Below are 72,089 nucleotides of genomic sequence, written 5' to 3' on the forward strand. Positions count from 1 at the left end.
GATGTCTTAGTGTCGAAAGTTAAAAAGATTTTAAAATAAGCTTGAATGATGAATTTTTTGCAAAAGGATAACCAATTGTTCAAGTCATGTAAAGAAATCGAGTCCCAATACGTTAGGGTACAATTCCTCATAATCCCCGAACTTTGAATATCACTTTTATTTTATGCGAAAATCTTCATTTCGAGAAAGTAACAGGCCACACCCAATACGTTAGGGCACGACAAGTTAAGTTCCAAAAAATGATTTTTTATGCTCATGTATTTTGAATAAAGAATACTCGGTCATTTAAGATTGACAAAGAAAATCAGAACCCAATACGTTAGGGCTCAATTTACCTCGAAAATCCCAAACTTCAAATAATGCTTTTATTAAAAAAAACATTTAAATCAAGAAAATAACTTTGATGAATGGTTGAAACCAAAATATATTTTTAAAGGGGTACGTTTTAAAAAAATAATGTACAATATGATACAGATACTTTAATTTACAACATATATGAATAAATATTTACGAATATACAAATACAAGTACAATATACAAGTAATTTTGAAAATATGTGTACGTATATATTTAACACATATACGATAGTACATATAAAAACAAAAAAATGGGGCAAATTTAGAATAAAATTTAAAAAAGGGGCCCCCTTGAATGCGCGCGTAACAGGGGAGGACCAAAAGGGAAATTATCCCGTCCTTCCAAAACGTTGCGCATTAACACTGGCTAAAATAAACAAAAACAGAAACATTTGGGCTAAATTAAAAAAACAAAAACTGGCTCAATAAAACATGGCGCAAAAGAGGGAGGACTGATCGCGCAAATTCCCCCTCTGATGTCAGAACGCGCGGATCCTCCCCTCCGGGTCGGGTCACCGCGCGGGTCTGGCCATTCAAAATGGCGCCGTTTTGATCTGTTATTTAAAACAGATTTTTCCTTCTAAAACCATTTTAACAAAATGAAAAACGAAAAAAAAACCTTTGTCAAACAACTTTGATATCTGTATTTTCTCTCTATTTCTGTCTCTGTTACACTGCCCTCCCCTTTTTTACAGATTTTCAAAGGCTTTTATAGCCCGAAACTAACTTTTTTCCACTATATTTTTGCTGATGGACTCTCTGAGTCCGTGTTTATAGGCGTTCATGAAGCGCACGTGGAGAGGAGATCGCCCTCGAGACGTGCGGCGCTTGGGACGTCTGCTCGAGGCGCGGAGGCTGTTGTGGCTAGGGCGTATAGTGCTAGGGTTTTCTGTTTAATTTTGCAGTATTGGGCTAGTTCAATTGGGCCTACAGATGTTTTTAAATTTGGGCTGTGTTTTATAAGGGCCTGGGCCGGTTGGGCCTTATTACAGCTGCCCCTCTTTGCTCATTGTCGTGTAACAGGAACAGAGCAAAGACTACAAGGCCCAATTGTGCCCGGCCCTACTAAGCCTCGATTTCTTCAGTGCTTCTCTTTTTAGGTAACACCATTCCTTCCTGCAGCATTTTCAGAGGTATAGGAACTGGTGCTTCAATCCACTCCACTGCAATGTCATGGAGATAGAATCGCTGGCTTCAATGTACTCCACTGTAACTTCAGGGAGGTAAAATCCGCCATCTTTGATCTGCTCCACTACTGCTTAGGGAGGTAAGATTTGTTTTCCTCGATCTACTTCGCCACCAGTATGGGAAGATAAAATCTGTATATTCGATCCACTTCGCTATCGATATAGGAAGATAGGACCTGCTATCTTTGATCTACTTCACGCTAATACATGAAGACAAGATCTGCTTTATTTTATTTGCTTCGCCACCAGTATGGGAAGGCAAGATCTGTTATCTTTGATCTACTTCACGCCAGTACATGAAGACAAGATCTGTTTTCTTCGATCTGCTTCGTCCCTAGTATAGGAAGGCAAGATCTGCTATCTTTGATCTACTTTACGCCAGTACTTGAAGACAAGATCCGTTTTCTTCGATCTACTTCGCCACCAGTATGGGAAGACAAGATCTATTTTTTTTGATCTACTTCACGCCAGTACATGAAGACAAGATTCGTTTTCTTCGATCTACTTCGCCACCAGTATGGGAAGACAAGATCTGTTATCTCTGATCTACTTCACGCCAGTACATGAAGACAAGATCTGCTTTCTTTCGATCTGCTTCACCACCAGTATGGGAAGGCAAGATCTGTATATTCGATCCACTTCGCTACCGATATAGGAAGACAAGACCTACTATCTTTGATCTACTTCACGCCAGTACATGAAGACAAGATTTGTTTTCTTCGATCTGCTTCGCCACCAGTATGGGAAGGCAAGATCTGGTATCTTTGATCTACTTCACGCCAGTACATGAAGACAAGATCTGTTATCTTTCAACCTGCTCCACTACTGCTCAGGGAGATAAGGCTTTATGATTCCACCAACCTGTTCTCTGTGGAACATGACCTGTATGATGAGCCTAATTATGCCTAGTGATTAGGATGTCATGAGAAATGAATCAAATGCTCCTAACTAGACGTGTAGGAATGACATTTGAATGTTATGTCATGAAAAATGAATATTGAATGTTTAAAGTCATTATTGCTTATTAAGGCTTCCTTTGTGACAACAACGCTTCGTCAAAACTTGAAAATTTTAATCTTGACTCTTGGCTCCTGGATATCTCCGACCTTTTAACCTGGTGAAGGTCTAAACAATAGTCTTGTTTCAGGTTCCTAAGCTATTTAAAGATTCTAGAGTAATATGAAAAACTTCCCTCGTGAAAGTTTTACTAGTCCATTAATCATCATTCTAATGCAACATGCTTGCGAAAAGATCATAACGATGAATAAAACAAAATTAATTTGGGAGCATAGCTCGCAATGGATTGTCAATGATAGAGGAATTGTCTGGGGATATTTATATTGAAAAAGAATGAAATATTCTAAAACAACAGATTCAATACAAATACTATGAATAGGTGCCTAGATATCTCTGCTTGAATTTCTCTATACAACTTTTCGAAGACCTTTCTAAATTCAACATGTGTTTAGGAGGTTCAGAGTATTTTGTTGATGCCCCAAGACGTCGTCTTTTCCTTTCTGCCGATTTAGGTACAACAAGACTACCACGTGACAATCAAAATTTGAGCTGCCCTTTTCAGGTTTTCAACTCAAATCCCCTTTGGTCTTAAGGTGCCCTTTGCGGGTTTTCACCTTAGCCTCTCCATTTTTTTTTAAAATTTGTTTTTTTTACAGTTTTTCAGTTTTTTAACCTTCTCATACTTTATATTTCATATATATACTTATGCATTTTTAAAATAGATACATATATATACATACATACTTTAAATCTTACATACACATATTTTATACATTTTTATATATTATGTTTTCGTAGTTTTTATAAATAAATATGTATATATATACATGCGTATATGCCTACATTTTATAATTCATATGCATTTTTTACATATACATGCTTTTTTAGAAATCATTATAAATTTTGTTTTTTATTTGTACACTTATATATGTGCATTAACGTATGTACATTTTTTTCATTTTCTACGATTTTCGTATTCACCCATACATGCAATTTTTATATGTATTGCATTCCATCTTTTTATATGTACTATCGTATATGTGTTAAATATATGCGTACACATATTTTCAAAATTACTTGTATATTGTACTTGTATTTGTATATTCATAAATATTTATTCATATATGTTGTAAATTAAAGTATCTGTATCATATTGTACATTATTTTTTTTAAATGTACCCCTTTAAAAATATATTTTGGTTTCAACCATTCATCAAAGTTATTTTCTTGATTTAAAGGTTTTTTTTGAATAAAAGCATTATTTGAAGTTTGGGATTTTCGAGGTAAATTGAGCCCTAACGTATTGGGTTCTGATTTTCTTTGTTAATCTTAAATGACCGAGTATTCTTTATTCAAAATACATGAGCATAAAAAATCATTTTTGGGAACTTAACTTGTCGTGCCCTAACGTATTGGGTGTGGCCTGTTACTTTCTCGAAATGAAGATTTTCGCATAAAATAAAAGTGATATTCAAAGTTCGGGGATTATGAGGAATTGTACCCTAACGTATTGGGACTCGATTTCTTTACATGACTTGAACAATTGGTTATCCTTTTGCAAAAATTTCATCATTCAAGCTTATTTTAAAATCTTTTTAACTTTCGACACTAAGACATCAAATAGTCAATTTGGTACCGATTTTGGGCGTTACGAGGGTGCTAACCCTTCCTCGTACGTAACTGACTCCCGAACCCATTTTCTCAAAATTCGTAGACCAAAATAATTTTTAAGGTGAGCCGGTCACACCTTAATAAATGATCGGTGGCGACTCTAGTTTTATTTTTAAAAGTCGACAACTAAATTTTTTGTTTTCAAAAAACGGTTTCGACAGCTGGCCGACTCCACTGGGAACACTTGAAAGTCGAGCCATAAACTGATTATATTTGTCTTTGTGTCGAAAATTAAAAGTTTTAAAAAAACTTCATGAGTTCCCTTCGTCTTCATCGTTTTTGTCATCTTGGTATGTTGGCAATTTTGCATTTGCATTTCGCATTTTACCCTTTAAGTGGGAGCGAGAAACTAGTCCTTCGTGAGGTTTTCACCTCTGTGCAGGGTAGTGGACCACTTCCGGGATACATCCGTACCTATGTCTTCGTGAGATTTTCATCTCCGTGCAGCCATAGGGAAATGTATCCCCCTGAACTGAACTCGATCTATATGAGCCTATAATGGGTGAGGATCGAGGAATATGTTGGTTCGGGTACCCTTACTTTAGAAACTAAGCCTCATATAGTGGGCTTTAGGAAATTGAGCTGGGTAGAACTATCCCAAAACCCTAGTGGATTCCTGATTAAGTGTTTCTTGCTATCTTATGTTTGCATTGGATTATACCTCTATATGTGATACTGACTTGGGTTTCTTTTGTTTTGATTGCATGACATCATGATTGCATAGCATTTCATCTTAAAAGGGTATTAGTTCATATTCGGTTGTTAGATAGAAGGCTTATCATGGAAAAAGGGTTTCTTGATAAGGTGGAAGATAATGCGGCTGTCCAAACTTGGTCTGAGACAACACAGCAGGAGAAAGGTGATAGTTTGGCCGAAGGATATGTGTCAGAGCTATGGGACTTCACTCGTGTTAGCGTGACTCAGAATAGCCTACAGGAACTAAAGGAAATCTGGGACCGGTGGAATGATGAGATTAAGCAGCTCTTCTATTCTAGCTATGGTGACTTACCTTACTTGCTCGACTTAAAGGTGGATAAGCACTTGTTTCGTGCTTTGGCCCAATTTTGGAATCTTACCTATAGTTGCTTTACCTTTGGAAAAGAGGATTTAGTGCCTACGGTGGAGGAATATACGGCATTGCATCGTTGTTCAAAAATTCAAGTGGACAAAGCCTATTCAAGAGCTGCTAATGTTCCAACCTTTTTGAAAAAGTTGATGAATATTACGGGGATGAGTGAGCAATGGGTCGCAGCATGAATCAAGCAAAAGGGAGATAGTAAGTGCATTCCTTGGAGGAACCTGAAAGATTTAATTCTAGCGCACCCGGATACGAGGAAGAAGGTTGATGTCTTTGCCTTGGGTATTTACGGTTTAGTTGTCTTTTCTAAAGCTTTGGGGTATATTGATGAAGTAGTCACTGACCTTTTTGACCGTCTTGACAAGGAGGTTACACCGGTTCCAACAATTCTGGCAGAAACCTTCAGATATCTGAATGAATGTCGAAGAATAGGTGAGGGTAGATTTATTGGATGCACGCAGCTTCTTTTAGCATGGTTTCACAATCACTTTTGGAAGGTGGATAAGGTTTCCTATCGGGTTTTTTCTAAAAATTATTCTCCCTTGAAGGAAATAGTGGCATTACCGAGGCAGGATGATATCTCAGAGGAAAAATGGATAGCAACTTTTCAGAATCTTCAAGAGGGGGATATTGAATGGAGAGCTCCTTGGATGCTGTCAGATGAGATCTTATATAGGTGTGGAGATTTTGACTGGGTCCCTCTACTTGGGATTTGGGGGGCTATTGGCTATGCACCGTTATTGGTACTGAGATAGTATAGGTCAAGGCAGTTCGTACCTACAACTCAAGGATTAGCCCAATGTGAATTCTCGTATAAGTGTGATGGTTACAAGAAGAAGATACGAGAAATGACTAATGCTTGGAGGCAGACTCGACGTTTGAAGAGATTGGCAGTAGGTCCATCGACGACTCCTGAATATATCAGTTGGCTGGGTAGGAGGGTCAATGATAACATACCTGTACCAGGTCAAGGAGACAGTCAATTTGTGGAAAAGCATGTACATATGGTCCCTTCTGAGCTAGAGATTATAAAGCAATATTTTGAAAGACGAAATTCTGAGCTCGAGAAGAAGATAGAGCAGATGGAATAAGAAAAGATGAGTCTGAGGCTAGATGTGGATGTTCAAAAGCTGGAAACCGAAGGCTTAAGGAAAGAAAAGCGCAAAGCTGAGGAGGATTTGAATAGCTTGAAGACGGATTATAAGAGATTACGTTTGTCAGTGAGAACTGCTGGGTTGGGAAAAACTTCGAAGCAGTGGTGTATAGAAGAAAAGGCCAAGGCTGATGGTGGGAAAAGAGATTTCAGGAAGCTCAAAAGCAAAATAAGTCCTTTGAGAGGAGTTTGTCGGAAAGCCAGAATGAAAGAGAAAAACTAAAGGCTAGAGTGGCCGAACTTGAGAAGATTGTTTATCAATATCGAAACTGCAACTCAGTGGTGGAATTACAAGCAAGTTTAAGCAGGATCGAGCAAATGAAGAAAACTATAGAAGAACTAGAGCTGGCATTGCAGAACCGTGAAGCCAAGATCGAGTATTTGGAGGCAAATGAAGATCATCAAAGTGAACAGCTTCACTATCTCTAGGATCAAGTTGCAAGAAGTTATCATGTTATGGGAGAGGCTGTGGTTCAGATTCAAGGGGTAGCTGAGCACATGCAGTCTTTGGCAGTACAAGTTAATATACTAAGCGTGAAGTACGAATCAGAATCAGATCAGGGGCATAAGTTGGCATAATTACTTAGGGAGATTAAAGTTCTAAGTGTTAGGGCAAAGCTTTATTTATAGCCAATTTATGTAAAGAAATTTTTTCTCTAGTAAAGTTTTCTGAGTGGAATTGAATTATAATTAACGCCTTTTTTTGCATTCATCTCATCGCATCATATGCATTAGTATCGCATTATATGCATTAAAGACTTTTATTTAATCCTAATAAGTTAAAGTCACTGCTCAGTTAACCTGGAAACCAACCAACCAACCCAACACCGATACGGCACTCGGGCAAAGAAGAAGGATATGGACCAGAGATTAGAAAAACTCGAGCAGAAAATGCAGGACTGACTTCAGCTACAGGTGTAGGAGCGGTTAGACAAGATGAAACAAGAGATGTCTGAGAAGATGCAAGAATCCCAAGAAGACATAGTGGCAAAGTTAACCCAACTGATAACTAAGGGACTTGATAAAGGAAAGGGCCCCATGATAAATGAGGATGAGGGAAATGATGATGAACCTTTCTATCCTCCAGGTTTCACCCCTCCACATGTGCGAACTCAAGCTGAATACCCGCGCAAATCTACAATCACCATCATGCCGCAGCAGTTTCAGGCCGGTGTTTCGAGCTTCCAAGCTGGACCAGGGACTAATCCCAAAAATAATCCTATTAACTCTGCCATTCCTGATTTTGATGAAGTGGTTGAGAAGGAAAGAATGAAGGAGGAGTTACCGAAACAATTAGAGGAAAGGTGTAGGTGGCTCGAGGAGAAGTTCAAGGCGATGGAGGTCACTGAGAGTTATCGAGGCATTGACGCCAAAGAGCTGAGTTTAGTGCTGGACTTAGTACTCCCTCATAAGTTTAAGATGCCTGAATTTGAAAAGTACAATGGGACAAGCTGCCCAGAAGCTCACATCACCATGTTCTGCAGATGAATGGCGGGATATGTTAACAACGATCAACTCCTGATACATTGTTTCCAAGACAGCCTTGCAGGGGCAGCATCCAAATGGTACAATCAGTTGAGTCGTGCCACGATTGGTTCATGGAGGGACCTGGCACAATCGTTCATGAAACAATATAATCATGTGTTAGACATGGCTCATGATAGAATTACCCTCCAAAACATGGAGAAGAAGCCAAGTGAAAGCTTCAGGCAGTACGCTCAGAGATGGAGGGAGGTTGCGGTCCAAGTTCAGCCACCGCTCTTGGAAAAGGAAATGACTATGTTGTTCATTAACACCCTGAAGGCACCGTTCATTACACATATGCTAGGAAGTGCCACAAAAAGCTTTCCTAACATAGTCATGAATGGCGAGATGATTGAGAATGCCATCAGGAGTGGGAAGATCGATGCGGGAGAGACTAACAGAAGATCAGCTTCGAAGAGGAAGGAAAATGAAATGAGCAACGCGAGCATGTATAACAAGGGTTACTCGAAGTCAGTAACAGTGAGTCAGCCAGAAAATGTGGCTGCCAATCAGCGAAGCTCATCGAGACAAGAGATCGGTACAAGGCGAAATACTGAGATGCCCCAATTCACGCCAATTCCTATGTCGTATAGGGAACTATACCGAAATTTATTTGATGCACACGTAGTTTCCCCTTTCTATCTGAAGCCCTTGCAACCCCCGTATCCCAAATGGTACGATGCGAATGCACAGTGCGACTATCATGCGGGAACAATAGGGCATTCTATAGAAAACTGTACGGCCTTTAAGAAGTTTGTTGAAAGGCTCATTGGTATGGGTGTCGTTAAATTTGATGACTTGACCAAGGCAGAAAATCCATTACCAAATCACACTGATAGTGGGGTAAATATGATGGGCGAAGACAGAAGAATCAAGGTAGACATTGCGGATGTAAAAACTCCTTTGAGATGGGTCTTGAAAGAGATGGTGAAAAGGGGACTAGTCATCTCAGAAGGAAGTTGTGAAAAAAGGGGGAACTACTGTGAGTTCCACCATGAAGTGGGGCATGAAATTCAAGAGTGTACGGAGTTCAGAGCTATGTTACAAGGTATGATGGATAATAGGGAGATGGAATTCTGTGAAGGAGTTCAAGTGGAGAATCATGTATGCGCGTCAGAATTGGTATTAGGAGTTCCGAGGGCTAACCATCCTGTGGTCATTATCTCGCGACCTCGGAACAGTGAGGTTGAGGCACGAATAACACAAAAAGTAATCATTCAAAAACTGGCTGTGTTTGCATATAAGGATAACATAAGGGTTCCTTGGAATTACAATTGTAATGTGACAATCCCGAAGAAGGAGAATTTAATCAGTAAAGAGGATCAGGACGAAGGAGGGCATTACGAACAGATGAAGGCTCGAGTAGAGCCAATAAGAGAAGAAACTTTGGTTGGAAAGAAGAAGAATACGGCAGTACCTGAGTTATTGGTCAATGAACCAATCAAAGAGGAGGAAGCTAGAGAGTTCTTGAAGTTCATAAAGCATAGCGAGTATAGCGTTGTGGAACAGCTGGACAAACAACCAGCTCACATATCTGTGCTAGCTTTACTCCTGAACTAGGAGGGACATCGAAATGCACTACTGAATGTGCTAAATGAAACTTATGTGGCCGACGATATCTCTGTTAACAAGTTAGATCGACTGGTTGGCAATATAAGCGCTGATAACTTCATCTCCTTTAGTGATGATGAAATAGCACCTGGGGGTATGGGATCTACTAGAGCTTTACACATCACTGCAAGGTGTAAAGGGTGCACATTACCTGGAGTTTTGGAAGACAACGGGTCGGCACTGAATGTATTGCCTTTATCCACGCTCAACAGGCTACCTATAGATAGTTCACATATGAAGTCGTGCCAGAATGTGGTGAGAGCATTTGATGGCACCGAGAGGAAAGTCATGGGAAGAATTGACATACCCTTGTTAATTGGCCCAACTATCTATGAGGTGGACTTCTTGGTTATGGACATCAAGCCTTCTTACAGTTGCCTATTAGGAAGGCCTTGGATTCATTCAGTAGGTGCGTACCGTCATCGTTGCATCAAAAACTGAAGTTGGTGGCAGAGGGCCGGGTAGTGACGATAAATGCTGAAGAAGATATCATTGTATCTGTGACTAACGATGCGCCTTATTTGGAAACAAGTGATGATGCAATCGAGTGCTCTTTCCGTTCCTTGGAGTTCGTAAACGCAACATTCATCCGTGAGGGAAACAAGATCCCGATGCCGAGAATATCAAAGACCACAAGGATGGGTCTCCAATTGATAGTTGGAAAGGGAGATTTGCCGAGAAAAGGGTTGGGGAAACATCTTCAGGGCCGAGTTGAGACTCCAGTGTTGGAAGATAAGCAGGACTGTTTTGGTTTAGGATACAAGTCAGATGCTAGGCTGGGGAGGATAGAGTAGCAAAAGAAGCGAGAGAGAAGAAGGGCTCGTTTGACAGGTGATGAAGTCAAATGGGAACTCATAACCTTTCCTCACCTATCCAAGACTTTTGTATCGGGAGGATTTGTCTATCAAGGAATGCTAGGGGTTGGAAGTATTAACACGGAGTTTGAAAGTATTCATGCCGTGTACGAAGAAGCAACGGGAGGAAGAACTTTGCCGGATATTCGCCCTTACGAACCGGGAAGTGTGCTAAACAATTGGACTGCAGAAGAAATACCTGTAGTTTTTAGGATTTCCTCAGAGTAATGTCCAGAACACCCTTATTGCTTTTTAGCCTAGAAGTGATAAGGATTCCTTTGTGAAATAGGCTCATGTCTAAAAAATCGTTATTTTAATAAAGCTCATTTTTGGCAGTCATTTTTGGAGCAAATCTTACTTTCCATAAGAGCAATTGTTTTCAATTTCTCTCAAACTACACTTGCATTTCATCCATATTGCACCAGACAAATTCCTGAATCCATATTGTTTTTCATAACAGGTCTTATGATATATATGATACGAATGTCACTCTTACAGATTTAGAGTCTCCTTTTGAACGAAACATGTGTTTAGAAGGATCGCATGATTTTGAAGATGACGAAGACTGTGGTTTGTCTCTTGACTTGTTGAAGATGGTAGAAAGGGCTAAGAAACAAATCCTACCTCACAGGGAGTCAATAGAAATTGTGAGCTTGGAGGAAGGAAAAGATGTGAAGGTCCGATCTGATATTTCTGCAAAGACAAGACAAGACCTTATCGAATTACTCCGAGAGTTCAAGGACGTGTTTGCGTGGTCGTACCAAGATATGCCGGGGTTAAGTACAGACATTGTAGTCCATCGCCTTCCTATAAGAGAGGATTGCAAGCCAGTGCAGCAAAAGCTTAGAAGGATGAGGCCTGATATCGTGTTGAAGATAAAAGAGGAGGTCTAGAAGCAGTTTGATGCCGGATTTCTACAAGAAGTCAAGTATTCTGAGTGGGTGGCCAACATCGTACTAGTTCCAAAGAAAGATGGAAAAGTGCGAATGTGTGTGGATTATCGGGATTTGAATAAGGCTAGTCCAAAAGACAACTTCCCATTGCCCCACATCGACACATTGGTAGACAATACTGCGGGCTTTTCATTGTGTTCCTTCATGGATGGTTTTTATGGGTATAATCAGATAAAGATGTATCCTAAAGACATGAGAAAGACTACGTTCATTACGTTATGGTGGATGTTTTGTTATAAAGTGATGCCGTTTGGATTAAAGAATGCAGGAGCGACATACCAAAGAGCCATGGTAGCCTTGTTCCATGATATGATGCACAGGGAAATCGAGGTTTACGTGGATGATATGATCGCGAAATCTAGAACAGAGGAGGAACATGTGCAGGTCTTGAGAAAGTTATTCTTAAGGTTGAGAAAGCTCCAGCTCAAGCTTAATTCAGCGAAGTGCACTTTTAGGGCCAGGTCATGAAAATTGCTAGGCTTCATGTCAGTGAAAAGGGAATTGAGATTGACCCAGACAAAGTCAAGACAATACGAAACTTACCTCCTCCTTGCACTCAGAAAGAAGTTCGAGGTTTCCTCGGAAGACTGAATTACATCGCTAGGTTCATTTCTCAACTAACTGAAAAATGTGACCCTATATTTCGTCTTCTGAATAAACATAATCCTGGCACTTGGGATGAAGAATGCGAAGAAGCTTTTAACAAGGTGAAGCAGTATTTGTCTAATACTCCAGTGCTGTCACCACCTAGCCCGGATAGGCCACTGATATTGTATCTGACGGTATTTGATAACTTCATGGGATGTGTGCTAGGCCAACATGATGAAACAGGGAGAAAAGAAAGGGTGATATATTATCTCAGCAAGAAATTCACTAACTGTGAAATGAGATATTCGCCTATTGAGAAGCTATGTTGTGCCTTGATTTGGACAACCCGAAGATTAAGGCAGTACATGTTATACCATACGACTTGGCTAATCTCAAAGTTAGACCCGTTAAAGTATGCTTTGAATGGGAGGATGGCTCGATGGCAGATCTTACTGTCTGAATTCGATATTGTTTATGTGAGCCAAAAGGCTGTGAAAGGGAGTGCAATTGCTGACTTTCTAGCAAGTAGAGCTTTGGAGGATTACGAGCCGTTGGAGTTTTGATTTTCCAAATGAAGATTTGATGTGTATAGCGGCTATGGAAGAAAATTCACAAGAAGGTTACAGTTGGAGGCTAAACTTTGATGGAGCCTCGAAAGCTGTGGGCAATGGAATTGGGGTAGTCCTAATGTCCCCGAATGGTGATCATTATCCTTTCACTTGCAAATTGGATTTTGATTGTACAAACAACATGGCAGAATACGAAGCATGCATCATGGGTATTCGTGCAGCTATAGAGTGGAAAATCAAAGTGCTAGAGGTCTTTGGAGATTCAGCATTGGTGATATATCAGCTCAAGGGTGAATGGGAAACGAGAGATCCTAAATTAATTAGTTATCGAAAGTTGGTCCTCGAATTGATTAAGGAGTTTGAGGGCATCAGTTTTTGCTATCTCCCACGAGATGAGAACCAGATGGCTGATGCACTAGCTACTCTAGCCTTCATGATCAAGGTGAATAGACATGAGGATATGAAGCCAATCCAAATGAGTATTTATGAAGACCCGACTCATTGTTACAATATTGAAGAAGGAGAAATCGATGATAGCCCTTGGTATCAAGATATACTACGATATGTAAAAAATCGTGAGTATCCTGGCCAGGCAACGGAGAATGAAAAGAGAACTCTAAGAAGACTAGCCATTGATTACGTTGTAGATGGACAGATCTTATACAAGAGGGGAAAGGATCAGGTACTGTTAAGATGTATGGATGCCGTGGAAGCAAAGAAATCCTGGAGGAAGTCCATGAGGGCATCTGTAGAACGCATGCCAGCGGATTCACAATGGAAAGACAGATTATGAGATTCGGGTATTACTGGTCCACCATGGAAGGGGATTGCATCAATTATTCCAAAAAGCGCCATAAATGTCAAATCTATGGTCATAAAATGCATGCACCTCATTTGCCTCTGCATGTCATGACTTCTCCGTGGCCTTTCTCCATGTGGGGAATGGATGTCATCGGACCAATATCACCGAAAGCTTCAAATGGGCATTGTTTCATATTTGTAGTTATTGACTACTTCACCAAATGGGTAGAAGCTGCTTCACATGCCAACGTTACAAAGTCATCAGTCAGTAAGTTCTTGAAAAGAGAGATCATATGTCGGTATGGAATGCCTGAAAGAATCATATCCGATAATGCGTTGAACTTGAACAACAGCTCAATAGCAGAAGTCTGCAGTCAATTCAAGATCAGACATCACAATTCAACGCCGTATCGCCCAAAAATGAATGGTGCAGTGGAAGCGACTAATAAAAATATAAAGAAGATTGTGGGGAAGATGACTGAGACCTACAGGGACTGGCACGAGAAATTGCCGTTTGCCCTTCTTGCTTATCTAACGTCAATTAGGACCTCCACCGTGGCAACGCCTTTCTCCTTAGTTTATGGCATGGAGACAGTCCTGCCCATCGAAGTTTAAATCCCTTCTCTCCGGATTTTGACTGAGGTACAATTGAATGAAGCAGAATGGGTTCAATCTCGATACGATCAGTTGAACTTGATAGAGTGAAAAAGGCTAAAGGCTATTCAGCACGGTCAGATGTACTAGAAAAGAATGATGCGAGCCTACAACAAGAAGGTCCGACCCAGAGAATTTCACGAGGGGGACCTGGTGTTGAGAAAAATTCTTCCTCTACAAAAAGATTTTAGGGGGAAATGGATGCCGAATTGGGAAGGTCCTTATGTTGTAAAAATGGCTTTTCTGGAGGAGCCCTGATCCTGGCTGAAATGGATGGAAGAAACTTGCCTAATCCAGTAAATTTAGATTCGGTCAAGAGATACTTTACTTGAAGAGGGGAAGGAACCAAAGTGAAAACCCGCAAAGGGCGCTTTGATTCCAAAAAAGAAAAAAAGGAAAAAAATGGAGAGGCTAAGGTGAAAACCTGCAAAGGGCACCTTAAGACCAAAGGGGATTTGAGTTGAAAACCTGAAAAGGGCAGCTCAAATTTTGATTGTCACGTGGTAGTCTTGTTGTACCTAAATCGCAGAAAGGAACAAACGACGTCTTGTGGCATCAACAAAATACTATGAACCTCCTAAACACGTGTTGAATTTAGAAAGGTCTTCGAAAAGTTGTATATAGAAATTTAAGCAGAGATATCCGGGGCACCTATTCATAGTATTTGTATTGAATCCGTTGTTTTAGAATATTTCATTCTTTTTCAATATAAATATCCCCAGACAATTCCTCTATCATTGACAATCCATTGCGAGCTATGCTCCCAAATTAATTTTGTTTTATTCATCGTTATGATCTTTTCGCAAGCATGTTGCATTAGAATGACGATTAATGGACTAGTAGAACTTTCACAAAGGAAGTTTTTCTTATTACTTTAGAAATCTTTAAATAGCTCATGAACCTGAAACATGACTATTGTTTAGACCTTCACCAGGTTAAAAGGTCGGAGATATCTAGGAGCCATGAGTCAAGATTAAAATTTTCAAGTTTTAACGAAGCATTGTTGTCACAAAGGAAGCCTTAATAAGCAATAATGACTTTAAACATTCAATATTCATTTTTCATGACATAACATTGAAATGTCATTCCTACACGTCTAGTTAGGAGCATTTGATTCATGTCTAGTTAGGAGCATTTGATTCATTTCTCATGACATCCTAATCACTAGGTATAATTAGGCTCATCATACAGGTCATGTTCCACAGAGAACAGGTCGGTGGAATCATAAAGCCTTATCTCCCTGAGCAGCAGTGGAGCAGGTTGAAAGATAACAGATCTTGTCTTCATGTACTGGCGTGAAGTAGATCAAAGATACCAGATCTTGCCTTCCCATACATGTGGCGAAGCAGATCGAAGAAAACAAATCTTGTCTTCATGTACTGGCGTGAAGTAGATAAAAGATAGTAGGTCCTGTCTTCTTATATCGGTAGTGAAGTGGATCGAATATACAGATCTTGCCTTCCCATACTGGTGGTGAAGCAGATCGAAAGAAAGCAGATCTTGTCTTCATGTACTGGCGTGAAGTAGATCAGAGATAACAGATCTTGTCTTCCCATACTGGTGGCGAAGTAGATCGAAGAAAACGGATCTTGTCTTCATGTACTGGCGTGAAGTAGATCAAAGAAAACGGATCTTATCTTCCCATACTGGTGGCGAAGTAGATCGAAGAAAATGGATCTTGTCTTCATGTACTGGCGTGAAGTAGATCAAAGATAGCAGATCTTGCCTTCCCATACTGGGGACAAAGCAGATCGAAGAAAACAGATCTTGTCTTCATGTACTGGCATGAAGTAGATCAAAGATAACCGATCTTGCCTTCTCATACTGGTGGCGAAGCAAATCAAATAAAGCAGATCTTGTCTTCATGTATTGGCGTGAAGTAAATCAAAGATAGCAGGTCCTGTCTTCCTATATCGGTAGTGAAGTGGATCGGATATACAGATTTTATCTTCCCATACTGGTGGCGAAGTAGATCGAGGAAAACAGATCTTACCTCCCTAAGCAGTAGTGGAGCAGATCGAAGATGGTGGATTTTACCACCTTGAAGTTGTAGTGGAGTACATTGAAGCCAGTGATTCTATCTCCATGACATTGAAGTGGAGTGGATTGAAGCACAAGTTCCTATACCTCTGAAAATGCAGCAGGAAGGAATGATGCTACCTAAAAAGAGAAGCACTGAAGAAATCGAGGCTTAGTAGGGCCGGGCACAATTGGGCCTTGTAGTCTTTACTCTGTTCCCGTTACACGACAACGAGCAAAGAGGGGCAATTGTAATAAGGCCCAACTGGCCCAGGCCCTTATAAAGCACAACCCAAATTTAAAAACATTTGTAGGCCCAATTGAACTAGCCCAATACTGCAAAATTAAACAGAAAACCCTAGCACTATACGCCCTAGCCACAGCAGCCTTCGCGCCTCTAGCAGACGTCCCAAGCCTCCGCATCATCATTCCTTCCTGCTGTATTTTCGGAGGTATAGGAACTAGTGCTTCAATCCACTCTACTGCAGTGTCATGGAGATAGAATCACTGGCTTCAATGTACTCCATTGTAACTTAAGGGAGGTAAAATTCGCCATCTTCGATTTGCTCCATTACTGCTTAGGGAGGTAAGATCTGTTTTCCTCCATCTACTTCTCCACCAGTATGGGAAGATAAAATCTGTATATTCGATCCACTTCGCTACCGATATAGGAAGACAGGACCTGCTATTTTTTATCTACTTCACGCTAATACATGAAGACAATATCTACTTTATTTGATTTACTTCGCCACCAGTATGGGAAGGCAAGATCTGTTATCTTTGATCTACTTCACGCCAGTACATGAAGACAAGATCTGTTTTCTTCGATCTGCTTCGTCCCTAGTATGGGAAGGCAAGATCTGCTATCTTTGATCTACTTCACGCCAGTACATGAAGACAAGATTCGTTTTCTTCGATCTACTTCGCTACCAGTATGGGAATACAAGATCTGTTTTCTTTGATCTACTTCACGCCAGTACATGAAGACAAGATCCGTTTTCTTCGATCTATTTCGCCACCAATATGGGAAGACAAGATCTATTATCTCTGATCTACTTCACGCCAGTACATGAAGACAAGAACTGCTTTCTTTCGATCTGCTTCACCACCAGTATAGGAAGGTAAGATCTGTATATTCAATCCACTTCACTACCGATATAGGAAGACAGGACCTACTATCTTTGATCTACTTCACGCCAGTACATGAAGACAAGATTTGTTTTCTTCAATCTACTTCGCCACCAGTATGGGAAGGCAAGATCTGGTATCTTTGATCTACTTCACGCCAGTACATGAAGACAAGATCTGTTATCTTTCAACCTACTCCACTACAGCACAGGGAGATAAGGCTTTATGATTCCACCGACCTGTTCTCTGTGGAACATGACCTGTATGATGAGCCTAATTATGCCAAGTGGTTAGGATGTCATGAGAAATGAATCAAATGCTCCTAACTAGACGTGTAGGAATGACATTTGGATGTTATGTCATGAAAAATAAATATTGAATGTTTAAAGTCATTATTGCTTATTAAGGCTTCCTTTGTGAGAACAACGCTTCGTCAAAACTTGAAAATTTTAATCTTGACTCTTGGCTCCTGGATATCTCCGACCTTTTAACCTGGTGAAGGTCTAAACAATAGTTATGTTTCAGGTTCCTGAGCTATTTAAAGATTTCTAGAGTAATATGAAAAACTTCCCTTGTGAAAGTTTTACTAGTCCATTAATCGTCATTCTAATGCAACATGCTTGTGAAAAGATCATAACGATAAATAAAATAAAATTAATTTGGGAGCATAGCTCACAATGGATTGTCAATGATAGAGGAATTGTCTATCAAGGAATGCTAGGGGTTGGAAGTATTAACACGGAGTTAGAAAGTATTCATGCAGTGTACGAAGAAGCAACAGGAGGAAGAACTTTACAAGATATTCGTCCTTACGAACTGGGAAGTGTGCTAAACAATTGGACTACAGAAGAAATACCTGTAGTTTTTAGGATTTCCTCAGAGTAATGTCCAGAACACCCTTATTGCTTTTTAGCCTAGAAGTGATAAGGATTCCTTTGTGAAATAGGCTCATGTCCAAAAAATCGTTATTTTAATAAAGCTCATTTTTGGCAGTCATTTTTTGGAGTAAATCTTTCTTTCCATAAGAGCAGTTGTTTTGAATTTCTCTCAAACTACACTGGCATTTCATTCATATTGCACCAAACAAATTCCTGAATCCATATTGTTTTTCATAACAGGTCCTACGATATCAATGATACGAATGTCACTCTTACAGATTTAGAGTCTCCTTTTGAACGAAACATGTGTTTAGAAGGATCGCATGATTTTGAAGATGACGAAGACTGTGGTTTGTCTCCTGACTTGTTGAAGATGGTAGAAAGGGCTGAGAAACAAATCCTACCTCACAGGGAGTCAATAGAAATTGTGAGCTTTGAGGAAGGAAAAGAGGTGAAGGTCGGATCTGATATTTCTACAAAGACAAGACAAGACCTTATCGAATTACTCCGAGAGTTCAAAGACGTGTGTGCGTGGTCGTACCAAGATATGCCGGGGTTAAGTACTGACATTGTAGTCCATCGCCTTCCTATAAGAGAGGATTGCAAGCTAGTGCAGCAAAAGCTTAGAAGGATGAGGCCTGATATCGTGTTGAAGATAAAAGAGGAGGTTTAGAAGCAGTTTGATGCCGGATTTCTGCAAGAAGTCAAGTATTCTGAGTGGGTGGCCAATATCGTACCAGTTTCAAAGAAAGATGGAAAAGTGCAAATGTGTGTGGATTATCGGGATTTGAACAAGGCTAGTCCAAAAGACAACTTCCCATTGCCCCACATCGACACATTGGTAGACAATACTGCGGGCTTTTCATTATTTTCCTTCATGGATGGTTTTTCTGGGTATAATAAGATAAAGATGCATCCTGAAGACATGAGAAAGACTATGTTCATTACATTATGGGGGATGTTTTGTTATAAAGTGATGCCGTTTGGATTAAAGAATGTAAGAGCGACATACCAAAGAGACATGGTAGCTTTGTTCCATGATATGATGCACAGGGAAATCGAGGTTTACGTGGATGATATGATCACGAAATCTAGAACGGAGGAGGAACATTTGCAGGTCTTGAGAAAGTTATTCTTAAGGTTGAGAAAGTTCTAGCTCAAGCTTAATTCAGCGAAGTGCACTTTTGGGGCTAGGTCAAGAAAATTGCTAGGCTTCATAGTCAGTGAAAAGGGAATCGAGATTGACCCAGACAAAGTCAAGACAATACGAGACTTACCTCCTCCTTGCACTCAGAAAGAAGTTCGAGGTTTCCTCGGAAGAGTGAATTACATCGCTAGGTTCATTTCACAACTAACTAAGAAATGTGACCCTATATTTCGTCTTCTGAAGAAACACAATCCTGGCACTTAGGATGAAGAATGCGAAGAAGCTTTTAACAATGTGAAGCAGTATTTGTCTAATACTCCAGTGCTATCACCACCTAGCCCAGATAGGCCGCTGATATTGTATCTGGCGGTATTTGATAACTCCATGGGATGTGTGCTAGGCCAACATGATGAAACAGGGAGTAAAGAAAAGGCGATATATTATCTCAGCAAGAAATTCACTGGCTGTGAAATGAGATATTCGCCTATTGAGAAGCTATGTTGTGCCTTGATTTGGACAACCCAAAGATTAAGGCAGTACATGTTATACCATACGACTTGGCTAATCTCAAAGTTAGACCTGTTAAAGTATGCTTTGAATGGGAGGATGGCTCGATGGCAGATCTTACTGTCTGAATTCGATATTGTCTATGAGAGCCAAAAGGCTGTGAAAGGGAGTGCAATTGCTGACTTTCTAGCAAGTAGAGCTTTGGAGGATTACGAGCCGTTGAGTTTTGACTTTCCAAATGAAGATTTGATGTGTATAGCGGCTATGGAAGAAAATTCACAAAAAGGTTACAGTTGGAGGCTAAACTTTGATGGAGCCTCGAATGCTGTGGGCAATAGAATTGGGGCAGTCCTAGTGTCCCCGAATGGTGATCATTATCCTTTCACTTGTAAATTGGATTTTGATTGTACAAACAACATGGCAGAATACGAAGCATGCATCATGGGTATTCATGCAACTATAGAGCGGAAAATCAAAGTGCTAGAGGTCTATGGAGATTCAGCATTGGTGATATATCAGCTCAAGGGTGAATGGGAAACGAGAGATCCTAAATTAATTAGTTATCGAAAGTTGGTCCTCGAATTGATTAAAGAGTTTGAGGGCATCAGTTTTTGCTATCTCCCACGAGATGAGAACCAGATGGTTGATGCACTAGCTACTTTAGCCTCCATGATCAAGGTGAATAGACATGAGGATATGAAGCCAATCCAAATGAGTATTTATAAAGACCCGGCTCATTGTTACAATATTGAAGAAGGAGAAATCGATGATAGTCCTTGGTATCAAGATATACTACGATATGTAAAAAATCGTGAGTATCCTGGCCAGGCAACGAAGAATGAAAAGAGAACTCTGAGACGACTAGCCATTGATTATGTTGTAGATGGACAGATCTTATACAAGAGGGGAAAGGATCAGGTACTGTTAAGATGTGTGGACGCCGTGGAAGCAAAGAAAATCCTGGAGGAATTCCATGAGGGCATCTGTGGAACGCATGCCAGCGGATTCACAATGGCAAGACAGATTATGAGATTCGGGTATTACTGGTCCACCATGGAAGGGGATTGCATCAATTATTCCAAAAAGTGCCATAAATGTCAAATCTATGGTGATAAAATGCATGCACCTCCTTTGCCTCTGCATGTCATGACTTCTCCCTGGCATTTCTCCATGTGGGGAATGGATGTCATCGGACCAATATCACTGAAAGCTTCAAATGGGTATCGTTTCATATTTGTGGTTATTGACTACTTCACCAAATGGGTAAAAGCTGCTTCACATGCCAACGTTACAAAGTCATCAGCCAGTAAGTTCTTGAAAAGGGAGATCATATGTCAGTATGGAATGCCTGAAAGAATCATATCCGATAATGCGTTGAACTTGAACAACAACTCAATAGCAGAAGTCTGCAGTCAATTCAAGATCAGACATCACAATTCATCGCCGTATCACCCAAAAATGAATGGTGCCGTGGAAACGGCTAATAAAAATATAAAGAATATTGTGGGGAAGATGACTGAGACCTACAGGGACTGGCACGAGAAATTTCTGTTTGCCCTTCTTGCTTATCGAACGTCAATCAGGACCTCCACCGGGGCAACGCCTTTCTCCTTAGTTTATAGCATGGATGCAGTCTTGCCCATCGAAGTTGAAATCCCTTCTCTCCAGGTTTTGACTGAGCTAAAATTGGATGAAGCAGAATGGGTTCAATCTCGATACGATCAGTTGAACTTGATAGAGGGAAAAAGGCTAAAGGCTATTCAGCATGGTCAGATGTACCAGAAAAGAATGATGCGAGCCTACAACAAGAAGGTCCGACCTAGAGAATTTCACGAGGGGGACCTGGTGTTGAGAAAAATTCTTCCTCTACAAAAAGATTTTAGGGGGAAATGGATGCCGAATTGGGAAGGTCCTTATGTTATAAAAAAGGCATTTTCTGGAGGAGCCCTGATCCTGGCTGAAATAGATGGAAGCAACTTGCCTAATCCAGTAAATTCAGATTCGGTCAAGAGATACTTTACTTGAAGAGGGGAAAGAATCAAAGTGAAAACCCGCAAAGAGCGCTTTGATTCTAAAAAAAAAAGAAAAAAAAATGGAGAGGCTAAAGTGAAAACCCGCAAAGGGCACCTTAAGACTAAAGGGGATTTGAGTTGAAAACCTGAAAAGGGCAGCTCAAATTTTGATTGTCACGTGGTAGTCTTGTTGTACCTAAATCGGCAGAAAGGAACAAACGACGTCTTGTGGCATCAACAAAATACTGTGAACCTCCTAAACACGTGTTGAATTTAGAAAGGTCTTCGAAAAGTTGTATATAGAAATTTAAGCAGTGATATCCGGGGCACCTATTCATAGTATTTGTATTGAATCCGTTGTTTTAGAATATTTCATTCTTTTTCAATATAAATATCCCCAGACAATTCCTCTATCATTGACAATCCATTGCGAGCTATGCTCCCAAATTAATTTTGTTTTATTCATCGTTATGATCTTTTCGCAAGCATGTTGCATTAGAATGACGATTAATGAACTAGTAAAACTTTCACGAGGGAAGTTTTTCATATTACTCTAGAAATCTTTAAATAGCTCAGGAACCTGAAACATGACTATTGTTTAGACCTTCACCAGGTTAAAAGGTCGGAGATATCTAGGAGCCAAGAGTCAAGATTAAAATTTTCAAGTTTTAACGAAGCGTTGTTGTCACAAAGGAAGCCTTAATAAGCAATAATGACTTTAAACATTCAATATTCATTTTTCATGACATAACATTGAAATGTCATTCCTACACGTCTAGTTAGGAGCATTTGATTCATTTCTCATGACATCCTAATCACTAGGCATAATTAGGCTCATCATACAGGTCATGTTCCACATAGAACAGGTCGGTGGAATCATAAAGCCTTATCTCCCTGAGCAGCAGTGGAGCAGGTTGAAAGATAACAGACCTTGTCTTCATGTACTGGCGTGAAGTAGATCAAAGATACCAGATCTTGCCTTCCCATACTGGTGGCGAAGCAGATCGAAGAAAACAAATCTTGTCTTCATGTACTGGCGTGAAGTAGATCAAAGATAGTAGGTCCTGTCTTCCTATATTGGTAGCGAAGTGGATCGAATATACAGATCTTGCCTTCCCATACTAGTGGTGAAGCAGATCGAAAGAAAGCAGATCTTGTCTTCATGTACTGGCGTGAAGTAGATCAGAGATAACAGATTTTGGCTTCCCATACTAGTGGCGAAGTAGATCGAAGAAAATGGATCTTGTCTTCATGTACTGGCGTGAAGTAGATCAAAGAAAATAGATCTTGTCTTCCCATACTGGTGGCGAAGTAGATCGAAGAAAACGGATCATGTCTTCATGTACTGGCGTGAAGTAGATTAAAGATATCAGATCTTGCCTTCCCATACTGGGGACGAAGCAGATCGAAGAAAACAGATCTTGTCTTCATGTACTGGCGTGAAGTAGATCAAAGATAACAGATCTTGCCTTCCCATACTGGTGGCGAAGCAAATCAAATAAAGCAGATCTTGTCTTCATGTATTGGCGTGAAGTAGATCAAAGATAGCAGGTCCTGTCTTCCTATATCGGTAGCGAAGTGGATCGAATATACAGATTTTATCTTCCCATACTGGTGGCGAAGTAGATCGAGGAAAACAGATCTTACCTCCCTAAGCAGTAGTGGAGCAGATCGAAGATGGCGGATTTTACCTCCCTGAAGTTATAGTGGAGTACATTGAAGCCAGTGATTCTATCTCCATGACATTGCAGTGAAGTGGATTGAAGCACTAGTTCCTATACCTCTGAAAATGCAGCAGGAAGGAATAATGCTACCTAAAAAGAGAAGCACTGAAGAAATCGAGGCTTAGTAGGGCCGGGCACAATTGGGCCTTATAGTCTTTGCTCTGTTCCCATTACACGACAACGAGCAAAGAGGGGCAGCTGTAATAAGGCCCAACTGGCCCAAGCCCTTATAAAGCACAACCCAAATTTAAAAACATCTGTAGGCCCAATTGAACTAGCCCAATACTGCAAAATTAAACAGAAAACTCTAGCACTATACGCCCTAGCCACAGCAGCCTCCGCGCCTCCAGCAGACGTCCCAAGCGCCGTACGTCTCGGGGCCGATCTCCTCTCCACGTGCGCTTCATGAACGCCTGTAAACACGGACTCAAAGAGTCCATCAGCAAAAATATAGTAGAAAAAAGTTAGTTCGGGCTATAAAAGCCTTTCAAAATCTGTAAAAAAAGGGGAGGGCAGTGTAACAGAGACAGAAATAGAGAGAAAATACAGATATCAAAGTTGTTTTACAAAAGTTTTTTCTTTTCGTTTTTCATAGTATTATTATTATTATTTACATGTGTTTTATTTTCTTTTATTTTCGTTTTATTTCGTATAAAATAACAAAGAAAAAAGAAAAAGAAAAACTTACCTTCCGTCGGAGTTGCCGAATCGTCACCGACTCCACCGCGATCGGAGCTCTGGCACGAAGATGAATGAACGACGGCGTAGAGAGGGGTTTTAAGGTTTTCTAAAATCGGCTAAGGGTGGGGGGATTTATTTATTTTAGTTTTTTTCTTTTTTTCATTTTGTTAAAATGGTTTTAGAAGGAAAAATCTGTTTTAAATAACAGATCAAAACGGCGCTGTTTTGAATGGCCAGACCCGCGCGGTGACCCGACCGGGAGGGGAGGATCCGCGCGTTCTGACGTTAGAGGGGGAATTTGCACGATCAGTCCTCCCTCTTTTGCGCCATGTTTTATTGAGCCAGTTTTTGTTTTTTTAAATTTAGCCCAAATGTTTCTGTTTCTGTTCATTTTAGCCAGTGTTAATGCGCAGCGTTTTGGAAGGACGGGATAATTTCCCTTTTGGTCCTCCCCTGTTACACGCGCATTCAAGGGGGTCCCTTTTTTAAATTTTATTCTAAATTCGCCCCATTTTTTTTTGTTTTTAACTCAATTTGATCCATTTTTTTTATCATGACTATGCTATATCTTTTTATTTTATCTTATTTATTGTTATTATTAATATTATTATTACTATTATTATTTCATTCATACACACGTCTATTTTAATCTACATGCCTATTTAATACATATACATTTTTAGTTTTCATAAACACATGCATTCATACATTTTTTTTTTAAAATTTGTTTTTTTTATAGTTTTCAGTTTTTTTTAACCTTCTCATACTTTATATTCCATATATATACTTATGCATTTTTAAAATAGATACATATATATACATAAATACTTTAAATCTTACATACACATATTTTATACATTTTTATATATTATGTTTTCATAGTTTTTATAAATAAATATGTATATATATACATGCGTATATGCCTACATTTTATAATTCATATGCATTTTTTACGTATACATGCTTTTTTAGAAATCATTATAAATTTTGTTTTTTATTTGTACATTTATATATGTGCATTAACGTATGTACATTTTTTCATTTTCTACGATTTTCGTATTCACCCATACATGCATTTTTTATATGTATTGCATTCCATCTTTTTATATGTACTCTCGTATATGTGTTAAATATATGCATACACATATTTTCAAATTTACTTGTATATTGTACTTGTATTTGTATATTCGTAAATATTTATTCATATATGTTGTAAATTAAAGTATCTGTATCATATTGTACATTATTTTTTTAAACGTACCCCTTTAAAAATATATTTTGGTTTCAACCATTCATCAAAATTATTTTCTTGATTTAAAGGTTTTTTTTAATAAAAGCATTATTTGAAGTTTGGGATTTTCGAGGGAAATTGAGCCCTAACGTATTGGGTTCTGATTTTCTTTGTCAATCTTAAATGACCGAGTATTCTTTATTCAAAATACATGAGCATAAAAAATCATTTTTGGGAACTTAACTTGTCGTGCCCTAACGTATTGGGTGTGGCCTGTTACTTTCTCGAAATGAAGATTTTCGCATAAAATAAAAGTGATATTCAAAGTTCGGGGATTATGAGGAATTGTACCCTAACGTATTGGGACTCGATTTCTTTACATGACTTGAACAATTGGTTATCCTTTTGCAAAAATTTCATCATTCAAGCTTATTTTAAAATCTTTTTAACTTTCGACACTAAGACATCGAATAGTCAATTTGGTACCGATTTTGGGCGTTACGAGGGTGCTAACTCTTCCTCGTACGTAACTGACTCCCGAACCCGTTTTCTCAAAATTCGTAGACCAAAATAAATTTTAAGGTGAGCCGATCGCACCTTAATAAAGGATTGGTGGCGACTCCAGTTTTATTTTTAAAAGTCGACAACTAAATTTTTTGTTTTCAAAAAACGGTTTCGACAGATATCCTGCTCAAAATAATGCAAATTTTATTCATACTGAAACTCTAAATAATTAAACAAATAATATGTTAACATTATATGTCAATATGCTTATATATTTGTATACCTTTTTAGGACAAGTGAGGAAGAGATCTCCCCAAATGCTAGGCTGAAAATCAGCTTTGGGACGCATTTCATCCTTATTGGAAGTAAGGGGTGATGAAGAAGGCAATTGAGAAACTTGTGAAGCCATTTGGATTGAACAAAAGCAAATATTCGAAAGCTTAATTTGCTGCTTTGTTTTTGGTTTGCTCTTCAAATTTGGCACAGAATTTGTGTGAGGATAAGAATGCAATAGTTGCATGTATTTATAGGTAAAAACAAAATACTGGTGATTTTAAGTCAAAAAAAGACCACATAAATGCATGAAACCAATTATAGAACAAAATGCATGCAGGGCCCATTGAATGAGATTTGCAAATAGATTAAAAGCAATATTGGTTTGTCTTTTGTTTGATTCTTTTCATTCAAAGTTGATGTCTTTAAAAAATTAGTAGATAAATGTTTAAATGTGTGTTACAAAGTAAATATCCTCTATTTATCTTTAAACTTTTAGACAAATATCATTTTGGTCCTTCCCAGGGCCCCATCTGTAACAAATCGATGTGAATTTTAAGTTAATTATTCTATCGGTTGGATTGGTCAAACGGAATTATTTAATTAAAATATAAATTAAATCTTAAATATAAATTTGATATTAAATATGTTTAAAAAGTAGTAATTTATTAGTTAAATTTGTTTTGTTCCTTCCAGTCGGTCTAGCATGGCTGCAGACTTTAAGTATTGAATAAAGGTCCCTGTACTTGTTTATATAGATATGCGTGAATGTGGGAAAGCAAGAAGATGTGTTGAAGCCCCTATATGTACATGACATAATTCAATAGACAGATTTTTGCTTATATATGTTCTTCATGTACTTGATTTAATGTTATCATATTTAATATATATAAAAGGCTATTAAGTTTAAACTTCTAATCTGATCACTTACAGAAAAATAATTTTAATATAAAAAACTCAATATCAAAATTTTTTTAATTAAATTTTATGCTGATTTTTTTATCATTCAATATCAATTCTTAATTTAACCAGTTAATGTAGTTCGATTTTTCTTTACCAACTGAAATGTAAATATCAAAATAATTGATGTCAAATGTTTGAGGGCATGTGTGATACTTGCTCTTTTCTTTTCCTTTTTGACATGCTCTTGATTGAATTTAAGTCCTCAGTCCACCGGCAGTCTTTATGGGCAATGTTTTTGTAATACCCAATTATTGCCCGGGGCCCAAAATCCTAAAGCCCAATGACCCAATACACCAAATTAAAAACCAACAGCCCAAATACATTTGGCCCAATTGGCCCAAAATTAGCCATAGCCCACAACGTGTTTTCAGCAGCAATGGAAGCAGAAACCGCAGATCCTCGCACGTTCTCCATCTGCAGCAACGACCCCATCACCCCACGTCACAATCACCCACGTTCAGCGATCCCTCGCATTCTACCTGCAATAAAACCACAAAGAACAGCAAATAAAAGGGAGGGCTAGAATAGAAATGGACGTTACGAAAATTAGGAAGAAAAAAAGAAAGAGAGAAGGGGGGGTTTACATTTTTGTATCAGAAAATTATTGAGAGGGTGGATAAAAACAAGAAATTGGAGCAAAAATTTTGTATGAATTAACAAGAAATACAAGAGAAAGAAAACGATTTTGGAAGGTAACAGATTTTGTTCTGTTCTTTTACTGTTTTCACTTTATTTTGTTTTTCTTTTGTTATCCTAAAACAAAAATAAATAAAAAGAAGGAAAAGGGCTCTTACCGGTGGTAGCGCGTCGTCGTGGCGCCGTCGTCATCGTTGTGGCCGGTCAGAAATGGGTCTGAAATGGTGGAAGGGAGGCTGCGGCAAATACAAAAATGGCAGAGAAAGGGTTTTGAAATGGGATTTTATAAGGGTTCAAAAGGGGACATTTGCGCGATTGGTCCTTTTCTTTTTGGGGTTGTTTAAATTAAATTTATTATTTCTTTTAAATTTTACTTCATATTTTAATACTGTTTCAATCCGGTCCTCATTACTCTGCAGTGTTTAGGAGGTTTGGGTAAATTTCTTTTAGGTCTTCCTCATGTTATGCGTGTTTTAATTTGCTCCTTTTCACATTTTCAATTTTCAAATTTAGCCTTTAAATTCTATTTATTTTCAATATTAATCCTTCATTCGTCATTTTAAGGTTTTTTTTATATAAATACTGTTAGATTGTTATTATTACTTTATTATTATTAGTATTATTTAATATTATATTAAATATTAATATTATTATGCCTATATGTATATACGCATATGTATGTTAATATATATATGTACATATCTTAAATGGTTTTAAAATATATAAACGTGTCTTGTATATTTTATTATTACTATATTTTTCTTAGTTTTATATGCATTCGTATATATACATATGTCCATCTTTTTGATAATTACTAATATATTATGTTTATACATTATTATGTTTATTATTTTTTTAAAATGCATGTACATTGTATTATTGATTCATTTTCGTGATTTTTGTATATATTTGCACGAACGTTTTATCATACTTTTAAAGAAAGTATATTTTTGGTTTTGTTAATATTAAAATTGTTTTTTTAAAATATTTTAATATTTGACAATCATGATTCTCGAGAAAGATCGTGTCCTAATTTACTGGATCGTGATAATTTTTTCCATGAATTTAACAAGCTAAGTATTCATTTCACAATAAATTTGCAATTTTCAAATAAAAGCTTATCTCGGGAATTCAAAATGTCGGGTCCTAACTTACTGGTCGTGACATTTCGTTATCTCGAAATAAGAATTTCTAAAACAAAAAGCAATATTCGGTATTTTGAAGATATAAAATATTGTGCCCTATAAAATATTGTGCCCTAACTTACTGGGTGTGGTGTTTTATTTCTTTGAAATGAGAATGTTGTATCATTTTAATCCATTCACGGGTTAAATTTTTTATTTAAAATCTTTTCAAACTTTCGACATCAAGACATAAAATAATCAAATTTGGTACAGATTTTTGGGCGTTACGAGGGTGCTAACCCTTCCTCGTGCGTAACTGACTCCCGAACCTGTTTTCTCAAATTTTGCAGACCAGAATTGTTTTTTTTTTTTGTGAGCCGATCACACCTTAATAAAGGATCGATGGCGACTCCAATTTTTGTTTTTAAATTCGATAACTTATTATTGTTCTAAAAAAATGGTTTCAACAGCTTGGCGACTCCACTGGGAACTTCGAGAGTCGAGCCATAAATTGATTAGCTTTTGTCTTTTTGTCGGAAAGGTTTCAAATTTATTTTAAATCACGATTTCCTCTTTTGCATTCATTGATTTTTATCATGATATGTTTGTTTAATTAGTCTAAGTTTGTTAGTGTGTTTGCATTTTGCATTGCATGGACGTTTTTTACCCATCTAAGTGGGAGTGAAAAGCTAGTCCTTCGTGAGGTTTTCACCTCCGTGCAGGATAGTGGATCGCTTTCGGGATACATCCGTACCTATGTCTTCGTGAGATTTTCATCTCCGTGTAGCCATAGGGAAATGTATCCCCCTGAACTGAACTCGGTCTGTATGAGCCTATAATGGGTGAGGATTGAGGAATCTGCTGGTTCGGGTACCTTTGCCCTAGAAACCAAACTACATATAGTGAACCTTAGGAACTTGCCTTAAATAGAACTTTGCCAAACTCTTAGAGGTCACCCGAGTAGGTACTCTATTTATTTTCTTGTTCGTTTTTGTTTTGTACTAACCCATTTTGTTTTGTTTTAATTATGATTGCATTACATTTGCATCTTAGAAAAGAGATGTTGATTCAAGTTCGATTACTAACTTAGAAAGCTTGTCATGGAATACGGATTTCTTGATAAAATGGAAGATAATACAGTTGCCTAATATATCCCGAGAAACACGAGAAGGGTGATGGAAGAGTTCATGACTTTACTTCGTGGCCCGAGGTTCAAGCTGATTATTCGAGAGCTACCGACATTCCAACTTTCTTAAAGAAGCTAATGAGCATTGCGAGGATAGGCAGACAACGGATTGCGACCAGAATCAAGCAGAATGAGCTAGCAGTGACATCCTTTGGAAGTTCGCAAGGTTTATCTTAAACATTTGGATGAAGAATGAGAAGATGTCCTCGCCTGGAGTATGAGGGCAAAGACGTATATATATCCGTTTTATGTAAAGAAATTTGTCTTCTAGTAAAGTTTTCTAAATGGAATTGAATCAGAATCAACGTCTCTTTTATGCATTCATTTCATGCATTTGCATTGCATGACATCATATGCATTAAAATCCATTAAAAAGCCCTAATTGGTTAAAATCATTCCTCAGTTAACCTGGAAACCAACCAGCCAACCCAGCACCGTTACGGTACAAAAGCGAAATTAAAAAAATATGGACCAAAGGTTGGAAAAGCTCGAGCAGTTTCAAAAAGAAACGCAGGATCATCTTCAACAGCAAATGAAGGGACAACTCGAGAAGATTCAAAAAAGTTTGATGGATAAAATGGAGGAATCACAAGGAAGCATGATGACAAAGTTAACGCGATTGTTGACTAAAGGAAAAGATAAGGGAAAGAGCCCTGTAACAAATATTGAAGAAGAAGGTGAGGATGGACTCCAATATCCTCCAGGCTTCACTCCTTTACATGTGCAGCACCAAGCGAAAGTGTACCCGCGTAAATCTTCTGTTACGATTAGGCCTCAGCAAGTTCAAGCCGATGGTTCAAGGTCGATGAATTTTCAGGTCGGATCAGGCTCCAGTCTTGAGAATAATACTGCCAATCCTATTGTTCCTGATTTCGATGAGGCAGTTGAAAAAGAGAAAACAAAAGAGGAATTACCGAAGCAATTTGACGAAAGATGGAGGTGGATTGAGGAGAAATTCAAAGTGATAGAGACTACTGAAGGATGTCATAGGATGGATGCTAAGGATTTAAGTTTGGTACCTAATTTAGTGCTTCCGTATAAGTTTAAAATGCCAGATTTCGAGAAGTATAATGGGACCACCTGCCCTGAAGCCCATATTACTATGTTTTGTAGGCGAATGACTGGGTATGTCAATAACGACCAGTTATTGATACACTGTTTTCAGGATAGCCTCACGGGGGCTGCGTCAAAATGGTATAATCAATTAAGCCGTGCTAAGATTAGCTCTTGGAGGGATTTAGCACAGGCTTTTATGAAGCAGTACAGTCATGTGGCAGAAATGGTTCCCGACAGAATTACTTTGCAAAACATGGAGAAGAAGTCGAATGAAGGTTTCAGACAGTACGCTCAGAGATGGAGGGAGGTTGCAGTTCAGGTCCAACCACCGCTCCTTGAAAGAGAAATGGTGATGCTCTTTATAAATACGTTGAAGGCCCCATTCATCACATATATGTTGGGAAGTGCCACAAAAAGCTTTTCTGACATAGTTATGAGTGGTGAGATGATTGAGAGTGCTATTAGGAGCGGAAAGATTGATGCTGGAGGAAATAACAGAAAGCAAGCCCCAAGGGAAAAAGAAAATGAGGTGAACAGTATGAACACGTACAGCAAATCGATTACGGTGAATCAGCCAGGAAAGGTGGTTACTAATTAGCAGGGTTCATCAAGATAAGAATCAGGTGTGAAGCCAGGTACTGAGAAGCTCTAGTTCACACCAATTTCGGTGTCCTATAAGGAGTTGTATCAAAGCTTGTTCGATGCGCATGTTGTTGCTCCTCATTACTTAAAACCTCCACAACCTCCTTATCCTAAGTGGTATGATGTGAACGCGCAATGTGACTACCACGCGGGAATTACGGGGCACTCAATAGAGAATTGCATTACCTTCAAAAAGCTAGTTGAAAAATTCATCAACATGGGTATTGTCAAGTTGGGTGACTCATCCAGTGCAGAAAATTCGCTACCTAATCATGATTGACAATAAGGTAAAATGCAATGTATGAAGAGATGTTGGGAAGCGTTCACATCAATGACATGTATGAAGACACAACTGAAGAAAGGGCATTGTTAGATGTCTGCCCTTATAAATTTGAGAGTGTTCTAAGCAATTTGGATTGCGGAAGAGACCCCTGTAGTTTTTAGAGCTTATTTAGAGTAATGTTTGAAACATTTTTGTTGTTTTTAGCCTAAAATTGATAGAAATTCCTTTGTGAAATAGGCTCATGTCTAAACGTCATTATTCTAATAAAATACATCTTTGCATTCATTTTTGAACCAATATTCTTTCAGTCTGTCTGAATAGTTATTCTTTCATTCTTTTGGATTTTCTTCCACACCATTCATTCATTCATAATCATATTGTACAGATAGTTCTTCATAAATTTATACATTATTTTGTATATTCTTTGGTATTTATTATGGGCCCCCAGATATCAATGACATGAATGACACTGCTACAGACTCAGAATCTCTTTTTGAACAAGACATGTGTTTAGAGGGATCTCATGACTTTGGAAGATGACATAGATCATGGTCTATCTCCGGACTTGTTGAGGAAGGTAGAACAGGAAGAGAAACAAATTTACCTCATGGGGAGACAATGGAGATTGTAACCTTGAGGGAATATGCATAACCGAAGAGACAAAGCAAGACCTTGTTGAGTTACCTTAATGGTTCAAAGATGTCGTCGCATGGTCATACCAGGACATGCCCAGGTTAAGCACAGATATTGTAATCTGAGCAACAACATAACGTTAACAATTTTCAGTATGTTCAAGATACATATCATGAACGATGCAGTTAGAATTCTTTACCGGGGCAATACCTTCTTCTCTGGCTTATTCTGTTGAAGTCAAGTTGTCATTTTTCCGTATTTTTGTTGGATTTCATCTTAATTGAAGAGGAAAATCTAAAATTTTCTCGTCATAGTTTCGCCCCAAAAGGCTCTATGAGAGAAACCTGATACCAAATAAGATTTTTCGCATACAAAATAAAAGTGGAATATCTTACGAGGAAGACCTTATCTGGAATAATATTGACTCTGATCAAAAAGGATGACCTGGACTTGCCTAATCTTATGAGTGCAGATTCAATTAAAAAAAACAAAAAAAGGGGAAAGAAAAGAAAAAAGAAAAAAGAACAAAAACAAAAAGAAACAAAAAAACTTCCACTGGGGCAATGCCTTTCTCTTTAGCTTATTACGATTTTTTTTCCATTGAAGTTGAAATTATTTTTCTCCGGGTATTAGTTGAGCTGAAGTAGGATGAAGATTTAATCTCGATACGACCAGTTGAACTTAATTGAAGGAAAAAGGCTAAAACGGTCAGATGTACCAAAAACAGATAATGCGAGCTTATAACAAAAAAGGTTCGTCCTAGAGAATTCCACGAATGAGACCTGGTATTGAAAAAGATCATTCCTCTACAAAAAGATTTAGAGAAAAATAAGTGCCAGATTGGGAATGTCCATATGTTGTAAAGAAGACATTTTCCAGAGGAGCACTGATCTTGAGTGAGATGGATAGTAAAAACTTGTCTAATCCTGTAAACTCAGATTTAGTCAAGAAATGTTTCGCTTAAAGAAGGAGAGGACCAAGGTAAAAAACCTCGCAAAGGGCACTTTGAGTCGCAAAAAAAAAGAAAAAAAAATGAATAAATGAAAAAGTGAAAAAATGAAAATTGGAAAAGTAAAATGGAGAGGCTAAGGTGAAAACCCGCAAATGGCGCCTTAGACCAAAGGGGATTTGAGTTGAAAACCCGAAAAGGGCGGCTCAAATATTGATCAGAATAGGCATGAGGTAATCAGAGCAGCTCAAATGTTGATTAAAATGGGGCATGCTGTGATCTTGATATGCCTTAGTCAGCAGGAAAGGGTACGCGACATCTTGGGGCATTGACAGAGTAATGTAGATCTCCTAAACACATGTCAAACTCAAAATGGTCTTCAAGAAGTTTGTACAGAGAAGTTCAAGCTGCGACATTTGGGGCACCTCGTCTCCATACTACTTATTTTAAATTTGTTGTTCTTGGAATACTTCATTCTTTTCCAAGATGCGCATTCCCAATCAATTTCTTTGTTATCCTTCTTTACTATTTTTGATAATTTATTCCTTTCGAACTATGCTCAAAACTAACTTTATTCTTATCCATTGTTATGACCTTTTTGCAAGCATGTTGCATTGGAATAATGATTGATGGACTAATAAAACTTTCACAAGGGAAGTTTTGCATATTACTCTAGAAGTTTCTAAACAATATAGGAGCTTGAAACAGGACTATTGTTTAGAACGCACCAGGTTTAAAGGTTGGAAATCTGAGAAGGAAAAGTCTAAATTAGGACTTTCTTTTTGATTTTGTTGTCAAAAACATTGATTGAACAAAATGACAGGATGATAGGTTGGTGGCAAGGCTTAGATGAACAAACAAGCAATAATCACCAAGCAATAAAAAGGGGTTTCTTCGGAAAGGAGAATCCTTCATTCGTGCATAGGCATTTGGTATGACACCCTGAGATTGGTATGAAAGACCAAAGTGCTTCACATTTTGCATCCCTGAATTGCGATAGATGAGGATTGAGAAAAGACCAAATTTTTCTACCCTTGGGTTACAGCGGGAGAAAGATAATACAAATTTTGCATCCCAGTGAATCTTTGAGGTTTACAGTGAGGGGCAATTTGATCAAGCGTTTCTTTGGAGATGTGATCCGAACAAAAGACGTTGTAGCACGTCAGTGATACGACTTTAATAAACTTCGAGTAATGACAACCTAAGCGGGATCATTCTCGGAGAGTAAAATTTTGCATTCATGCAAACACCATTCACACATGTCTAGTTAGGAGCATTTGATTCATTTTGATCATGCCATCCTAATCATTAGGCATAATTAGGTTCATTATACAGATCATGTTCTCCGGAGAACAGATCAGTGAAAGTAGCAGATCTTGCCTTCCTGCATCGACAGCGAAGGAGATCGAAGATACTAATTCTATCTCCCTTATTGGCAATGGGATAGATTGAAGATTTCAGATCTTATCTCCCTAGGCATTGGTGGAGCAGATTGAAGATGGCAGATTTTACCTTCCTGTGGTTACAGTGGAGTACATTGAAGCCGTAATTCTATCTCCCTGGTTGGCAGTGGAATAGATTGAAGATTTCAGATCTTATCTCCTTAGGCATTAGTAGAGCAGATCGAAGATGGCAGATTTTACCTCCCTGTGGTTACAGTGGAGTACATTGAAGCCGTAATTCTATCTCCCTGGTTGGCAGTGGAATAGATTGAAGATTTCAGATCTTATCTCCCTAGGCATTAGTGGAGTAGATCGAAGATGGAAGATTTTACCTCCCTGTGGTTACAGTGGAGTACATTGAAGCCGTAATTCTATCTCCCTGGTTGGCAGTGGAATAGATTGAAGATTTCAGATCTTATCTCCGTAGGCATTAGTAGAGTAGATCAAAGATGGCAGATTTTACCTCTCTGAGGTTACAGTGGAGTACATTGAAGCCAGTAATTCTATCTCCCTGGTTGGCAGTGGAATAGATTGAAGATTTCAGATCTTATCTCCCTAAGCGGTAGTGGAGCAGATCGAAGATGGCAGATTTTACCTCCCTGTGGTTACAGTGAAGTACATTGAAGCCGTAATTCTATCTCCCTAGTTGGCAGTGGAATAGATTGAAGATTTTAGATCTTATCTCCCTAGGCAGTAGTGGAGTAGATCGAAGATGGCAGATTTTACCTCCCTATGGTTACAGTGGAGTACATTGAAGCCAGTAATTCTATCTCCCTGGGCAGCAGTGGAATAGATTGAGGATTACAGATCTTATCTCCCTAAGCAGTAGTGGAGCAGATTAAAGATGGCGGATTTTACCTCCCTGAGGTTACAGTGGAGTACATTGAAGCCAGTAATTCTATCTCCCTAGACAGCAGTGGAATTGATTGAAGATTTCAGATCTTGTCTCCCCAAGCAGTAGTAGAGCAGGTCAAAGATAGCAGATTTTACCTCCCTGAAGTTGCAGTGGAGCAGACAGAAGTAACTAATCCTATCTCCTTGAAGTTGCAATGGAATGGATTAAAACCACAGATCTCATATATCTGAAATTGCAATAGAGCAGGTCACGTCAAGATTTATTTTTTTAGTTGTAGCAGAACAAGTTGAAGCTATAAATCTTATCTCCCTGAAGTTGTAGTGGAGCAGACTACAGATAGTAAATTTTGTTCTTTTGAGAAGCCACAAGGTACGAATCCTATCTCCCTGACGTTGTAGTGGAGTGGATCAAAGCACTGTTTCTTATAACCTCTGAAGATGCAGTAGGAAGGAATGATGCTACCTGAAGAAAAGAAGCACTAAAGAAGTCGAGGCTTAGTAAAACCGGACATAATTGGGTGTTTTAGTCTTTGCTCTGTTCCTGTTACACGACAACGAGCAAAGAGGGGCAGCTGTAATACCCAATTATTGCCCGGGGCCCAAAATCCTAAAGCCCAATGACCCAATACACCAAATTAAAAACCAACAGCCCAAATACATTTGGCCCAATTGGCCCAAAATTAGCCATAGCCCACAACGTGTTTTCAGCAGCAATGGAAGCAGAAACCGCAAATCCTCGCACGTTCTCCATCTGCAGCAACGACCCCATCACCCAACGTCACAATCACCCACGTTCAGCGATCCCTCGCATTCTACCTGCAATAAAACCACAAAGAACAACAAATAAAAGGGAGGGTTAGAATAGAAATGGACGTTACGAAAATTAGGAAGAAAAAAAGAAAGAGAGAAGGGGGGTTTACATTTTTGTATCAGAAAATTATTGAGAGGGTGGATAAAAACAAGAAATTGGAGCAAAAATTTTGTATGAATTAACAAGAAATACAAGAGAAAGAAAACGATTTTGGAAGGTAACAGATTTTGTTCTGTTCTTTTACTGTTTTCACTTTATTTTGTTTTTCTTTTGTTATCCTAAAACAAAAATAAATAAAAAGAAGAAGGAAAAGGGTTCTTACCGGTGGTAGCGCGTCGTCGTGGCGCCGTCGTCATCGTTGTGGCCGGTCAGAAATGGGTCTGAAATGGTGGAAGGGAGGCTGCGGCAAATACAAAAATGGCAGAGAAAGGGTTTTGAAATGAGATTTTATAAGGGTTCAAAAGGGGCCATTTGCGCGATTGGTCCTTTTCTTTTTGGGGTTTTTTAAATTAAATTTATTATTTCTTTTAAATTTTACTGCATATTTTAATACTGTTTCAATCCGGTCCTCATTGCTGTGCAGTGTTTAGGAGGTTTGGGTAAATTTCTTTTTAGGTCTTCCTCATGTTATGCGCGTTTTAATTTGCTCCTTTTCACATTTTCAATTTTCAAATTTAGCCTTTAAATTCTATTTATTTTCAATATTAATCCTTCATTCGTCATTTTAAGGTTTTTTTATATAAATACTGTTAGATTGTTATTATTACTGTATTATTATTAGTATTATTTAATATTATATTAAATATTAATATTATTATGCCTATATGTATATACGCATATGTATGTTAATATATATATGTACATATCTTAAATGGTTTTAAAATATATAAACGTGTCTTGTATATTTTATTATTACTATATTTTTCTTAGTTTTATATGCATTCGTATATATACATATGTCCATCTTTTTGATAATTACTAATATATTATGTTTATACATTATTATGTTTATTATTTTTTTAAAATGCATGTACATTGTATTATTGATTCATTTTCGTGATTTTTGTATATATTTGCACGAACGCTTTATCATACTTTTAAAGAAAGTATATTTTTGGTTTTGTTAATATTAAAATTGTTTTTTAAAATATTTTAATATTTGGCAATCATGATTCTCGAGAAAGATCGTGTCCTAACTTACTGGATCGTGATCATTTTTCCATGAATTTAACAAGCTAAGTATTCATTTCACAATAAATTTGCAATTTTCAAATAAAAGCTTATTCTCGGGAATTCAAAATGTCGGGTCCTAACTTACTGGTCGTGACATTTCGTTATCTCGAAATAAGAATTTCTAAAACAAAAAGCAATATTCGGTATTTTGAAGATATAAAATATTGTGCCCTAACTTACTGGGTGTGGTGTTTTATTTCTTTGAAATGAGAATGTTGTATCATTTTAATCCATTCACGGGTTAAAAATTTTTTTTTATTTAAAATATTTTCAAACTTTCGACATCAAGACATAAAATAATCAAATTTGGTACTGATGTTTGGGCGTTACAAGGGTGCTAACCCTTCCTCGTGCGTAACTGACTCCCGAACCTGTTTTCTCTAATTTTGCAGACCAGAATTGTTTTTTTTTTGGTGAGCCGATCACACCTTAATAAAGGATCGGTGGCGACTCCAATTTTTGTTTTTAAAGTCGATAACTTATTTTTGTTCTCAAAAAAAATGGTTTCGACAGTTTTCATTACTGATACTAGTTTCTTAGGAAATATTAGTGGAAAGTAAGAATAATACGACTCTATAGTATTTGAAATACTAATTTTTTTGGTATAATATTTTAAAATTTTACTTAATAAAAAAATGTTTATCATGTTTCTTTTAATCCTTAGTAATCAAATGTATTTGTTTACTTGTTAGCATTTTAAAATAAATAAATTTATTACTTATTTGACCAACTCTCTTTAGGGTTTTAGAATTATTTTTAAATGGATGAATTTAAAAACTATGAAAAACAATTACTATTTTAAGGTAAATGAAAATTACAAAAGAAGGGATAATATCGACTAAAATTTCTATATTAGCCTAATGGTCAGAGTGCTTATCGTCTCAGGTGTGTCTTAAGTTTGAATCATGCTAGTCGTCTCACTATTAAGACTTTACCCTCCTCTTATAATTCAAAAAAGAAACTAGAAATCTCAAAATCACTTATTGGTTAAGATAATATACAAGAGGTTATTTCGATAAATTAAAAGTACAATATTTTAATCCCACAAGTTCAAATACTACCACTATCATATGTTCTTTTATCATACTATTACACCAAAAATAGGATATGTTCTTAAAATCTTAAGTATAAAATATTATATGTTGAGAATCGACCAGATTAAGCAATGAACAAGTAAAAATAGCGGAAGAAAATGAGAAATTGAACACACAAATTTAACTTGGAAAGACCCCTCTAAAGAGGATAAAAAATCACGGGCAAAAATAATTTTCCTATAATAACAAAAGAACAAAGGTACAAAAGATGGAGATAAAAAACTAAACCTCAAAACCCAAAAATAAAGAACCCTCAAAACGTAAACACAAAATTCTCCAAAAGTGTTATGAGTTCTAATATTTAATGGGTGTATTTTCTAAGTTGTAAAAGAGGCTATTTATAGGCTAAATTCGAGGTCAAATAATAATAAAATAATCTAAAATAATCAGAGTTTGACTGAAACAAATAAACAGAGTTTAACTGGGAGATTATCTTTTAAATTTGACTAAAATATAAGGCATACTTAACAAATCTCCACATTGACTCGTATTTTCACAACTCCATCTTTGCCAAAGCCTGCCATGGGCCTATTTTGAACTATGCAAGGAATTAACTGAGTCGAATATATGCTTAGAAGCAAGAAGACTTCTAGCCTTCGACTTGTGCACTGCCAAATCAAAACTAACACGGGTCTAATTTTCACGAACACAATGGCCTAACTTTTCAAACCCTGCATCCAAAAGAGAGCCTTTCTTCAACGAAATGATCATACATTCTTCCCTCCTATGACAAAGTTGCCTCCGCTCCAAATGAGTTGACTTCGACTTCGTAATGGATGAGCGACGTCTGATTTCACCAATCACTATAGAACCTTCCATAATATAAAGATTGTCGGTTCTTTTACCTTTTAACAAAATGAGAGCCCTATGAGACACCTTAATGTCACTCGGCTCAATGTTTGATTCTCCAACCTTTCAAGTCTAAAATACTCAAGGAGATGAGATTCTTTTGTAAATCAGGTACATACCTAATATCTAATAATGTCCTAATTGTCCCATCGTGCATCCTAATTTTAATAGTACCAATAACGATTACCTTAATGGATGAATTTTTTTTCATTCGCACAACTCCACCTTCAAGCAAACTGTATATGGAGAACCATTTTCTGTTTGCATACATGTGGAAAGAGCATCCCGAATCTAGGATCCATTTAGACGCAAGCTCGGAGCTTTCGCTTGTTGACACTAACAAGAAATCATCATTGGTTTCGTCAGCTAAATTAGCACTATCTACATCTTCCTCATTACTCTCAGCAACCCTTTTATTTCGCAATTTATAACAATATGCTTTGATGTGACCTAACTTCTTATAATAGTGACACATTCTGTCTCACTTCTTTAATGCTACTAATATGGAAGCTTGCCTATTTGCCTTGCTATTCGAACCAAAGTCATTTTTGAGTTTGTCTTTACTCAACAAATGACCCTCATATCCTCAAACGAGAGTTTGTCTCTGCCATAAATTAAGGTTTCCCTGAAAGACTTGTATGAATGGGGTAAAAGGCACAATAATAGCATAGCCTGATCTTCGTCGTTAATCTTAACCTCAACATTTTTAAATCATTCAAAAGAGTAATAAATTGACTAATTTGATCTCTAAGAAGCTTACCTTCGTTCCTGCAAAACGTAAAAAGACATTGTTTCAACACTAAATGGTTATCTAGACACTTAGTCGCATACAGAGTTTCTAACCTTTTCCACAAGGCGGATGAGGTTTTCTCCATCAATACCTCCTGTAATACATTATTCGCGAGGCACAACTAAATTGTAGATAGGGGCCTTTTCATCAAGCTCTTCCTGTTCTGTCTGATCTAGATTCTCAGGCTTTTTCCTAGTAACAACCTTTTTCAGGTCAGTCTAAACTAGAATTGCCTTCATTTGAACTTTCCACAAATTGAAATTTGTGACACCATCAAACTTCCCAATATCAAACCTTGTTGTTGCCATCTCTGAATGAGCTGATCTATGAAAATCGAACTAACTTTGATATTGCTTGTTAGGAATCAACCCGATTAAGCAATGAATAAGTAAAAATAGAGGAAGAAATTGAGAAATTGAACACACAAATTTAATGTGGAAAAACCCCTCCAAAGAGGATAAAAAACCACTAGCAAAAATAATTTTACTATAATGACAAAAGAATGAAGAGTACAAAAGATGGAGATAAAAAAACTAAACCCCGAAACTCGAAAACAAAGAACCCTAAAAAAGTAAACACAAAATTCTCCAAAAGTGTTATGAGATCGAATATTTAATGAGTGTATTTTTTAAGGTTGTAAAAGAGCCTATTATAGGCTAAATTTGAAGGTTAAAAATAATAAAATAATATAGACTAGTCAGAGTTCGACTGAAACAAATAAACAAAGTTTAACTGTGAGATTATCTCTCAAATTTGACTAAATATGAGGCATACTCAACATTATATATAAATATATAATAAAAAATAATATTTTAAAATTAATAAAAATAATATATGTTATTGTTAAGTTGATAAAATTTTGGTAAATAAGATATGTGTGATTATACTATATTATCGATCGTAATGAAAGACGATGTTGGAATGTCCAAGGTGAAGGGGAAAGAAAAAGTGAACATCAAATAACTATTGCGGTTTGTGCTTCTATAATTCAATTCCAATTTGCTTTTGTAGATTAATTAGTTGTTATAATCAATATGACTTAATGACATCTTTCCCTATCAACTTTGAATAATGGATTTGATTGGTGATATTTGAATTATGTGATAAATGTTTGAAATTGCTTTGGATGTGACTATGAATATACATTGGTATTATAATGATATATGTTAGAGCAATGAATATGACGTTAATGCCCCATTAAACGATGTTAGACGTAGTTTGGGTATAGTTGGAATTCCATAGGGTCATTAATATAGTGATTTACTAGCCATCGTTGTCGGGAAATTCAGAATGGTTGAATAAAGAGTGGGAAAAATAATGAAAATCATCGTTGTTGAGCAACCCGAGATGACAGAATAAAATAGTCCTAGTTTCCAAAAGGGTTATTGAGTTACTTGATATATACAGATTTAAGTATCCATTCTAATATCTATCATTGGATAATAGGGGAAAAATGAATAAGCATTGAAATTTATATTGAAATGTGAAATGAATATGAAAGTTGGAAAATGATATGATAAATTAAAGTAGTATTCATTTAAGTAATTGATACTTTTTATTTATACTTACTTTAGTTTACTCTTAACACAATATATATTTGAATTTGAATTATATTAGCACTATAAGAGCCCAATTTTGTTCGGCCCAAATAGAAATAAAAAGTAAATAAACAAAATAAAAACGAAAAATAAAAGTCTAAGTCCATTTACAAACTAGATTGGCCCAAACAAAAAGAGCCCAATAGCCCAACCCATATGCTAAACCTAATACCCAATAACCTAAAGCCCAATAGCCCATAACCTAAACGATTTTCAGAAAGCCAAAAACCCTAGATCCTCTTTTGCACCGCGCCTCACCATGTCAGCATGCTCACCGCCCGAGAAGATTGAAATAAAAATCGGATACAAACATTAAGCAAAAAAAAGTGATTTACTTTGTTTCTTTAGATTCAAATACAATAAATTAATATAAAACCTTTTACCTGGCTTCGTCTCGCACTGCCGTCGGGGGTCTCCCTCGATCCTAAAAGTCATCGAACCCATTAGGTTTCGTCTGGGCTTCAATAAAAGGGGATACGAAAGGGCGCGACCAGAAAGGGGGAAATTCAAAATCTTTTTCATTTTTTTTTGTTTTTTTAAAGGCATTTTCCTTTAGATCCGGGTTTTAGGGTTGAAAAGGGTTGAAAATGGGTTTTTTTTAGACTCCAACCATCAGAGGCGACGGTCGTTGTCACCGATGACCGTTGGCCACGGCGGAGCACTAGTAGGCCGAAGGTCAGACTGAGAGAAAGGCTGAGAGAAAAAGAAAGGGTTTCAAAACTTTTTTAAAAACCTAAGCAGATTAAAAAAAATTGATTTATATAAGCAAGACTAAACGACACCGTTTTGGCTGGTGTTCAAAAGTCCTAAAACGGCGTCGTTTTGAAGCTTGGCTTACCAACCCGACCCAAATCCGCGTGTTTTCGTGGAGTAGTCTATTTGCAACCCTGGTCCTTCTGCTTTTGAACCTGTTTTTTTTATATAGTCCTAATCTTCGTTTTTTCTTTTTAGATTGCACCTTTTAATTTTAACTTGTTTTCAATTTAGTCCTTCATTTGTCGACCTTCTAGGGAATGACGCGTGTCCTGGGGTTTGGAATAATTACCAATTTAAGCCTTGTTTATTTTCCCATTTCTTATTTTAGTCCTTTATTTACTTGTTTATTTATTTTATTACAATTTATGCTTTTAATTTCATTTTAATTTCGATTCAGTCCTTGGTTTATTTAATTTCAACCTTTTATGAATTGTTTTTATTTATTTATTATTTATTTACCGTTTTTTATAATTAAAATTCATGTTATTTATATTTCCTTTTTATTGTGCATTTTTTGCCCTTATTATTATTATGATAGTAATTATAATATGATTATCGTTATTATTACTATAATTTTTTTTCACTATCATTATAGTTGTATTATTATTACTCACTAGCATAGCATTTTTATTTTTATTTTATTGATTTGTTCATTTATTTACTTATCATTTTAATACCATTATTTCATTTTTACCCATTACTATGTTACTTTATTTTGCTAACATCCATGCCGTGTATCGCGTTAAAACATATCCATCCCTTTTACTACTAGACCTAGATAAATTAAAAAGCAATCGTTAAAAGGTTGCATTCATTTTACGATATGAATAGGAAATATTTTAAAGGAAAAACCAAGGCAGTGTTCATTATTTTTGGAATTAGAGGAGTCGTGCTCCCAACTTACAGAGTATGGCCTCTTTCTAAAACCCAAATAGTTGAATATATATTTTAAAAAAAGAGATTTAAGTAATGATCAAATGGCGATTTTTCTTGTTTTCGAGGATTTAAGACATTGTGTCCTAACTTATAGGGCACGATCTTTTCTTCTCGATTAACTTGAAATATGACATTTTCGTGAAAATTAATTTAATTAAGCGATATTTTAATATCATACAAAGAGGGATCGTATTCTAAATTTGCTTCGCTTTTTCAATTCTCGACATCACAACATTAAATAACCAACTAGGTACCAATTTTGGGCTCTATGAGGGTGCTAATCCTTCCTCATACATAACCGACAACCCACATTCTTGGATTTCGTAGGCTAAAAATTATCATTTTAGAAAATCTAATATTTTATTAAGATGGTTAAAATTTGAGGTGACCCGATTACACCTAATAAAAAGGATCGGCGGCGGCTCCATTTTTATTTTTTTAAATAAAAGTCTATTTCAAAAATAAAAAGGTTTCAACAAGCACCACTAAGTATTCGATACTCAACGCATGGTTATGTTTGTTTCTATGTGCAAGTACCGAACGTGAGTAGATGTAGATTATAGTGTCCAGCATCCAACTCAACAACTCAACTCAGAACATGCCTTATTACCTCTTTTGTGTGTGTGTGTGTTTGAGTTGAAATGGCATGTACCTAGATTGTTTTGGCCATGTTGCTTAAGTTTTCATTTTGGTATTTTTGTATTTGGCCTATAAGGTTTTATAAGATGAATTTTAATATTTAATTAGTAGATAATTATGCTAGTTTATATAAGTTTGATTATGTGAATTAGTTGGTTAAAAGATGTTACATTGATGGTTATGATTTGATGTGTTTAATTGATGGCCTTAATTTGATGTAAAATTTTTGTATATTTAATGTACCATTTGGTATGGTTTGGACACATGAAAATGTGCATTTAGAGCTATTTTACCATTGAGTCGCAAGATAGTAGGAACATGTCGCGAGACCATAAGAACAAAATTTACCTTATAATTTAACTTATATGTTTAGTGTCTCAAGATTTGGCAAGCTAGTCTCGAGACAATCCTATTCAAGCCTCGAGACAAGTGGTCATTGTCTTGAGACAAGTAAACTTTGAAGCTAAATTAGATTTGCTCAGTTTCAGGTCTCGAGACAAAAACCCCTTGTCCCTAGACATTTAAACATCGAAGCTAAATTAATGAAACAGGGGAGGTTGGCCTCAAGACACAAAGAACCTTCCCTTAAGACACTACCTCTAGTGTCTCGAGACATGTTGGCATCGAAGAAAAATACCTAAAATAAAATGAGGACTATCTTGAGACAAGAAGTCCTCTATTTCGAGACATAACATTGAAATTTGATAGTTGAGTTTGGATTTGAGTCCTAACTCTAAATTTAACCTTGTGTAACCCCATAACATGAGGAATTGAATCCTAAACACTATGAATGCATATGTGTGAGTATGTTTGATGATTAAATCAGTTTATATGATAATTATGATTTAAATTTTATTATTATAAAATGAGATAGTTTGAGTTGTTTTGGTAACATAATGTGACATCACGCATTTAGATCCAACAATCGAGTCGGGTGTGAGGTGTTATAGTCATGGTGTTGAAGTCTAATGTCAAGTGAAGGATGTGTATGGATTTCACCAACCTCAATAAAGATTGCCCAAAAGAAAGCTTCCCTCTCCTCTTCAAAGACAAAATGGTTGACACCTTTTTCTGGGCATAATCACATCTTGATGGCTTAGGAAGACCAGGGAAGGACCACTTTCATCAACTAACTATCAACCAATTTAGCATATAAAAAAACTTAAATCCTACACAAGCATTTTATTAAACACATAGTAGAAATAAAATATAAAAGATAAGGATATGAGAAAGTGCCCATTAATAGATTAAAATACGATGAAGCCTACAAGCTTGATCATCTCCATTTACAGAGTTCTCGATAAAAGGGAAGAAAATCTATGCTAAAATTATTCTAAAGAAAATGAAAGAAAAGAAAAATAAATATAATCTAAAAAGATGAAAAGTAGAAATATGTTCTACCCTACAACTCTACTACAAAAAGACTTATAAAGTAGTTTTCATAGTCTTTTCTAACTTAACCTAACAATGATAATTATGCCCTCCCTTAAAAATCTAATTTGAAGGTTGTTGGACAATAAAATACCCTCAGCTATTTTGCCTCGTCAAGGGTCGATGTCACAACACCTACGATAGTCTACACATTTGGGTTATTGGGTCTTTTAGTGTCGCAACAATGGCCTTTGGTTTCATGACATTGTCTTCAGGCAACTTGAGTCCTTCAACTTTAGAGGCTATGATCAATGTTGCGACATTGCTAGCCTAGTGTTAAAACCACCAAGGTTTGTGTTGCAACATCAACTCCTTGGTGTCACGACAATGGAAGTAATCTCCACAAATGTGCAATTTATTGAAGTCTCACTCCTCGGATGATGTTGGAAGCATTGGTGTCGCAACCTTTGCTCTAGTTTAGCCTCCTCTTCTCATTTTCGCATCAACCAAGTAACTGAACCAAGCTTAAGTTCCTAATGTCATAAACTTGTCATTTTATTCTGAGAACATAAAAACGAAATAAAAACTAAGATTAAGTATTAAATCTACTAATTGTGGAAAAGTAATAACAGACGATATAAAATACTCAAGAATAAATAGCTTAATTTGACACATAAATACGATAGATCAAACTCCTCTATACTTAAGTTATTGTTTGTCCACAAGCAAACACACAAAACATGCATAAGATGACCCTTGGAATATGGTGAACAATAAGAAATATGACAATCGAATATTGAATTTATACAAGACCTATTTCACATGCAATTTAAGATTGATTTTTAGCTAACTTAAGTACTCCTAAAGCAAATCTACCTAGTTAACTAAGTTAAAAAAACTAATAAACCTTGTGGCAATTCAAATCAGTAAATACTCAATTATGTTATCCATCAATATAACTTAAATAGATATATAGTAGACACAACATGCGAATCCAAAGCTTTCAATAAGCTAACTATAAACAAGTCAAGAAGATCATGTAAAGGAAATGCTTAGGTCACATAAGTCTTCTTGGCTTGTAACATTCTAAGGCTTAGGAAGGTTTGGATTCAAAGAAAAAAATAGCTCAAAATGGTTTCAAGCACTAGAGACTGTAAGCACATGACATTGTCCTCTTTTCTTCCCCGATTTTACCATTATGCTCACCGCCTTATTTTCTCCTTCCCGCACCTCCCTTTTTTCTCCAAAGATGTAAAAGATATGGATCAATATTGTTATCTAAAAAAAGCTAGCAAGTATTTGTGAATTAAGAAATGAAATATTTCTTTTAAACTCGAAAATAAATTTTGTTTGAGCACTTTTCTTGATACTAAAATTTCATATAATTGAAAAACTATAATTTAAAATTTTTATATTAAAAAAATACATTCAATTTAAATTTTAATCATAAACACAAATAGAAAAAAAAAATCTAATTGTCTTAATAAATTCTTTTTACTTTCGATCTATATGAGAAAATAACTTTTTTACCAATTATCAAGGGAATCACTTTCCATTACCGAAGGAAATTAAATTTGAATCACATTTTAACCAATTATATGTCATAAAAAATGATAACTTTCCATCATACCAAACGTCCTTTTAGTCAAAACAATACATAAATTACAAAATCTTCTTATTAAATAATAATTAAATTATCCTTGAAAAGTTCATACATATATACACTCATTTATTATCCATATGAAATTCAAAAGTAAAATATTCCATATTTTCCTAAAATATTATATTTATCAATAACAAGATAAAATGATTGTAGTTTTTTAGTTTTAATTATCTTTTTAAGTCAAAAGAATACAACCTTAAAATGAAAATATCAATGGAGAGGGTGTCGTTTTTGAATTATTTTTTTTCTTTCCTTTTTTGGTACGTCATTTAATGTCCAAAATAGTCTATCTGGCGGTCACATTATCGTGTATATATATATTTGGAAATTTGGGACACTAACTACAAATTATTTTAGGGAGATCTATTTACAGTGATTTACTCTTTCATATCTTTTTTTAAAACTAATATTGTAACAATTTAACTGCTGAATTTATTGATATAATTATATTTGTCATGCATGTAAATTTTTGAATTAATCTGATATCTTCATCACATCAATCTAAAATACTATAGATATATATTAATGTTTATTGAATGGTTAATTTTTTTACCTAAAACAAATAGTTAGAATATATAAATAAAATAATAATTTTACGATTAAATAGCTAAAATATTAATCATATTAAGAGATATAAAAAACTGTAAAATTATTTTAAATTTATACATATATAAATGGATCATTATCGAAAACTTAATTTTAATTACTAAAAATATTGACAGTGATAGTATTATTAAGACATTTATTGATGGATATATTTACTTTAGATTAAAATTTTAAATAGGTATTACGAATCAATCAAATATTAATTTTGTTAAGAAATGGCTTAAAATTGGTAGTGGATTGTTGTTAGTGGGTTGTTGGTGGTAGTGGATTAGTGGATGGTTGTTGGTGTCCATTTTCAACCACAAATCTTTGCCAAAGTTTTGGACAATTATGTCCTTGAACTCTCTTATAAATAGAGAGGTTCATTAGCCATATTCATCAATCCCAAACCAAGAGAGAGCAAAGCTTGTTCTTTGAAAGCTAGGATTTTAGCTTTCGGGTTTTCTATAGGGGTTGAGAGTTGTGAGGTTCTCGGGTTGTGTCTTGAGTGTAAAACACTTGTAATCTTCATCTTGTTATAGTGAAATTTCTTTTAGCCTCTGCCCGTGGACGTAGGCATTAAAGCCGAACCACGTAAATCCTTGTGTTCACTTTATTTTTCGTTCCGGTCAATTTACTTGTAGTCATATCGGAGTTCTCGAATCGATCCTTTCCGCAACAAATTGGTATCAGAGCGTAGTTGAAGGAGTGATAATATTTTCTGAATTGCCCTGTGACTGCAGCCTTGTCTGATCTTTCACATCAGGAAGAAAATATTATCATTCATTCAAAGGTTCCAAATTATGGCTACAAGTGTTTCATCGACTAAGTATGATGTCGAGAAATTTACCGGGAAAAATAGTTTCAGTTTATGGCGCATCAAGATGCGGGCAGTGCTGGTTCAACAAGGATTGCTAAAAGCATTGTCTGGTAAAGTTAAATTACCAAGCACGCTTTCGGAAGAGCAAAAGGATGACATGCTAGAAAGAGCACATAGTGCTATTCTGCTATGTCTAGGAGATGAAGTGCTACGAGAAGTAGCGGATGAGAAAACCGCGTCCGGTTTGTGGCTCCGGTTAGAGAGCAAGTACATGACGAAGTCATTGACGAACCGGCTCTACCTCAAGCAAAGACTCTATGCCCTGAAGATGGAGGAAGGTACACCTGTTTCCCAGCACCTGGATAAATTCAATTCCATTATCATGGATTTGAATAATATCGATAACAAAATCGATGATGAGGACCAAGCAATAATTGTTTTGTGTTCTTTGCCTCCCTCGTATGAGAATTTTGTTGATACAATGATGTACGGTCGTGATGACCTGACTCTAGAGGAGGTGAAAAATGCCTTAAGTTCCAGTGAGTTGAGGAAGAAAATCACTGGTAAGGTGGTCGAAAACAATGAAGGCGAAGGCTTGGTTGCTCGAGGAAGATCCAAGGCAAAGGGTGGAAGTTCAAGTAAAAGCCATCCTAGATCGCAGTCCAAGAAGAGAATACAGTGCTACTACTGTAAGAAGTACGGGCACATGAAGGTAGATTGTCCGAAAAGGAAGGAGAAATCAGAATCACAGGAGCAACAAAATGATCGTGCGAATGTAGCTGATGCAGATTCTTCAAGTGATGCCGAGATCGTTCTTGCAGTATCCGACTCTTACGCTGGTGGGAGATGGATTCTTGATACGGGAGCTACATTTCATATAAGTACTTCGAAAGATGCATTCTCAACATACGAGAAGCATTCTGGTTCAGTACTAATGGGAAATGACCACGCATGTCAAGTCATGGGGATTGGCACAGTTCGTATAAAGATGTTTGACGGTATTGTTAGAACTCTAACTGATGTTCGGCACATTCCAGAAATGAAGAAAAATTTGATCTCTTTGAGTACGTTGGACAAGAAAGGCTTTCGGTACTCTGCTGAAGGTGGAGTTCTCAAGGTATTCTCGGGTGCTTTGACTGTGATACGTGGTAATTTGGAGCGGGGCCTTTACTTCCTCGATGGTTCCTCGGTTACAGGTGTTGCGGGAGTGTCATCATCAGATGATCTAGATTCTGACACCACGAAGTTATGGCATATGCGGCTCGGGCATATGAGCGAGAGAGGCTTATCGGTGCTAAGCAAACGAGGATTATTGTCTGGGCAGTGTACAGGAAAGTTGAATTTCTGTGAGCACTGCGTCTTCGGTAAGCAGACTCGGGTAAAGTTCAGCACTGGGATTCACAAGACAAAAGGCACAGTGGATTACTTCCATTCTGACCTTTGGGGGCCTTCTCCGACAATTTCTAAAGGTGGTTACAGATATCTGCTTACCTTTATCGATGATTACTCGAGAAAGGTTTGGGTGTATTTTCTGAAGAGCAAGTATGAGGTTCTCATCAACTTCAAGCAATTTAAAGCTTTGATCGAAAATCAAACAGGAAAGAAGATCAAGCGATTCCGGACGGATAATGGCTTGGAGTTTTGCTCAGGTGAATTCAATGAGTTCTGCAAAAATGAAGGAATAGTGAGACACCGCACTGTTCGTCGAACACCACAACAAAATGGAGTTGCAGAACGCATGAATAGAACTCTCTTGGAGCGAGCTCGTTGCATGCGATCAAATGCTGGGCTCGGTGAAGAATTTTGGGCTGAAGCTGTTAATACTGCTTGTTATTTGGTTAACAGATCTCCGTCAACAGCTATTGAGCTGAAGACTCCTGAGGAAGTATGGTCTGGTTCTCCTGCTGATTACTCTGGTTTAAGAGTGTTTGGCTGCCCTGCGTATGCTCATGTAAATGAGGGAAAACTCAAACCGAGGGCGAAGAAATGCATATTTCTTGGATACGGCCAAGGGGTGAAAGGATACAGGTTGTGGTGTCCTGATCCGGTTTCGTCCAAGTTCATCATCAGCAGAGATGTGACTTTTGATGAGTCATCCATGCTTCGATCCACCACAAATTCCCGGGAAAAGGAGGAGTCAGATAGAATGGGAGATCACGGTGTTGAGAAGCAGGTGGAGTGTCAGGTGGACGCTCCAATTCCTACGGAAGGTACTTCAGTCCAGGATGATCAAGTTGAGGTGCAAGATTCCGATGAAGATGAGTCACCTCAAGAAAAACCATATAGCATTGCCACTGGAAGAACGAAGAGACAAATCAAACCAAATCCGCGTTACGCTAATCTGGTGTCTTTCGCGCTCAGTGTGGCGGAGTCCATTGGTATAGAACCTTCCAGTTATAATGAGGCTGTCACGTGTGATGAGTCGGCACAGTGGGCAATTGCTATGAGTGAGGAGATAGAATCTCTTCACAAGAACCATACTTGGGAGTTGGTTAAGCCGCCAAGAAACCAGAAGATAGTTGGTTGCAAATGGGTCTTCAAGAAAAAGGAAGGCATCCTAGGGGTTGAAGCAACTAGATTCAAGGCACGATTGGTTGCTAAAGGCTTCACTCAGAAAGAGGGGATTGACTACAATGAAGTTTTCTCCCCAGTCGTAAAGCATTCTTCCATTCGTGTATTACTTGCCATGGTGGCCAAGTCTGATCTAGAACTTGAGCAGCTTGACGTAAAAACGGCGTTCTTGCATGGTGAGCTCGAGGAAACAATCTACATGCGTCAACCAGAGGGTTTTACAGTTCCTGGTAAAGAAGACCATGTCTGTCTATTAAAGAAGTCTTTATATGGATTGAAACAATCCCCAAGGCAGTGGTACAAGCGGTTTGATAGCTTCATGATTCAGCATGGTTACACAAGATGTGACTATGATGCTTGTGTCTATCATCGGAAGCTCTCAGATGGTTCGCACATTTATTTGTTGCTGTATGTTGATGACATGTTAATTGCTTCCAAAAACATGTCGGAAATCAACAAGTTAAAGTCGCAGTTGAGTGGTGAGTTCGAGATGAAGGATCTGGGTGCTGCCAAGAAAATTTTGGGCATGGATATTCACAGAGATCGCAAGGCGGGCAAGCTTCGTGTGTCGCAGAAGAACTACATTGAAAAGGTTCTTCAACGCTTCGGCATGGATAAAGCGAAAACTGTGAGTACTCCGTTGGCACCACATTTCAAACTCTCTGCAGAGTTGTCACCACAATCTGATGAAGAAAAGCAGCAAATGTCTCACATTCCATACTCGAGTGCAGTTGGAAGCGTGATGTATGCAATGGTTTGCACTCGTCCAGACATTTCACATGCAGTTAGTGTGGTCAGCAGATACATGAGTTGTCCTGGCAAGGAACACTGGCAGGCCGTGAAATGGATTCTCAGGTACTTGAGAGGTTCTGCAGATTTATGCTTGGTATATGATCAGAGTGACTGCACTAGCAGTGTCACGGGCTATGTGGACTCTGATTATGCTGGAGATCTGGACAAAAGAAGATCTCTGACGGGTTATGTTTTCACTTATTCTGGAGGAGCCATTAGTTGGAAAGCTGTGTTACAGTCTACCGTAGCCTTATCTACGACTGAGGCGGAATATATGGCGTTAGCAGAAGCAGTGAAAGAAGCATTGTGGATGAAAGGTCTAGTAAGCAGTTTGGGTTTACAACAGGATTTCACTGTTGTATTTTGCGATAGCCAGAGTGCCATACATCTGACTAAAAATCAGATGTTTCATGAACGGACCAAACACATTGATGTCAGATATCATTTTGTTCGGGAACATGTTACGCAAGGTGACATTGTTATCAGCAAGGTTGCTACCGAGAAGAATCCTGCAGATATGTTAACTAAGGTGATCCCTGCATATAAGTTCAAGCATTGCTTGGACTTGATAGGTATTCGGGATTGATTAGCGCCAGAGAGGCGTTTGGAAGAGGTGATCCAGTTCGAGGAATTCACTATGATGTTCAGCTTGGTAAATTTCAAGCCAAGGTGGAGATTTGTTAAGAAATGGCTTAAAATTGGTAGTGGATTGTTGTTAGTGGGTTGTTGGTGGTAGTGGATTAGTGGATGGTTGTTGGTGTCCATTTTCAACCACAAATCTTTGCCAAAGTTTTGGACAATTATGTCCTTGAACTCTCTTATAAATAGAGAGGTTCATTAGCCATATTCATCAATCCCAAACCAAGAGAGAGCAAAGCTTGTTCTTTGAAAGCTAGGATTTTAGCTTTCGGGTTTTCTATAGGGGTTGAGAGTTGTGAGGTTCTCGGGTTGTGTCTTGAGTGTAAAACACTTGTAATCTTCATCTTGTTATAGTGAAATTTCTTTTAGCCTCTGCCCGTGGACGTAGGCATTAAAGCCGAACCACGTAAATCCTTGTGTTCACTTTATTTTTCGTTCCGGTCAATTTACTTGTAGTCATATCGGAGTTCTCGAATCGATCCTTTCCGCAACAAATTTAATTTAAAATATAAAAAAATAGTTAAGAAATCATTATTTATAAGTATTGCAACTCATTCTTATTTGGGAAGAACTCGATTTTAAAGTCACTACCGCAGGTAACCATATTTCAAGTTTAATTTTGAAAAATCCAAGTTTAATATTGCTCCAAGTTTCGGCGGTTGATTTTAATTTTTGACCTTAACTTTGATTTTGACTATAAATTTTGATTTTTTGATTTTGATTTTTTGGTTTTTATGGTATTTGTCAATGCTATTAACATTTAAGGGTGGCATGACCTCCTCCCTCATTTTGCAAAGGAAGAGAAAGAAAAAGGTAATAAGAAAAAAGAGAGAGGTCAAGAGAACAGTGAAGCATTCAAAGGAGAAAGACAGGAAGCTTACAAGTGAGGTAGAAGAAGAACCAAGAAGGGAGCATATATAGAGAGAGGATCTAGTTTGTATTGTAACCCTCTCTCGTTTGCATACGATGAAATCTTACTTCGAATAAACACGAGTTGAAGGTAAATAATTTCATGGTTTTAGGTGTATGGTTGCATGCTCTTGGAATCTCACTATTCTTGAGTCCTTCAGACTGTGAGATTGCAAATTTTGTTTATTTCATGTGAGAGATTGCAAAATTTGTTTGTGTTATTAGGATGTGTGTGTGTTTGAGTCTTCTGTGCAACATGCACTTGGGATATATCTTTTGGGTTTCAAAAGAGGAAACACCACATGTGGGTTATATGTTATCGTGGACAACCTCAATAGTAAAGTACCCAACAAAGTGTTTTGGGTATATGTACCATCCACAAATGTGACTAAAGGCATACTCGTAAATTTAGTTTTTAATGTTTATCTTTTTTTTTATCAATTTAATCTTTATTTTTTTGTGATCAATCTTATAAAAAAAAGTTAAATTTAACCATTAATCTTTCGATAACAGTTGAATTTAACCATTAAATGTTTTAAACATGATACCTCACATGACAATCCACATATATTTCATGCAAATTTCTTTTGAGTTTTTATGAACTTTTTTAAAATTTTTAATTTTGAATATTTTTAAATTAATTGTTGTGTAAATTACACATAGATTGCCATGCCAACATCGTTAAAAACTTAATGTTTTAATTAACATTTCTAGTAAAGAAAAGCGATTCAACTCTTTTTAAAAGTTTAATTGCAAAATTTAATTGAAAAAAAAGAGAGTAAAGGCCAAATTGATAAAAATATAAACGTTGAGAGCTTAATTTATTATTATATTCTTACTATTTATCTCAAAGGATACCAACTATTTTGGATCTAGTAAAAATTCATTTTATATAAATAAAAATTATTTTTTATTATGAGCAATGGTTTTTAAATATAGTTATTTTAATCCAATTTACAAATACTCATAATTATTTGGTACCCCTTTAATAATGGGTGTCATGAGGATGCTAACATCTTTCTTTCTACGCATAATCGTGCTCTTAAACTCAGATTTATTTTCGCCCATCAAAATTTGTTTTAATGATTTTAAACTTTCTATGCAGTCAACCACTCTTTAAAAGAAATTGGTGGCGGCCTCGTCTGGTTTTAAAAATTCGTCAGCGGTATTATAATATTATGAGGGTGATTTTATCTTTTTCACATATTTTTATATAGAATCGATAAATTTATATGTATTGTGATATTTAAACATAAAATATTATAATTTTTAAATATTTCACTTTACAATTTTAATCAATTTTCTATTTAATTCTTACATAAACGTTAATGAGTATATTTTTTCTACCTTCAGTCCCCTAGCAATGATTAAATACTCAAATGGTAGATATAATTATCATTAAGAAAAAACGAATAGAGAAACAAAGAGAAAGGTACATGCATCTAACATTATTTTATTTCAAATCATAGTCATTATTTTGAGATATACATTGGCAACATTTATTGAATATTCATTGGGAAAAGAAAACAAGACTATAAGATAAACGAAATTAAATATCATAACCAAATCTTGAAAATGAATACTAATAAATTTAAACATATGGTGTTGGATCACATTAAAATATACACCATTAATTACTTTTTAGCTTAATAAAAATAATGTAATGAACGTAAAACAATTTTTTTAAATGTTAATTAACAATCTTCAATCAAATACTTGCAAGAGTTTTAAAGTTTGGGTGTTTTCCGTTAAAGTTATTTTGGGTTAATTTAATTTTTTTCCTCCTTATGATCAAATCAAGATAATCATGTTTGAGTTTGGATTAATAAGATCAAAGTTTGGTTTATCTTTTATCGCATATTAAAAAAAATAGTTATGTCGATTGAATTTTAGTTCGATTAAAATGGATATTGTTATCAATGTAGGAGGACGTGTTTATCGTTGGAGAGGGGTTATGGATAGTTTTAGGCATTGTGTTAAAAATAATATGACCAGAACCTATAATGCGATTATTCAAATAATAATAATTACTCAAAACTGATTTTTGATTTTTTAAATTTATTCTCATATATATTATATTGAAATAATATGAAAAAAAGAAGTTAATTAACATAATGACATAATTTAAGGAAGAAAAGAAAGGCACATTAATCTTATTTTCAGCCATCTAAAAAAAAGCAATAAAATATCGACTCTAGACTTAGAGTGTTGAAAAGTCATTTGAATCATCGGAAATGACAAATTAGTCAACTTTAGTGACGGATTCTCACTGTATAGTTACGAAATTCATTGAAAAAAAAACAACGAAAACTGATAAACGTAAACCATAAAATAAGCGTGAAATATATAAAAAAAATTCTAATAAAATCTAACCATACAAACAAGACAGCTTCACTCTTTGAATAACGTATTTTTCACTATTTAATTTAACATATTTTTTAATTTGAATTGTAATCTCCGTAGCTGCATGATTTAGTCGATGCTAAAAATTTATATTTAAATTCATCATTTAAAATATTCTAATACATTAACTACGAGAGTTAGATGAGATGATAATGTTTTTTTTATGGGCCTTAAATATGAAGTGGCTTTAAAATTTAGAGTCAACATCTATCCTTTAATGAACCTACAGAATACGAAAAAATTAGTTACTACGCTCGCTCCAGTAGATACCTTAAAAGAAAATCTAATACATTAGAATTGAGATAAAATATTGAAAGGGAATTAAGTAAATTTCACCAAAGGCGTCTATTTATAATTCAAAGTTTTCAATGAAATTAATATCTTTCTTTCTTTATAATAATTTATTGTGCATGTGTTACAACTTAGGACTTTTGAACTGTGCTGAACAAATTACTTTTGAACTATGCGTCCAAACTTAGGACTTCCCAAATCTTGGGGTGTTACAACTTTTTTTAACTTTCAAAGGGAAAATTAAATCTCTCTATAACCAAAAACTAAATTTTTCTCAAAAAATAAAATTTATTATAAAATAAAATTGCCACTATTTTTCGACAAAATAATGGTGCTCTGAAAATTGTGTTATTTATAGAGATATGGTATAAGAGTTCTATTCGAATAAAGTATAATTAATTTTATATATATTTTAATAAAAAATATAAATTCTACTTGGAAGTAGAATAAGGGGTGGGTAGTGGCACCCCTAGGGTATTAGGGTTTGTTACTCCTTATATTAAACCGGGCTTAATTTGGGTCTTTCATGTATTAGGTACTATTATATGTGTTATCTAGATTTTTAACTAATACTTATAATTTATCCAACCCAATAATTATTTTCTATTTCTTAAAATATTAATTAATAACTTAATTTAATTAACTAATTAGTTAAATTAATTTCACAATTAAATTCTTTTCTCAACCCAATTCTAATTTTGTTGAAGTCACACAACTTTACCGTATTAGAATCTAGGAGGAAAAATATTTAATTATCCCTTTCAATAAATCCATGTTGACTAATTAAATTAATTCTAAATAATTACAATTAATTAAATAATAATATAAAGAAGTTAAATTAATTTATAAGTCATCTTTTGTAATTAGCGAGAAAATGCATTCATTACAGATAGTATACATGCAATCTATTTATCTTATTTCATTGTTTTCATTCATTTCATATCATTGGTTTTGCATGCAATTTGTTTTGAGTTATCTTGAGCTAACAGAGAGACCAATTGAACATATATAATTATGGCTCAAATAATTTGTAATTAAGTTTCGACTCTTCATCTATTAATTATAATATTATTTAATCATAGAGTCATTCCACTAAAGTACCATGATTGAACACTTCTTTATTATATACTATTATAAAAGCTACTAATTAAGTGTTCATTCAAATACCTTGTCATAAGTATGTTACTCTCATAGGATCTCCTTAATCTCATTGAGATAAACCCGTGCTCCCATTATGATACTGTTTTATGTCATGGTAACCATAACATCTTCATTCATGAAAAGTCAATTACTAATTAAATAATTTATCTCTAAGACAAATGACCTATGGTCACATTACTTTCCATCTATCATCATTTCCCCTTAATTGGGCTATGAATTTCACTATTGTGGAATGATCCTACATCATGCAGAAGTCATATACCCAATGTACCAACTTTTGATTATTTATCTATTTGAACACCTGTTTTCATTTACATCAAAGTATCCGAGTCACATATACATACTCCCTTATCCATTCAATTAGCCATTCAATATTAAAGTATATCACACTATGAATGTCATAAGTGACTAAATCCATAAATGGATCTAGAATTTATTCTACTTGGTTATTGTTCGATGTACTATCTCAATCACATCTATGTCTCTATTTTTTGAAAATCATCCACTCCAATATCTGAAACAAAATATTTCCCTAATTAAACTTGATAAAAAAATAATAATCAATCAACCAATTTAATCAATTCCGATCATTCCATTTAAGAAATAATTATTTTGAAATTGACTACTAATCCTTTAAGATTGGCTACAAATTTGATGATTTTTAAGCCGCAATTAATAGTGAGTATTTTATATGTCAAACTTAATCAATGTATTTTATATGTCAAACTTAATCAAAATTAAATAAATAACGAGTTCAAAGTTTATGTCGATAAACTTAAAGTGGTAAGGGATAGTGGATTTTTTTATCTTAATTCCAATATTTATAATTCGTCCTACTTTTATATCACATATTCTTTTATATAAAAAAGTATATAAAAATAAGTAAATATAAAATATAAAAAAAGAATATTTTTCATAATGGAAAGCTTGAAAAGAACTTTATTGAATTAATAGAAGGTAATGAGTACAAAGACAATCGATTCGGACTTTCTTTGATAATATATATGAATATTATACAACATTATTAATTAGAACTTAATAACTATTTCTTAAGGAAGATGCTTGAAGAGGAAAATTTAATATAAATTTCAAAGTGCAATTGGTTCAATAAGCAATGAAGTGATTCCACCCTTAGCCGCTTTTCCAACATATGTATATCCATCTCCTTCCCTGTAAAGTACATCCATCACCCTTGCAAGGTTTAGGCTACGATTTAAAACTTCTGTTGGCATTTCTGTTGGTTTCTGAAACTCTTGATTCACATCCTTCCAGGCACTCTCAACATGCTTGTTGAATACATCGTATGCCTCTTGTGCTGATACGCCATATTCTTCCATGTAACACTCTATTGCTGAGCAATCATCTTCTCTCCTATGCTTAAACTGCAGCCATAATAAAATCAAAATTATTCTATCACTATATACCCTAAAATCTATCAGTTTATTAAACTACCTTTGTTTGTGACGATAAAATACATTTATTGACAATACTTCCTCACTAAAAGCCCTAAAATGAAATTAGATTTCTTTTCTTATTCTTCAATTTGAGGCTAAACATTTTATATATAAACATTAAACTTTAATTTTTTTTAGATCATGATAAAAACCATCGTTTGATTTTGTTACAAAGACATTGAATTATTTAGTTAAGAGTTTGGTTTCTTGTGGTTATCTAAATATATTATTATACCTTGTGTTCCGCAACATCATCCATAAACCTACAAATAATTGTGGAAGCTTGAATGATCTTAGGGTCATTGGCTGCCCATTTAAAGGTCTCTGGTGTTACGATATCTCCCATGCCGACGAAAGATGTAATAGCAAGCATGGCATAACCACAAGTTGGCAATGCATTAGCCTTAAACTCTTCGAATGATGGTTTGTAGTTTTGAAGAGTCCATCTGGCCTCCACAAGATAAGATTGAGCAAGTCGTATCATCTGAGGCGACAAAATCCCAACAATTATCACTAATATCAATTCAAATTCGATAATAATATTTAAATGATTATATATTGTTATTCGAGTTAGTTGTTTATTCAAATCTAGAATTTAGCTAAGATATTATCTCTTTTGTACAAAATAAATGTTTGTTGATGTACATACCGCATTTTTCGCATATTCGACACGATATTGTCTCCCATGCTCAGCCACCAGTTGTTCCATTTCTTTATAAACATCTAATAGTGCCTTGTAGCTCGGCTTCATGTATTCAGGAAGTTCATCTATGCATTTGATATCCCACCTGAATCCAACTTCAACGTTATATTTAATCATTCCTCGTAATATATTATTGAATGTTAACTTCAACTAAAGAAACCTAACCTATTACCAACAAAATTAAAGAAATCTAACCTCTCAATTGCATTTGTATATGGAATGAGCTCTTCATATGTTGCATATGAGTCATATGTATCATCTACAATAGATGCCATTGCTATCACTTTTGTCAACATCTTTCTACCAAGTGAATATTGGGGCTCAAAGTACACTCCTGAGATCCAAAAATAGCCTTCAACCACTCTATCTCTTGCATATGGCAACTTTCTTTGAAAGTCTAAATCTTTCCACCACCTAAAAAATGATATCATAAAAAACCCCATTAGCACAATGAATATTCAATGTTTCAATTAGTTTCACATTCATGTTGTTAGATTTAAGTCAATTGGCAACCTCAAATATTAAAATATATATAAGTAAAATGATATAGGTGAAAAAGATGAATCCAAGGTTCATGCCATCACTTTTAACTTGTACTATTTAATAAGATTCAAATATTAGCATTTGCAACTTGTCTCCTATACTGAGAATGATGTCTCCAATAAATTCAACCCTCCTTCCACTAATAAATAAATAAATAAATAAGATGAAAAAGAAAATATGGGTGAAAGAGATTAAAAAACATACCTACAAATCTCGCTTAGCTCTTTCCTATGCAAAAATTGTAACATGTTGAAGTCGATCTTAGCAAACTCCAACAAAGCCTTATTGTGGGACTCAATATCTTGGTATACTGAAAGATAGTGCCTTGCCTCAACCCTTGGCAAGCCTCTTCGAATTGATTGTTTCAAAGCATGAGAAACCTCTTCGGACAAAGGATGGTCCAAAGATGATACTGCAAGGCTTAAATGGTTGGTGGTGAAAGAAATTGCTTCATCCAATATATCTTCCCCATGAACCCTCAAATAGGAAGCTTGGTAAAGTTCCAACAATCCTTGAACATCGCTTGTCACGGATGACTTGAAATTCCCTTGCTCGTCTTTAAACTTGTTGAATACGTCTGACATGAAATTACCCAAAATGAAACATCGTTATCAAACATTCCATGCTATTATATTCTCAAGAAACTTAAAAACACTATGTTTCTGTTCCAATAATTACCGCATGAAACATTGTATCCATGCTCTCGGAGTAGTCGGAATCGAAGAGATGTAGTGTAGAGGTCGTTCTCGGCATCATTGTTGTTATGGTAGATATTCTCTAGTTCATCTTCGATCTCCTTGGTGAAATGGTAACTCACACCCAGTCTTTGGACTGAATCAATGAAGGCTAACTTTTGGGTCGAATTAGCCATTGGTGCCACAATCATCTTCCTCACTTCTTCTTTCAATTGTTGGTGGCGTTTTTCAGTTCCAGCATCAATATTCTGCTCAAAACAATGAAAATTTTCTTCATATTGAATCACTAAATAATTAAACAAATAATATGTTAAGATTATATCAATATGGTGATATGTATGTATACCTTGTCGGGACAATTGAGGAAGAAATCTCCCCAAATGCTAGGCTGAAAATCGGCTTTGGGACGGATTTCATCCTTATTGGAAGAAAGGGGTGATGAAGAAGGCATTTGAGAAACTTGTGAAGCCATTTCGATTGATCAAAAGCAGATATTGAGAAGCTGAATTTGCAGCCTTTTCTTGGTTTGCTCTTGAAATTTGGCACAGAATTTGTGTGAGCATAAGAGTGCAATTGTTGCATGTATTTATAGGTAAGAAAAATAGTGGTGATATTTGAAGTCAAAAAAGGAGAACTTAAATTCAAGAAAACAAAGTGCATGAGAAATACAAATAGATTAAAAGAAATGTTGATTTGTCTTTTGTTTGATTCTTTTGATTCAAAGTTGATGTCTGTAAAAAATGTTTAAATATCCTCTATTGATTTTAAACTTTTGCAGTTCGATCAAAATGTTTGAGGGCATGAATGATATTTATTCTTTTCTCTGCTTTTGACATACTCTTCACAAAACTTTTGACCAGTAATCTTATATTAATTTCTTAGGAAATATGATTGGAAAGAAAGAACAATACGACTCTATAGTATTCAAAATACTGACTTATTTTGATATAAAGTTTTAAAATTTTACTTTAAAAAAATGTTTGTCATGTTTCTTTTAATCCTTAGTGATCAAATGTATTTGTTTACTTGTTATCATTTTAAAATAAATAAATTTGTTACTTATTTGACCCACTCTCTTTAGGATATCAGAATTGTTTTTAAATGGATGAATTTAAAAACTAAGAAAAGAAATTGTTTATATGTATCATTCTTAAAATTCTAAACATCAAATATTTTATAATTATTTTTTTAAAAATTAATAAAAATAATAACGAAGAGATTAAAAATTAATAAAAATTAAAGTAGTTTTATACACTTTTATAATTATTTATATAATTAATATTTTAACGATAAAACCGTTATGTTTTATGGTTTATTCCTTTAAATTATGCATAATAAATTTTATATAAATTTAATTTATTTTATGTAAAAAATTCAACCATCAAATATATATTAAATATATTAAGTATTTTTTATATGAAAATAAAAATTGAATGAAGTCGGTTAAGCATCTGAAAGTATTTGCCTTTCTTTTCTACCTTTTTACAACTGATATTTCATGGATTTTTATAGAGCATGTCAGGTTTGACCAAGGATTTGTTTACAATTCACCATAAACACATTAGACGCAATGTTCTCAAATTATGGGATTTTAAATTCATCTTTAATTTTTAAAATGTTTTAATTTAGTTCTCAAATTATCATATCATATCAATTAAGTCCTTTTATTAATTCAACAATTAGTTTAGGCATTAAATGCCAACTCAAATTTGAGATGAAGTATATTTAAAATTCGTAGATCAAATTATAAAAAACATATATATCTATTGCATAGATAAAATTTAATTGATACTAGTTTTTAATACGTCAAATCCAGGTTTTGCATGTGGTAGTTATATATATGTAACATCCTCGACCCGGCCTAGGAGTTTCGGCTAAGTCAAAGGCATTACATTCGATCACCGAAGTGATCCTGTAAAATCGTTCTTTTTAGATGCGTTTGATTTGTATGGAAATACTCTTTTGTTTTTAGAAAAACATTCATTCATTAAACCAATTTGACTTATTAGTTCATCTACAGTATAATTGATATGAAGTATTAAGAAAACGACTTTTAAGTTTTTAAGAAAAGACCTATCAAAACTTTAAGTATTTTGTAAAGCAGCAGAAAATATTTAGAATAATAGTTTCCTATATTGAATAGCATGCAAATATTAGAGTAATAATTAAATGACATGCTTAAAATAAATAAGCTAAACAAATCCCAAACCTATGATATAAAAATGAGAAAATACTTAATAATTACAAACCCAAAAATAAATTATTAAGGAAAAATTTTAATGAAACTTTTAAATAAAACCAAAACAAGTTGCTAATTCGAGGTTCTTCTTATGCCATGCCGAGACCTAGTTTCCTGCATTACTTGAGAGGTAAAGAAATGAGGGGTGAGCTTATGATAGCTCAGTATGAGTCTAATTTTTAAACCGTTATATATAATCATTCAAATAATATAGAATTTAATTTATAGCATAATAACAAATCAAGCATAATACAAGTTAAGCTGATGTAAGGAACATGTAGTGATTCAATGCATATATAGTTTATTCATGATGCAAATGCAATTATAAATTTAATTTCCAACCTGTCCATCTTAATCGCCATCAAGCATCGCTCGACACACCAAAACACATAAAAAAAACTAACCATCTCGGATTTGATTTCCGATGACGATGGTCGTTCACTTGTCATATGTGACGATGACTTTTACAACAATAACTTACCATCTCAGTTACCCGATTTTTTATGGCTTTTTAAACTATCATCCTGATTTATCCAGTTTTGATGACATAGCCACGTACTCTGTGCAATACTGACTTTTGGTGTGGACTTGAATTGCCACTATCTCCTATGGAACTCCTTCGACCTTCTTACCTAAATTCATGTAATTATGCACATACAATTAGCATATTATGCTATTTATCATCTTTCAATGCTTCATTTGATATTTCATACTATCATTTAATGGCATGTGATCATTCATTCATTCCCATCAATTTCACATATACAATTAATTTAAGTGATCTAAAACAATTTCACATATACAATATCTTCATGCGTATTAACATTCTTAGTTCGGCTAACACATACATAAGCAGGGTTTGCACATACAGGGTTCTCACATATAGGATTTCACATATGGGTTAGCGCATGTAGGGTTTGCACCTAGGGGTTCGTACATGTAGGGTTTGCACATATGCTACAGTTCACCTAACAGAGTTCGCACATACAGGGGGGTTCGCATAGTACCTAGGATTTTCATGATATGCAAGCTTTGCATATTACCTAAGGTTCACATGATATATATAGCTCGTATAGGACCTAGGGTTTGCATGATATACTCGATTCACATATTACCTAGGGTTTGCATGTTATAAAAAGCTCGCAAAGTATGTTTAGGGTGCGCATGATATATATGCCTCGCGTAATATATATAGGGTTTGCAACTTAAATCCTATACTAAAAATCATGAGGGTTTGCATATGTATATACAAGCTACAGTTCATCTATAGGGGTTCGCGTATAGAGGTTCGCTCACAAGCTCACACACAGGGCCCGCACATGCAAGGGGGTTCGCATAACATGGGGGTTGCATAGCAGACTTATTACTTCCTAACACTACAGTTAATCATATATAATGATTTATGTTTAGATCCTACACCTGATTCGAAGACACAAAAACCTTAATTTGGATGAGGAGAATGATGTTCTACTTGGGAGGAGAGGGACGATTTTGGAAACCTTGGATTTCTTTGCTTGAAAATTGATTTGGTAATGATGGAGAAAATGAAGAACTTGAGAGTTTTCCTTGAAAAATTCACTAGATAAAATTTCTAGAGTTTTGAAAAGATTTCCTAATTATAAAACTCTTTTTCCCTAATTGAAATAGGTTTTAGGATTCCATGGAGAAGCAAGACTATTTTAAATTAAGGACTAAATTAGAAAATAAAATTTTTTGGTTTGGGCTAGTTTGAAAATTCGGCACTTTTATGGGGTAAAAATAAGAAAATAAAATATTTTGCTTGAAAGGTGAACAATAGATTTCAAACTTGAGACCCAAGAGAAAGCTAAGGCCTTACCAATGAACTAGTAGACTAATTCTTGTTAATTTCTTATCAAAAATAATTTTTAAGGCATTCTAAATTCTTTTACCCTATGCTTAAAAAAATAAAATCTAAATTTTATCCCTATTTCTTTTAGCCTTATTTTTGGGAAGTGACAATACTCAAATTTACAATTTAATTCATGTTTTAAGTATGCTCCACATTATATCCTAATTGACATTTAACACTTAAATTAACTACTATGCTAATGGAAAACCTATTTGATACCATGTAAATAACATATTTTGAAGTTTAAAACTAATTAAGAATTGGCATAATGTCAAATTTATCCCTTAATGTTTACATTTTTTTATCAATTTGGCTCACGACCTTTAAAAAAAAATCATATTTGACCATCAACCTTTCAAAAAATTTTAAATTGTTATTTTTTAACGGAAATATTAGCTAGACATTAGGTTTTTAGACATGACAGCTCGCATAACAATCCGCATGTACTTCATGCTCTCGTTTTTTTTGGAATTTTTTATAATTTAAATTATTTCTTGGTGTGACATATAAGATAAAGTGTCATGTTAGCATGAAGTACACGTGGATTACCACACGGGTTGACATACCAACATCGTTAAAAATTAAGGTTTTAATCAATATTTTCATTAAAAAGTGATTTGACAATTTTTAAAAAAAATTGAGGGCCAAATTTATAACTCAAAAAAGAATAAGAACCAAACTGAAAAAAGATATAAACAATTTGACATTATACCTTAAAAATATTGACAATAATTTAGAGACAATTGATTGAATTAGCTCAAAATAATATAAGATAATGTAAATGATAAAACAAGGATTTCAATTTAAAATGGATTTATATGTGATGCATTACCGTAAAATGAATATAAAGAATACAAAAGAAAAAATTCATTTAAATTTTAGAAATATGTCCTCAATTCACTAGCAACATATAAAAAGATTATATGATGATTGTTGGGTATCGATCCGATTAAGCAACAAACAAGTAAAAAATAGCGGAAGCAATTGAGAAATTGAACACACAAATTTAACGTGAAAAAACCCCTCCAAAGAGGATAAAAAACCACGGACAAAGATAATTTTACTATAATGGCAAAAAAATAAAAATTACAAAAGATGGAGATAAAAACTAAACCCCGAAACCTAAAAAAAAGAACCCTCAAAATGTAAATACAAAATTCTCCAAAAGTGTATGAGTTCTAATATTTTAATGGGTGTTTTTTATAATGTTGTAAAAGATCCTATTTATAGGCTAAATTCGTAGGTCAAATAATAATAAAATAATCTAGACTAATCAAAATTTAACTGAAACAAATAAACAGGGTTTAACTAAGAGATTATCTCTTAAATTTAACTATAAGTCATACTCAACAATAATATTAACCATTTCAAAATTACTATAGAAATGCTGAAAATTCTAAGGATTAACAAGTTTTTCTCTCATGTAACTTCCTTTTCCAAGATAACTTAATTTCCATATTCAAAATTAAGACAAACCAACCTATTAAACAAAATACTTTTCAAGTGTAAATATTCATATTTTATCATTTCCAAACAAAAGAATTTAAATAATTATATTCATATTTTATATTTAATGCGAATTAAGTGTAAATATTCTAAAGGAGACGTACTAAGACCAATGTTTCTTAATAATAAATATACAGCAAATAGATTTTATTAAACTTAATCTTGGACCGGTCAAAAAGAAATTACGTATTATATTCGGATTTGATTTAATTTCAATGCATGAATAAAATAATAATATAATAATAACAGCTTAAAAAGACTGCTAAGGATACTTAATGATAGAAGTCATGCATGATTTATGATTCTCACCCATGCTTTGTGTTGATTATTTATTCTTTTAATTAAATTATTATATTTCAAGTTTTTGAAATAAAATATTTAAATTAACTAATGATATTAAAAAGGATGAGAAATCAAATTATAAAAAATTAAAGTATATAGATTAAATTTAAAATTTGAGCGAAGTATACGAATCAAAACTAAAATTTAACGACTCTCATATAAAGAAAGCTAGTAGGATTAGAAAAACTTTTAGCCATTGGTTTATAATATATATAATGCGTATTTTGTACATTAGTAGTGTATTTTTTTAAAATTTCACAAACAATTTTAAAAAATTATAATGTGTATTTTTTTAAAAAAATTATTATATTCTTATAAGATACTTGTCAATCTTTAACCCTCCTTATGATTTTACAAAAAGTATAATATTATATATTTTTCCAAAACATTATATTCATGAATAACATGCTTAAATCATTGCAATCTCTTTAGCCTTAATTATTCTTTTTAAGTCAAAAGAATACAACCTTTAATTAATATATATATATATAGGTTTTTAAGTTGTTTGTTCTTTTCTTTTTATTTTTTATGGTACGTCATTTAATGTCCACTATAGTCTATCTAGTTGATATAACCTTTCTTATAGCAAATATAGTTTCTTTTTTATAATTTTGGGACACCAATCACAAATTATCCATTGTTTTATTTAAGGGTAAATTACATTTCAAGTCATCCAACTATTAGTAATTTTCTTTTTTTAGCCACCCAATTATGAAAAGTTACGAAGTGGTCACTCAACTATTTGGTTTTTTCGTTTTTGGTCACTAGTCGTTGAATGATTGGATAAAAGGTGGCGTATAACTTTTAAAATTGGCATAATAGCAACTTTAGCACTCAACATTTATACATTGTGACCCTCAGTGTTTACACATTATGTAATTTGGTATTTTTTTCTTTGTTTTCTTTGTGACCCTTTCACCTAATAAGCTAAGAAAAACAATCTATCAACTAAATTTAATTGGAAATATATCAAAAACGAAAACACCCAAAATCCAAGATAATAATTTTCATATTTTCTCATTCTTTTAAAATTAACCCTCAATGTCACAAATAAAAGTAAAACTGCAAAAAAAAAAAATTACACAATGTGTAAATGTTGAGGGTTAATTTTTTTTTGAATTAAGACTAAATTGACATAATGTATAAATTAATGGCCGGTAGTTGGTTGACCAAATAGAAAAAAGTTGAATAATTATTGACCATTTTTGTAACGTTTCATAGTTGCATGACAAAAAAAAATACTAATAGTTGAGTGACTACCAATGTAGTTCTTCATTTAATTATCAAATAATTATTTTCTATTATTTGAACTTATTGAAAGAAATTAATTTTAATTACTAAAAGGGTAAACTACAACAATAGTCACCAATTATGCCTTTGGTTCTATTTGGTCACCTGACTATTGATTTTTTTTCCATTTTGCCACTCAATTTTTTAAAATTAAATATTTTAGTCACTCTCTAGTTAGTTGTTGTTAGATGAGTAGGGAAAAGCTCGGTAAGCCCTTTTTATTGATCTAATAACAAATTTAGCTTCCAATATTTACATATTCTATCAATTTGATCCTAAATCTAAAACAAAATCAACAAAATTAGCCCTAAATGTTTACAAAATTTGTCATTTTAGTTTGAATTCTAAAAAAATTAATAAATTTAGCCATCCCAGAATTTGTCAGTTTAGTTCTAATTCTAAAAATTTCAATAGAAAATTGGAAAGTATTTAAATTTTTTAAAATATTCTTTAACCCAAAATATATTAAACAAGAAGAGTATTTAACACTATTTGTATTGTGCTCTTTTTAAATTAATATCACCTTTTTGAATATGGTAAAAAATCAAATTGGCTTAAATCCAACTATTTTAGTGTCATATTTTAGATTAATATCATATCATCTAAGAATCAATTCCTCTAAATAGATTAACAATTCTTTAAACAATTACAAATTAATTATTTCCATGTTTTTCTTATTTAAAAAATGTACAAAATACTTAATATTCAAATAGAGGAAACAATGAAATGCGAAATCTTTCAAAACATGAAAAACATAGAATATTTGTTTTTTTCGCCTTTTTTTTTACTTGGACATATCATCATCAGTAACTTTCAAATTTGGGTAGAACGTGTAAATATTAGAAGACTAAATTTATTATTAGGCCAATAAAGAAACTCACATCAACTTTTCATTACTTATCTAACGGCAATTAACAAGAACGTAACTAAAATATTTAATTTCAAAAAGTTAAGTGATTAAATTAAAATTTTTAATAATTGAATAATTAAAATAAATTGAAAACCATAGTTGAGTGCTATTTTTATAATTTACCTTTACTAAAATTATCAATAGATGCGGCGGGTATTAACTATTGCACACCAATCAGTTTCAACATAAATACTAAACGTAAATAATACAAAAGCATCAAACTCGAAATCAAAAACATCAAATCTAAAACTCGAAACTTGGAAAAAAGTTACGGGTTTTTCTAGTGTAAATTTTTTTAGTGAATTACAATAATAGGGTAAAGCTCAAACAACAAACACCACTAGTGCAACTCGAACCTCAGCCACAGTGGTGAATACCCTTGACTTTCGAGCCATCACATCGGGTTCTCTCACGTACAATTTTTATTACCTTAAAATTTTCTTATTAAATAATAATTAAATTATCCTTGAAGAGTTTATGTGCACATTTATTATTTATATGAAATTCAAAAGTAAAATATTCCATAGTTTTCAATAACACGATGAAAATAAAAATATTAATATGTATTAATTTATGAGTCGTTTTATTAGTTTTTTTTTCATCTAATAGAAGGACAAATCGAAGAAAAAAGAACTGAATTAAATACAGTCTTGAACAATTAGTATTTGCTTTTAAAACATTTAAATTAGAATTTATGTTTCTATTTAAATTTTTTGTATCAGTATCACTCATTAATCAAACATCAATTCGATTAAAAAATAATTAAAAATATTATTTATATTATGAGTATTCATTTTTATCCAGGCTAAACTTAATTTTAAAGTCACTTTCAATAAATCTGAATTCTAGGGTTAAGTTTAATTTGAAAAATCTAAGTTGACTGTTGCTGCACTTTCATAGCTCGATTTTATTTTGGATTTTGACTATTAATTTTTTAGTTTAGATTATTATGTTATTTGTCAGTGTTATTAACATTTAAGGGTGGCATGGCCTCCTGCCTCATTTTGCATGGAAAAGCAAAAAAAGGTAAGAAGAAAAAAGAGAGAGGTGACGAGAACAGTGAAGCATGTAAAGGAGAAAGAAAAGAAGTTTACAAGAGAGGAAGAAGAAGAAGAAGAAGAAGAAGAAGAAGAAGAAGAAAACTACGGAAAAAGAAAGGAGGAAAAGAGAGGATCTGCTTTGTATTGTAATTCTCTTTTGTTTGCATACGGTGAAATCTCACTCTAAATAAACTCAAATAAAAGGTAATATCTTTTGGCTTAATATCTGAAATTTTCACTTTGGTTCTTTTATAAAAACATAGAAAAGTAATAAAAAAACTAAAAAAATCATAATATATTTTTCAAAACTATATTTTTTTGAAAAAAAAAAGTATAAGCATGCGAAACTTTGAAAAAAAAGTTAAAAAAAAAGAGTTTCTTTTTGGAATTTTAGGTTTGTAGAAAATTTTAGGTTTTTAGAAAATTTTGGAATTTTATTAAAATTTAGAAGAAATTTATGGGATTTTTTTTTTGGAAATCCTAAGTAAAAATTACCATAAAATTCTTAAATTTTTTCATAAAATTCTATATTTTTATAAAACCCTAAATTCAAAAAAGAAAAACATTTTTTATATTTTTATGATTTTTTTATTTTCTTGAAGTTCTGCATACTTATAAGTTTAGTTTTTTTTTATAATTTTCAAAAAGAGATTAAGATTTTTTAAAAGTTTATTTTATAATTTTCAAAGTTATAAGATTTTTTGGGGGTGTTTTTTTAATATATATATATATTTGGAATTTTAATATTTTTTAGTTTTTTATATTTTTAAAATTTTTAAGTGAATTTGAAATAGATTAATATTTTGATTTTGTTTTAAATTTCAGAATTTTAAGATTTTTCTGGATTTAAAAAAAAATGTTTTTTTGGGGAATTTTAATGATTTGTTTTAGTTTTTTTTATATTTTTTAAATTTTAAGTGAATTTGAAATAGATTAAGATTTTATATTTTTTTTTGTGGTTTAAGATTTTTGGGACTCTTTTAAAAAAATTATGATTTTTGTGGAATTTAAATGAGTTCTTATTTTTTTTAAATAATTTTTTGTAAAAAAATAATTTTTATAATTTTCAAAGGTAGATTAGGATATTTTAAAAAAAAAATCTATGTTTTCAAATTTTTGTTATTTTTGAGATATTTTGGATTTTTAATTTTTAAGTAAAATTTTTAATTTTTTAAAATGTGGCACAGCAAGTCATTCGTCGATTTAATATTTTTAATGAAACTTGCTAAAAGGGCTAACTTAGTGACGAAATGGAAATAGAGAAAACAATCTGACCAAAAAATAATAAAAGGCCATAATAAGAATTTCACTATAGTACAAAGACCAAAAATAGTATTAAGCTTCTTCATGCATAACAGTTAATTTCGAATTTAGATTTTGATTTCGTAGATAAAAAATTATTTTAATTGATTTTAAAAATTTATTATAACCATGATTTTCTAAATAACAAATCACAGTTAAATAAAAAAAATATGTCTATGTTAGAAATTTTATTAGGGTTGGTTTTGATGATGTTACATAGCCAACTTTTCGCTAGAAATTAAAGCGCAAACTGATCGAATTTGTACCATTTGCTTCAAGTCTTCTCTTTTCTACAAGGGATGGTTGAGGGTTTTTCATTTGGATGCACAAAAAGTAATCTTTTACGATCTGAAAGTTTTAAGTAAATAAAAAAAATGACAGTGAAAATCTTCATT

The 72,089-nt window shown here is 34.6% G+C and overlaps 3 protein-coding genes and 3 long non-coding RNA genes across 6 annotated transcripts; 2 read left to right on the top strand and 4 right to left on the bottom strand.

The window, feature by feature from the left end:
* Positions 1-8,334: 8,334 nt before the first annotated feature.
* On the top strand, positions 8,335-9,546 carry LOC107902209 (uncharacterized). The gene has a single exon (XM_016828427.1). It carries the CDS (start codon positions 8,335-8,337, stop codon positions 9,544-9,546), a length of 1,212 nt encoding a protein of 403 aa, XP_016683916.1.
* A 3,220-nt stretch (positions 9,547-12,766) lies between these two features.
* Positions 12,767-13,354, top strand: LOC107902208 (uncharacterized). Its single transcript, XM_016828426.2, has one exon. The coding sequence runs from the start codon at positions 12,767-12,769 to the stop codon at positions 13,352-13,354; it is 588 nt and encodes a 195-aa protein (XP_016683915.2).
* A 9,035-nt stretch (positions 13,355-22,389) lies between these two features.
* Positions 22,390-26,336, bottom strand: LOC121216923 (uncharacterized). Its single transcript, XR_005913142.1, has 2 exons — positions 24,120-26,336; positions 22,390-23,844 (listed from the first exon to the last, which is right to left on the bottom strand). It is a non-coding gene; the product is annotated as an uncharacterized lncRNA (long non-coding RNA).
* Positions 26,337-27,203: 867 nt separating this feature from the next.
* LOC107903505 (uncharacterized) lies at positions 27,204-28,257 on the bottom strand. Its single transcript, XR_001685823.2, has 2 exons — positions 27,878-28,257; positions 27,204-27,562 (listed from the first exon to the last, which is right to left on the bottom strand). It is a non-coding gene; the product is annotated as an uncharacterized lncRNA (long non-coding RNA).
* An 8,205-nt stretch (positions 28,258-36,462) lies between these two features.
* Positions 36,463-37,142, bottom strand: LOC107903506 (uncharacterized). Its single transcript, XR_001685824.2, has 2 exons — positions 37,023-37,142; positions 36,463-36,705 (listed from the first exon to the last, which is right to left on the bottom strand). It is a non-coding gene; the product is annotated as an uncharacterized lncRNA (long non-coding RNA).
* Positions 37,143-58,709: 21,567 nt separating this feature from the next.
* On the bottom strand, positions 58,710-61,802 carry LOC107903504 ((+)-delta-cadinene synthase isozyme C2). The gene is made up of 7 exons (XM_016829575.2): positions 61,542-61,802; positions 61,179-61,443; positions 60,705-61,077; positions 60,153-60,371; positions 59,904-60,042; positions 59,490-59,738; positions 58,710-59,182 (listed from the first exon to the last, which is right to left on the bottom strand). Exons 1-7 carry the CDS (start codon positions 61,665-61,667, stop codon positions 58,889-58,891), a joined length of 1,665 nt encoding a protein of 554 aa, XP_016685064.1. The 5' UTR covers positions 61,668-61,802; the 3' UTR covers positions 58,710-58,888.
* Between the last annotated feature and the right edge of the window lie 10,287 nt (positions 61,803-72,089).

Source organism: Gossypium hirsutum, chromosome D05 (assembly GCF_007990345.1).
Source record: "Gossypium hirsutum isolate 1008001.06 chromosome D05, Gossypium_hirsutum_v2.1, whole genome shotgun sequence".
In the NCBI taxonomy this organism is placed as follows: Eukaryota; Viridiplantae; Streptophyta; class Magnoliopsida; order Malvales; family Malvaceae; genus Gossypium; species Gossypium hirsutum.

Excerpts from the sequence above, each read along its gene's own strand:
- LOC107902208 (XM_016828426.2), top strand. The coding sequence starts at position 12,767 with ATGGGTATTCGTGCAGCTATAGAGTGGAAAATCAAAGTGCTAGAGGTC.
- LOC107903504 (XM_016829575.2), bottom strand. The coding sequence starts at position 61,667 with ATGGCTTCACAAGTTTCTCAAATGCCTTCTTCATCACCCCTTTCTTCC. Across the intron at positions 60,372-60,704 it reads GAGCTAAGCGAGATTTGTAG|GTGGTGGAAAGATTTAGACT; the intron begins GTATGTTTTTTA and ends ATCATTTTTTAG. Across the intron at positions 59,183-59,489 it reads ATGATGTTGCGGAACACAAG|TTTAAGCATAGGAGAGAAGA; the intron begins GTATAATAATAT and ends TTATGGCTGCAG.
- LOC107902209 (XM_016828427.1), top strand. The coding sequence starts at position 8,335 with ATGATTGAGAATGCCATCAGGAGTGGGAAGATCGATGCGGGAGAGACT.